The 71670-nt window shown below is 35.0% G+C and overlaps 7 protein-coding genes across 21 annotated transcripts in view; 1 reads left to right on the top strand and 6 right to left on the bottom strand.

Moving 5' to 3' along the window:
• The window catches only part of LOC132310062 (uncharacterized), an 849-nt gene extending 735 nt beyond the window's left edge, over window positions 1-114 (bottom strand). Inside the window, exon 1 of the mRNA XM_059808301.1 lies at window positions 61-114. Within this exon, the coding sequence (XP_059664284.1) occupies window positions 61-114 (54 nt within the window). The remainder of the gene's footprint in view (window positions 1-60) is intronic.
• Window positions 1-3738, bottom strand: part of LOC132309000 (uncharacterized) — an 11995-nt gene extending 8257 nt beyond the window's left edge. For 3 of the 4 annotated variants that reach the window (XR_009482530.1, XR_009482528.1, XR_009482529.1), the window contains exons 1-2: window positions 3473-3738; window positions 1850-3096 (exon numbers count right to left, since the gene is read on the bottom strand). Coding sequence is in view for 1 of the 4 variants with exons in the window: in XM_059807344.1 (XP_059663327.1) it covers window positions 2048-3094 (1047 nt within the window). In the remaining 3 variants the exon portion in view is untranslated. Of the gene's footprint in view, window positions 1-1658; window positions 3097-3472 lie in introns of those variants that run through there. The other variant, XM_059807344.1, reaches the window with a different exon arrangement.
• Window positions 3739-8010: 4272 nt separating this feature from the next.
• Window positions 8011-13708, top strand: LOC132308998 (probable galacturonosyltransferase 15). Its single transcript, XM_059807340.1, has 7 exons — window positions 8011-8324; window positions 8525-8869; window positions 9006-9049; window positions 10611-10829; window positions 11518-12096; window positions 12202-12504; window positions 12999-13708. Exons 2-7 carry the CDS (start codon window positions 8656-8658, stop codon window positions 13281-13283), a joined length of 1644 nt encoding a protein of 547 aa, XP_059663323.1. The 5' UTR covers window positions 8011-8324; window positions 8525-8655; the 3' UTR covers window positions 13284-13708.
• Window positions 13709-15285: 1577 nt separating this feature from the next.
• On the bottom strand, window positions 15286-31930 carry LOC132308999 (agamous-like MADS-box protein MADS1). Of its 3 annotated transcripts, none has more exons than XM_059807341.1 (7): window positions 31721-31930; window positions 17529-17610; window positions 16446-16507; window positions 16239-16338; window positions 16003-16044; window positions 15560-15622; window positions 15286-15453 (listed from the first exon to the last, which is right to left on the bottom strand). In XM_059807341.1, the coding sequence occupies exons 1-7, from the start codon at window positions 31900-31902 to the stop codon at window positions 15286-15288; spliced, it is 699 nt and encodes a 232-aa protein (XP_059663324.1). In that variant the 5' UTR covers window positions 31903-31930. The 3 variants fall into 3 exon arrangements, with proteins under 3 accessions (XP_059663324.1, XP_059663325.1, XP_059663326.1); XM_059807342.1 differs by having other exon boundaries at window positions 15560-15601; XM_059807343.1 differs by having other exon boundaries at window positions 15560-15601; window positions 17529-17589.
• A 2759-nt stretch (window positions 31931-34689) lies between these two features.
• LOC132308997 (F-box/kelch-repeat protein At3g23880-like) lies at window positions 34690-41527 on the bottom strand. 3 transcript variants are annotated; one of them, XR_009482527.1, is made up of 3 exons: window positions 40331-41527; window positions 40116-40239; window positions 34690-39863 (listed from the first exon to the last, which is right to left on the bottom strand). XR_009482527.1 is itself a non-coding variant. In XM_059807337.1 (2 exons), exons 1-2 carry the CDS (start codon window positions 41363-41365, stop codon window positions 39803-39805), a joined length of 1311 nt encoding a protein of 436 aa, XP_059663320.1. In that variant the 5' UTR covers window positions 41366-41527; the 3' UTR covers window positions 34691-39802. The 3 variants fall into 3 exon arrangements, 2 of the variants coding, with proteins under 2 accessions (XP_059663320.1, XP_059663322.1); XM_059807337.1 differs by having other exon boundaries at window positions 34691-39863; window positions 40116-41527; XM_059807339.1 differs by lacking the exon at window positions 34690-39863 and having other exon boundaries at window positions 39936-40239.
• A 2323-nt stretch (window positions 41528-43850) lies between these two features.
• LOC132308996 (zinc finger BED domain-containing protein RICESLEEPER 1-like) lies at window positions 43851-54028 on the bottom strand. The gene is made up of 3 exons (XM_059807336.1): window positions 53858-54028; window positions 44255-46250; window positions 43851-44167 (listed from the first exon to the last, which is right to left on the bottom strand). The coding sequence occupies exons 2-3, from the start codon at window positions 46221-46223 to the stop codon at window positions 44112-44114; spliced, it is 2025 nt and encodes a 674-aa protein (XP_059663319.1). The 5' UTR covers window positions 46224-46250; window positions 53858-54028; the 3' UTR covers window positions 43851-44111.
• Window positions 54029-56182: 2154 nt separating this feature from the next.
• On the bottom strand, window positions 56183-65839 carry LOC132308994 (uncharacterized). 8 transcript variants are annotated; one of them, XR_009482525.1, is made up of 7 exons: window positions 65628-65839; window positions 65251-65481; window positions 64488-65163; window positions 57386-60428; window positions 57137-57300; window positions 56945-57016; window positions 56183-56490 (listed from the first exon to the last, which is right to left on the bottom strand). XR_009482525.1 is itself a non-coding variant. In XM_059807333.1 (5 exons), the coding sequence occupies exons 2-4, from the start codon at window positions 65280-65282 to the stop codon at window positions 57387-57389; spliced, it is 3750 nt and encodes a 1249-aa protein (XP_059663316.1). In that variant the 5' UTR covers window positions 65283-65481; window positions 65628-65839; the 3' UTR covers window positions 56759-57300; window position 57386. The 8 variants fall into 8 exon arrangements, 3 of the variants coding, with proteins under 3 accessions (XP_059663316.1, XP_059663318.1, XP_059663317.1); XR_009482523.1 differs by having other exon boundaries at window positions 56945-57300; XR_009482522.1 differs by lacking the exon at window positions 56945-57016.
• Window positions 65840-71670: the final 5831 nt, after the last annotated feature.

Here is a 71670-nt window from a genome sequence, read left to right as displayed (position 1 = left end):
GTCAATCCGAGAAAGTGTAGGGGGAGAACGGCCACTGGACCAAGTAAACGGCCCTCCAACCAAAGGCAAATCAATCAGTTCAAACTCATCAATAAACTCCGAGAAAGCCTCCATATTAGATGTCCACCTACCTCCCGTTGACCTCTCAAACGAAGAGCAAACAACATTGAAATTCCCACCAATACACCAAGGCAAACACCACTATTTCAACCCCTTTCTCTCTCTCTCTCTCTTCACGCAACAATACCCAAAAATATTATTAATTTTTTTTTTCTTTCTAAATTACCATTTTCACGCATCAATTCACCCATAAGAGTACTGTTACACTTCATAAAATCAATTTTTCTCATTATTTTAGTGATCACTGTTCCAAAAAAAAAAAATCAATAATGAATAAGGACAAATCAGTGTTGAAATTAGACACATTGGTAGCTTTTATCATTTTTCCTCATATAAACATATTTAAAATTTTATAATCTTCCATTATCATTTTCACACACACATAAAGGTATATAAATTAACAGAGTTGCGAAGACTGAGGAGGAGTGAAGTGTTTTTTCCAGAATAGATTGCAAAGTGAACTTCTTTCCTCAGCTTCAATGGCAACCATCACTTTCTTTCTCTAATGTGAAAAAACGGAACAAACGTTTGTAATGTGAGTAATAGTTATTTTAGAAAGATGTTTGAGGGTGATATTTGGCCAAACCTGAGGGGGTGTTAGTGAAATTATCCCATAATAGATTTATACTCCCTCTGTCCCAAAATAGTTAGGTACAACAAAATAATTATGCATTAACAAAATTGTGAATCACAATTCCCAAAGCACCCAACTATTTTGGGACGGAGGGAGTAAATAAATACTAAAACATGACCAATAGTCATATCATATTCTCTAGAACATTTCAACTCCATGCCAATATATGAATTAATAGAAAACTATACACCATTGTGTTCATTTATTATTACGTCTTCTCATCCTTATGGCATTGATTATTTTTCAACTTTTATGCTCTTCCATTTTCTCCTACAAATACTTTTTTTTCTATTCTCACAGACGATATCATTATTCATGCCTACCCACAACAACACTACTGAAAAGTGCAAAATCTGAGCTTCACTTCTTCCGACATAAGGAAAGATTTTCCATGTAAATACACACACACACACACACACACAGAGAGAGAAAATAATTATTTTCTTCCAACCTTTCTGGTATAGACTTTGCCTGAGTTCATCTTAGCAAGTTTAACTCCATCCAAATTACATAAAAAAGAAACACATTAAAGAAGTTTGATTTCTCCACCTAAAAGAGCCAAAGTTACTTTATCCAATTGCTTAGCTTCGACAAGCCCTATCAAATATGTGTAACTACTAACTAGATAATGAACAATCCCTTTCTACCCCTTGACATAGAATCTCTAGATGCTTAATCTATTGTAACTCAGCTTACGGAACTGATAACTTCGGGCTTATTAATTCTGATATTCAAGTCTACTGATCAATCAATTCCAGATGTATACATAATTACAAATAAACATCATCGCCATGGTTAGCAGGTAACTCATGAAATCAATATCAAGGTGCTTATTGGGGAAATAAATAGATAAATCATCAAAGTATCTGTAAAACAAAAATAACCAAGCAAAGATCTCCAGAGAGAAACAAAAAGTACTTAGACATTCCTTTAAATGGTGAATTAGACAAAAATTAGGATTTTATACAAAAAAACTATTTAGTTCCAAGGAGAGCTATGTTTTCACCGGACACCCGAGATTAGTGCATGACATGCTCTCTTCAAATTATATATGCACTTTTAGTTTGATCTAATCCATGTGAGTTTTCACCATACCTTTTTTCTTCTTGCGTAACTGACCAGATCCAAGATAGACTAGAGGTAAAACTTTTGACAAGTTTCCCATGACTGTTCCCACTTTGAGTTGGTTTTGATGACAGTCAGTAATATATGCTCATCTGAAAATTACATTGGTTGTCCATGATGTTCTTCCAAGGTCAGGAAAAGGGAGAATGTAGCAGAATAGAGTCTTGATCAGCTCATATGAGATTCAAACCAGTCAAAGATTTTCTCAGACTGCAAACTAGTCATTTCATGATATGCAAATGCAAGATTCAGTTCTTCCTGAATGTGATGAGCTAAATGCCCATCTGGCAAATGCATCCCTCTTTCTCTGAGACCTGCTTTCCAACGGATTGCACGCCCATCATTTCTCATATAACCATTTTTATCAATGAATCCCTTGTCATGGAATAGATCAAACAATTTCTCTGAAATAGACTGACCAAGACCTGGAATCCTGTCAGCTAAGAAAGTTGGTGACAAAGGGAACTCCATGCACTTGATATCTGCAACATCAATGCCTTTTTCCTTCAGAACTTCCAGATTTTCATCTATCCTCTGCTTCCTAGCTTCGTCTTTGGGCATGTGAACAAATAGGGTCGGTGGGTATTTCTTTGTAATATCCATTTGATCAAACATGCCTTCTGCAATCATAATTGTAATGCTACTAAATCTCAGATTGGTGGCAAGCAATGAAACAAAGTACCCACCGGAGGAGGCCCCCAAAGCCACAAGAGGAATCTTCTCAAACTTGTATTTCTCAACCCACCATTTGATAATACCTTTAACAATCAATTTTTCCTTCCCAAATGACCAGCATCTCCCTGCACTTGATACAGTAAGAACAGCAAAGTTCCGAGCGAGAGCATGAAGGACAATTAGCCTTTCTTCTGGCAAACCAACGCAATTCGGGCAGTTAGCAGATCTGTCCCAAAAGTTAGCAGCTCGACCGTCACACCCATGTGCTAAAAAGAGGACTGCCTTTGGTGAATTGGGTATTTGCCATATAACATCAGTTCCATTCCTAAACTCCACAGTCTGGTTAAATTGAACCAATGATTCAAAGCTATTCCATTTCTGCATTTTAATCCCAAACGAAGAACTGGATTTCTCTCCATTATCATGAAACCACCATAAAAAAACTACAAGGATTATAATAAGAAATGTAACCAATACCGGCACCTGAGGGTTCAGGCTAACATTCCATGGCTTTGAGGTTTTGTTCCCGCGCCTAAACATCACTGAAAACACACAATATAACCGATGTTACTTTTTTTTCAATTGACTACGCTTCCATTTCGACGAAGTAGAAAAACGATATGAAATGCAGTTTTTAATTTTAAATCTATGTTGGATACTCCAATTTTATAGTAGCAGGTTTCATGGGTATGAAAGCATTTGATTCAAATGAACCTATCTGCTTTATTATCACCGTAACTCGATAATCAAGGAAAGGAAATCAAAATCATACATTTGATCATCACATTATCAAGTGCAGGTAATCAAAGAAGAACGTGTTAAATACAAAACTAAATTACCAAACTAAATAGTGCTTGGTAAGACGACCGAATTCAAAATTTTGAGTGTTTGAATTGAGAAATATGATTAAGAAAGTACCTGAAGCTATTAATTCAAGAGATGCTTTGAGAAAGCTCAGATCTAGATCTAAGAGGAAATTTGTTTAAATTCGTTTTTCAAGCTCCGCTTGACCGACCGAAATGTAAAAGAAATGGGGAAATAAAAACTAGGGTTAATTTGCATAAAACTTCCCCGAATTATAAAAGGTTGAAGTGTTAAAAATATATATGGGTCAAAAATGTTTGGACAAAAAGGGTGAGTAGCAAAAATTTATTAATTTATTTTTTTTTTCCAGCAAAGATTTTTCACAATATTGAATTTCAATCTTCTACCATCCATTTTAAAGAAAATGATAAAAGCCGAATCCATTGTTATTAACTTATTATACAGACTGGAGTGTCATTTGTAAACACTTTATATATATATATATATTTAGGGCAGAAATGTTAGGGATTAGGGGTTAGAGAGGGGGATGGTGCAAGGCCTCATAACTTATTGAATTTAGTTCACATACTGTTTTAATGGGCGAATTACCCAATTCTTGGAGCATAATACAGTCCTAGGCGGCGAAGAGTCGACATCGAAGTGCCAAACCTTCCGTCAATATGAGCTCTTAGGAAAGATGAGCAGCCAGTTATTCTTAGAGTAACTTTTATTGGACTTCTAAATAAGGAGAGCAATCTAATCATCCAGTCATTATGGCACTTGCATATATTATGCATATGGTATGTTATAATAGTTATATACACATCTTATAGTTTATTATGGGCGGATCCAGAATTGTATAATGGGGTAGGGCTAATCTATTTTGGGGTGGACTAATATTACTAAAACCTTTTTTTTTTTTTTTTGGTTGGGCTAAAATTACCTCTAGTAATTATTTAATTATTTATTTTTTTAATAGGCTCAAGCCTATCCTGGATCGGCCCTTGATTAGGTGTGTTTTTGTGTATATATGGAACACAAACATATTTTGGGATTTTCAATATTACTTTTGATAGATTATGGATATTTTTAACTATTAATTATATAGATTAGAGGGAAGGGGAGGGGAGTCACCCTATATGTAACATTGTATAAAATCAGTTATATATACATAATGAATAATAGAGGTATTTCGTGTAAACTACCTTTTTTTTTTTTTTTGGGGAACGGGAGAGGTGTTTGCACTTTATGTACCATATTTATTTTTTAAATAAGAACAATTTTATCATTTTATTGCCTGGTCTAGACATTTATCATTTTATCATTATGAAGCAGATAACCACTCACATAAATATACCAACACTTGCCTAAATCTACAACCCATCATTGTAAATATGATTCCGGCCCCAAATTGCATGTTACTTGCCTAAGCTATGGATCACAAATGTGGGGCACTTGGGCAAAATGGCTTCTTTTTTGTGTATGTGGGTCAATTGAAACCCCCTCCCATATGCACCGTATTTATTATGTCCTCAGAATTCTTTTCAGTATAAAGCATAACCATGTGACCTCCTTTTTTGTTTGAGCCACGTCTTGAGAAATGAGAATGTCTTTGGAACTACCATATCATTTTAATATCTCCTCATAAGGCTCATATATAAAGCACATGAAACACACGCAATACATGATATAGTGATGATATATATCATGTTAACAAAATGATATTGTATCATAATTGTTTAAGTTTTATGCAATTCCATAATATAACTTTAACGTGGCAAACACGGTCACATACATTAATTCATGGTTTCTATATAATAGAATGTGACAAATAGTTCAATGAATTAGTGTATGTCATCGTGATGCCTGATTTATTCCACTAAGACACTTCCACCTATTTGATTATTTTTACGAACTTCTACCTATGATTACTAAATTGTAGTCGATCACAAATGTGAGTTTCATTGTGTAAAATGATTGAGAAAGTTTAATTCAAAATAATAACTACAAGTTTTAAATATGTATAAGTAGATCCTTTATTCGTTTTTTTGATTGTTTTAATTTTATCAAATTAAAATTAAACCAATCCCACAAAGCAAGTAAATTAAAATGCAAATTTCACTTGAACTTGGAAAGGCAAAAAAAGTCCAGGTATTGAGGAGGACGCCACTCTTACGGTCTATTTTTGATATTATATTAGTGTTTTAAATTTTTAAACATAACATAGAATTTTTCCTCATTATGTGTGGTCCCACTGAAAACCCAACCTCCTTCTATAGTGTGTAAACTCAATCAGGAGAAAAATTATGGAGACTTGATCGTCTTGAACGAATCAATTCACTATCTTAAAGCAAAGCACAACACACTTTGTCTCACTCTCACACCCACTTCATCCTGTCAAGAATCAGTTACAAAATGACTCAGACTTGCATTTGCAACACCTCATTCAAGTGTTATAGATTTCTGGCTTACTCCTCAATCCTTGTAAAAGAGTTGCTCGAAGAACACGAATGCTTCGCAAACAGTCTGTACCCTTCGTAGTGCGATTTAATCATCATTCTTTATGATCACAAACATAAAAAGAGAAAAACAAATCATGCTTTCTGAACAACTAAGATAATCCGAAAAAACTCTTATATCGTTGATCAGATTAAGAACACATCCTAAAATCACTCGTGTAATAGTACATGCTATCAAAGAAAGAAAAATACACATAAAAATCAATGATAATTTGATGTGAAAAATACTCCCAAAAAACTATCTTATTGGTAAAAATAATAATCTCGACCGGTTGGACTTTGCAACAAATGCAATTGAGAAAGTTGGCCCGTACTGAATAGGACTGATCTTTGCAAACTTTCAAATATAACATTAAAACCTTAATTTATAATTTCAACCAAACTTAAACGTGTGTGGAAGGCGTCCTCACTCATCATACTTGTTCTATATGATGATCTCATTGAATTGACGAATACTTTCACTTGTTGTACTATATTCCACGTCAAGACTCAAAATAAATTAAAAATTTTAGAATTCGATCGGACTTGTTTTGACACTAAAATTAGCCAATACAAAATTAAAACATTTGACAACATCATTTCTAATTAGCTTTTATTTGGTTGGAGAAAGTCAGTACATGAGTACATTTCTTCTTCTTCTTCCTTTTATTTTTTATTATTATTTTTTTTTGGGGGGATCTAACTTGGTTAATCATGATGGTTTTATTTTATTTTTATTTATTTTTTTTGTGATAGTATGAGTGCCATTATAATGAATTATCGATTAAAGCAATGTTATAACCCGATTTCTTGTTTAGATTTTCTTCAGGTTATGTTTGAGGAATCAGGAGTTTGAATTTAAGATTGAAAAAAACTCAATTAAAGTTTTAAATTAAATTTTTTGTAATCTCAAATTCAAAATATGAATTTAGTGTTCCCAAATACAATGTACATTATTGATGTTATTACCATTTGAAAAAATAATATTAATGAGAATGGGTTGGATGCAATGACAGAAATATCTTCTTGAGAAATTTGATACTATGAAACCGCTGGATTAGCTGAGAAGGGAAATTTTGTGAAGGTGTTGTTTGAAATTCCAAGTGTGCCACTTAAACCCTTGACATCTTGCCAGATATGGATGCTTGATTTTAGCACTAAATTTGCTAAAAATTTAAGTAGATTATCGTGACGACTTTATAAATCAACCCATTACATCATAATTAATCTTTCACATGGTTTGGGATTATATACTAATTTGTTTATACATTTAATAAGACCTAAATTTTTTATTGATATTAATACAATGGTGGTGTCAAACGCAACATAACTGTATGTAAATCTAGTAAAAAAAAGTCACTTGTAATTTGAAAACTTTGTATTTCATATTTTATTAACTCCTTCTCTTTAAAGCTTATAAAGGTGTAGATCTATTATTTAATTGATAGAGAAAAGTTAGTATCTAATTATGAGGATTGATTTGAAAAAAGAAGAAAAAGAAGAAGAAGGAGATGGATTCTCCACTGTTATTGTAGAGGATATTGCTTGTATGATTCATCATTTACACTATTGAAAATTTCTTTGGGGTCCTAAAATTTGCAACAGAGTTGCCCACTTCCTTGGCAAATGGGCTCTCAGGTCTAAGTGTAGTGATCTTCAGTGGAATATTTGACTTTTTGATTTGACTCAAGCTATAAAGGTTGATCTTTAATTTTTTGTTTGTGTTTTTTTATAGCCTAAAAAATAAAATAAGAGTGAAACTAATACGGAGTACAATATTTGGTCTGGTGTGCTTTAAAAAAAGATTTACCAACAAAATGATGGTACTAGAACTAGTACTAGTAAGAATGTGATGGATGTGGGAATAAAGTTAGAGTTAATCTGAGCAAAAATATTGGAAGTAAGCATGCTTATAATTTAATAATTGTGGATGTGATTTAGCGTTTTGGTGACATGGGTCTCCATGGTCATTTCACCTTGATTACGTGGGCAAGCACCATTCCATAGTTTGTGTGTGGCCACGTTAAATGTCTAATTCCATAGTCCACGCTCCACACTAACCACGGACAGTGAGACTTTCAGTGTCGCTATGTGTCGGTGATACTGGAAGAACGGGGTTTATATTGTAATTTGCACAATGAGAATGAAATGAAGTAGTGATTTGCATATTGTGTATATTGTAAAACTTCATTTCTGTCTCTAATAGTTGGATCGGGTGACTTTATATATTCATTCGCTTTTAACGCGGCTCTGGTTTTGGAGGCTACTTTCTTTCTCTCTCAAACTAATTAATTATTGGTCTTCAAAACTGAGAATGAATTACTAGTGGTGGGAGTATTTATTAGTATTATTGTGTTCAACTTCACGGTAGCTAAGCTAACACAAGAAGTTGCTTGGATCTCATTCTGTATGCGTCGCCAAGTCACAGTACCACCAATCCACCCAATTCAGCTCCTGACGCTTTCGAGGTAAAATAATAATACTGATTTTATACTTTATTTCCACTCCATTATATATAAAAAGTAATTTCAATGCAGTTTCTGTGGAGGGAGATCCAAAAACCACATCTGATTCCACGTATTTCAATCCTACCTAAATCACCACCTATATATCAATTAAGCTCATCCTTAGTACTTAACTCTCTCTCTCTCTCTCTATGTACGGACAGGGTTAGCAGGTGAGGACGTGTGTATGATCAGATCTCACAACTGATCAGATGAGACTTTCCTTCAAGAGGAAGAAGAGGAAATCAGAGTTAGACAAGTCTTTACAAATTCACCAATTCGATTAGACACAGAAATGAAGTATTACATCTCAACCACCGGAATTAAGAAAGTCACAATATCCAACGCCATCGGCGGTGGAGTTGGCGGAGTCATGAAGGGAAAGGGATCGCCGCCCACTCGCCGTCTGTCTCACCGATTGGTGTTGCCGGCATCGTTGATGCTTGGGATCCTTTTGCCCTTTCTCTTTCTTAGAATTGCTTTCATAGTCCTTGAATCCGCCACCGTCGGTAATTTTCCTACCTTTTTTTTACTATAATTTCAATACATTTCTACATCGCATCGTTTGTCTTTTTGGGTATATATATGTAATTTTGAGTTTTCCTCTGCTAAATTTGTAATTCAACATTCATTTCTATGCACCAGATTGTATGGGATGGAGGTTATTCGGCGGTAGTGAAACATCTCTGGTAACTTTTTCCATTCCAAAATTACTCTTATTAAACTCTATTATATACGGTATAAATTTTCAATGGAGTATAAAACTATAACATTTTTATTTCTTTAATTAATTTTTTCTTTTCTTAGAAGTTTATCCAACTAACTCTGGCACGTGAAATCAGATGATCCCATCTGGGCATAGGCTTGCAACTTGACAACGTAGGGGCATTTTGGTAATTTAGAGGGGAACTTGTTTAAGAATTTGCCTAGCCTTTTTACTTTTTCCCATAATTTTTTTTTATTTTTTCCTGGCAATGGTTTGGTAGATAGTACTCAACCTTTTTTCAAGGGGCAACACCAGCCCACCTTTTTCTATAATTTGTTTTGAGTATTGAAATTTTTGCAACAAATAGTGGTTGTGTTCTTATCTTTGTTCTTTAATGAGGTGTGGCTGCAAATTGTGTTAATGGATAGCTTAATATAAGTATATTTTGATATACGTGTATAATTTGTTACAAGATTTTTAAAAGTAAAAATATAAAATCTTGTTTGGTTGATAAATGTTGCAATATTAGAAAACAAAGTGGCTAGTTAGATTTTAACTAAATAAAAAATAAAAAAAGTGGCTAGTTAGAATTGGCCATTTAATGTTATTTATTTTGTACTATTCACCACTAAGTGTTTTCCTACCGGGTGAAAGTATTAAAAAACACTAATTAAATTAGTATTTTAGACTTGTGTCTCTTTTTTACAACAAATTAAAGTACTATTCAAATTGCAACCAAAATAAAAAATAAAAAAATAAAAAAAATTTTAAAAAAATAATTGCCAAACAAACCCTAAGAGTTGTGAACTATATCACGTCACATAAATCCATATTAGTTTTGGTGTTCCTATTCTCATGGCATTTTTATCTTCACCCCGTTTTACTTCAACATCCAATTAATGTGTTTATTGCTATTTGTGTGGCCAACTTCAACCATCTTATTATTATAAAATGTAACATGTTGGCTATTTTCTTTCAATTGGATTTCATCTCTATCCCATCCCCAGTCCCTGTATGCGTGATGCCATCTTTGTGCAACAGAAATTTTGAGTTGGGGACACAATTGGAAATAGCAAATAATAGAGCCAATGAAAGGAGATGTTATTATAATTATTATTCTGCTCCACTTGATGTTTATTTATTGCAGAAATAGTAATAAATAAATAAAAATTGAGGACAGCTGTTATAATGTCTGTTGCCAGTGTATTACTCTCTCCAAAAAGGTGGTAGGAGTAGTATATTTTACTAGGTCCACAGGGCGTGGAAACAGCCAAAACTGCTCTGTAGATGGCGCTTATATTAAGTGGACGTGTTGACGTTACAAATTGGCCTTACACGTCAACACGGATGGCTTGGGTTGAGAAAGTGAGACACTGAAACCTGTAGGGTGGTGTTGTGTTGAGGATCATTGGATGTGTTACAGTACTAATAATAATAATAATAATAATAAGTAATTTAGTGGAGTACTCCGCATTATGAATGATTGACTGACAGTCATTAGTTTTTGTGTGTTTTGTCTGTTGGTGTGGTTACGTACCATAAAGAAACTGAGAGAGGAGCTGACGAAGGCTTTGGTGGAAGCGAACACGGATTTGGATATGGATATGGATGTGGATGGAGCAGGAATAGGAATAGGATTTGAGGAGAGATCTCCACCACTCCCACTACCACTACCACTACCAGCATCTTTCAAGGACCTCGTGACGGATGTGACGTCTAAAAAACAGGACATCAAGGCCTTCGCTTTCAACACCAAGGCTATGGTACGTACTACACTACACTTTACCACTACACCACTATTAGTATTGCTCATTCTCAACTTGTCTCTCTCTAACCTTTTTTATGTTTGGCATTATTTCTTTTCAATTGTTTTCGTCCTCTTTAGGGGTCTTTCATTTGTCACTGCCTATTTTAGGGTTGTTTGCCAACCGTTACCTTTTTTACTTTATTTTATACGACCCACAAGCAATATTTTCCTTGTGCTCCTGTCATTTATTCCGACAAAATTAAAATAAAATAAATGAAGAAAAAAGTTTGGATAATTGTAAATAATATAATATATACTTGAGTAATTATTGATGATGTGGAAAATAACACATATCCAATGCCTACATTAAGCAACTTAGATTAAAAAAATTTTAGGAGCAAAATGATAAATATACATTGGTTATATGCCTTTTCTGAAACTTTGATTAATTCAATGGCATAGGTACTGGTCATGTTTTAGGCTGACATAAGTTGGAACCCAACTGAACTCCGACAGGTTCCTGGGATTACCCACCAAATTTTTAGTGCTTGTTTTCTCGAATAAATGATGACAAGTCTTGTCGATCTAGTAATTGCAGGCTGCAACGCCATTTAGTTGAGAGTAATATATATAGTTATACTGCCATCACTATATTAACTGTTGATCCTCATAGAATGAAGTTCAAATATCTTTGTTTCATGCAGATATTGAATATGGAGCGCAAGATCCATTCAGCCAGGCAGCGCGAGTCGTTTTTTTGGCATTTAGCTTCAAATGGTGTCCCCAAGAGCTTATATTGCCTTTGCCTCAAGTTGGCTGAGGAGTATGCCATAAATGCCATGGCGCGATCACGCTTACCTCCACCTGAATTTGTTTCTCGCCTTACTGACCCTTCCCTTCACCATGTTGTTCTCTTAACTGACAATGTCCTTGCTGCCTCTGTTGTCATCTCCTCTACCATAAAAAGCTCAGCCAATCCAGAGAAACTAGTGTTTCACATAATCACTGATAAGAAAACTTACACTCCAATGCATGCATGGTTTGCAGTAAATTCCATAAATTCAGCTGTTGTGGAAGTCCGAGGATTGCATCAGTATGATTGGTCTCACGAAGTGAATGCTGGGGTTAGGGAGATGCTAGAAATTCATCGCCTTATTTGGAGCCATAACTATCATGATTTAAAAGAAGACATTGAAAATGAGGGAGGACATGGAAAAAATTTGGAGTTTCTAAGCCCGAGCAGTATCTCACTTATGAATCATCTCCGGATTTATATTCCTGAGGTAATCACTCAACTTTTCATAGCTTCTATACGAATCATATGGGTGATCTCAAAAGTGAATATTTTGTGAAACTTGATTTGATATCTGATTTTATGGGCCACACAGTTGTTTCCAGATCTGAACAAGATTGTGTTCTTGGACGATGATATTGTAGTACAACATGACTTGTCATCTCTATGGGAATTGGATCTCAATGGAAAAGTTGTTGGTGCAGTTGTTGACTCATGGTGCGGACACAACTGCTGCCCAGGAAGAAAATACAAGGACTACTTCAATTTTACGAATCCAATCATATCATCTAACTTGGACCATGATAGTTGTGGATGGTTGTATGGGATGAATGTCTTTGATCTGCAAGCTTGGAGGGAAACCAACATTACTGCAACTTATCATCAGTGGCTTAAACTTGTGAGTACATTTCTGTCAAATGGATTGTAGTGTTGATGATTGGTTGGTGCCTAAAATGCATGTTTGGTACATTTCTTGGATTGTTAATTTGAAGGAGAGCATAATAAAGTGTTATTTAGTGTTGTGTTGCCAGCACTTGAAGTCAGTTTTGAATTTCATTTAGATATTAGGTGAAAGTCTTAAGTGAAATAGATAAACCATCTCTACTCTTATCTTATAAACCATGGAAAGTGGTTAGAAATACTACATTTCTATCACAATGAAACCTCCAGTGCAATTGACAACTTGCAAAATTGAGCATATATTCGGTAAGAAACAGAAGACCTTTTTCTTTTTCCTTCTTCTCTCTTTTCTTACTTTTGCAAGAATAAAAAATGAGAGAATCATCTCTGATTTCGTGTTTGGAGTTTATGGCATTTTGTTTAAATAGAGAGCAGTAATGTTTCTCAAGAGTTGTTCATCTTTGTTTGTTAATTCTGTCATGTTATTCACAGAGCCTCGATTCCGGATTGACATTATGGCGTCCTGGAGCACTGCCACCGGCATTGATTGCATTTGAGGGTTACGTGCATCCTATTGACCCTTCATGGCATTTTTCTGGATTAGGTTACCGATTTGCACAAGTTGATCCACAGATATTGGAAGTTGCTGCCGTTGTACATTTCAGTGGACCCGCAAAGCCATGGCTAGAGATTGGGTTTCCCAAGGTACGAAGGTTATGGAATAGACACGTCAATTTCTCAAATGATTTTATTAGGAAATGTAGAATTAGGGGGTGATGAGGACAAAGTTCTCTCACTCTTGATATTATTATTATTATTATTATAGTATTTGGTGCGGAACCGAGGTAGGTCACGGAGGGAAGAAGGTTTTGGCTTCAGCCTCCAGGACAAAGTAGTCAGTCGTCTCACTCTTCATATTACTTAATATTTAATTATAGTTTTGGTGTCAAAGCAGAGGTACACACAGTGTGGGACGGAGGGAAGAAGGTTTTGGCTTCAGCCTCCGCTTGCACTTGACTTCTGTACAGTATGAGATTCTTATTTCTTGTCCATAAATAGAAAATTGTAAAGGTACTTAATTTGCTAATACATATAGAATTTAGATATTTATTTGATCTGCAGCAGGAGATTTAAAAAGGATCATGGTTGTAGCTATATACATTATTGTAAAGTAATTTCAATATATGTTTCATTTTTCTCTTTGGTTTGGTGATCTATATATATATATTAATTGTTGCTGCGTTTCATAATTTACAAGAAGAGCAGTATGATGCTAGCTAGCACATCATTCACCCAAACAAGGGTGCTTAACGTTTTATGCGCATGTTTACCAGTACTCCAGTCTACCTAATGAATGGTCTGGGACAAGAAGAACGTCCACGGTATGTATGATTGTTATTATCTTAATTTGTTGATCGATTTGCAATTTCAATGAGTATATGACAGAATCCCACAAATTAAGGTGTGAGCAGTTTGAGGAATCATTTTTGCATGGAAAATAACGTTAATATGATCGTGTGGGTTTTTTTTGTGTTGTTGATGGATCAAGAGTGCTAAAGATACTACTACGGTAGTAATTACAATAGAAATTAGTACAATTCAAGTCTATTATTATATATAGCACTACTACTCCAACTGCACTACAAGACTAGTCTTGTAACAACAGTCTCACACATATAGAAAATATATGCTGAAGGCTGTAATTGTAGTGATGATCGAGCTTGGAATAATTAAATAGTAGTAGTTCATTCTAACAATATTTCACCAATTCTAAACAGTTTTTAATTTCCAGCCTAAAAAGAGGAATTAGAATGCAGAACGCCCAGCATAGAGAATACCAGACATCCATCAAGTCTTCCACCTGGATATCAACTGCGGGCACCCAAAAAAATCAAAATTAATATCTCTTTATGATTTCTAAGTAATCAAACAAATTTTATATACTGTAAATTAATATATGTGGCCAGGCCAACAGTGTAATTAATTAATATATAAATACTCTCCAATTGTACGTTTTCATAATATCACTCCCGCCCAACTGGCAGTCTTTCTCATTGCAAGGCCACCTTCAACCTGCATCTTTCCTATCTATCTCACTGCAGGCTGGTTATCCCTTGCAGCATGTAATTGTGTTTATTTTAATTAATTTGTAAGGAAATTAAGGAATAACGGAGTGAGTACGTACTATTCACAAACCTACTCATCTTCATCTCGATCATGAACCCTCCTTAATCAATTCAATATCATCAAATTAAGCAGCTCTCTTCATAGCTTCCTCGATCACGGCATCTCTCTAGTGCATTATTCATCCAGCCTCCATCCATATGTGCATTTAATAGTTATTCTCGATCTACTGCAGCTTTTGATTGGTTTTGTAACTGTATTAATCCTATATTGTAACTGTTTTATCACTTTTTGTTGCTTTGTGTTCCTAGCTCCGACTCAGTTTTGGCATTCCCTAACTAGGGTTGTCTTTCTTTGTACATTCTATCTTATATATCTATACAATCTTACTTACCTTAGTTACCAGAAAAAACACACACCACACACGTGTATATAACTATATATATATAAATAATAAAATCAAAATGCTTCCTTTGTCTGAGCAGATACTACTTCATGAACGGATCAATTGAAGTTCTTGTATTATAATAACTTGGGAGGTGTGGGTTATACTCATTAGAATAATCATTTAGGTTCATGTGTGATATGCATGCAAATTCATTAATTGATACTTGTAGCCAGTATTAGTGTACTTTCTGTTGAGGAAGAGAGAATCTTACACAAGTTGGAGAGCTGTTTGGTCCTCACGGGAGTACTGGTGGCTGGGCTCGATGAGGTTTACAGGGAGGAAGTTCCGAGCGTCGTAAGGCTGTGAAGTCATGTTCTCGTACTCTGATCCTGGCATCAAGTTCATTTGCTCTTGTGCTCTTTCATTTGCAGCTATCTGCACCATCAACCATTTGTTACTTGTCGTTAGAATATGATTCCACATAAACACACACATATACACACACACACATATCTATATGTACATATTGAGAGAGAGAGACCTTGGCTCGCAGGTATATGTTAGCTTTTTGCAGCTCAATCTCCTGCACAATGTAAATATTTAGCTTTTAACCATCCTAACTACTACACATCAAAATTGTTAATACTATATTTGGTGGCACAACAAATTAATCCACACCTTAGAATTGAAATTAAAGGAAAACTACTTTGAAGTTTGAATGGTCTTCGATTCCGGTTCCATCCATCTATTGTGTAGATTCCATACTAGCAAACACAACATAATTATATATAATGCAACTAAGCCAGGTTAATTTCTTTTATAGTCTCTCCCTGGCCATGGCCTGAAAAGTTTTCCTCTTTTTACCAGCAAAAACAGTGGGGGTTTTGCTACGGTTTTAGAAATTAACTTTGGGGTTTTCACTTACTGCTGAGTGCTGAAACTGAAAATTGAACATAAAAACATAAAACAAGATTTGATAGTTACCCTCTTTTGCATAAGCTCAATTTCAGCGAACAACATTTCATTCTGATAAGATATCAAGCAAGTTAGTCCGGGTAAGTAAAACCATAAATATATATATATATATATGTATGTATAAAAAGTGAATTTTTATTTCATCGAAATTGAAAGATAGAGAAGCCCATGATAGAATTAGGATAGGCATATTCAGGGAAAAAAAAAAATTAGGATAGGCATTGCTCAGTCCTTATGATCCATACCTTTTTGGATCTAATTTTGTTAATGGCTCTCTCCAATCTGCCCTCCAGATTCTTGAGCTCCTTAAAGGTTAACGAGCTGAGAGCCTCGCCCAGAATGTGCCTGCAAATAACGTCATATATTGGTTATGTTTATACATGTGTGTGCCTCCTCACAGTATCAACAATTAGGAGTATAATCTGCATAACATAGCCATCCCATTAGCATACCTGTTTGAATTCTGTATATCCCGGATTTGTCGCCGCAGTTTGGTAGCTTCTTGCTGGTAAAACTGGGCTCAGTGTGAATCACAGTGTCAGACAATCTTATGAAATAAAAACTACGTGAGTATGATGGTTTTATTACAATAATTGATGTTATCAATCATGGTGATCTCTCTCCTCCACACGCACACAAATACAGCAAAGATTTTCACAACTGAAACAGAAGACGAAAAACATAACACAAGTGGTTTTGGGTTCTTAATTTACACTCAATAAGAGTGAAGATAAATTAGATCCACTTAGAATCATCAAGCTGTCATAAATTATTTATTGCAGGGCAAAGTGAGAAAAACACCCCTATTACTGCCTGCAATATGAAGCGAAAAAAAGAAAAAAAAATTAATTGAGGGATACTTTATTCTTTTTAGCATTCACATCCTGCTCCAAAATTGAATGTTAAGAATTTTTTAGATTATACACTTTATATGCATATCATAGAGGTGTTTTTTGCTCACCACCCTATAATGTATAACATACTTAATCCATGAAAATTTAACCCTGTATCCCTCAGTCAATATATATATATATATATATTTCGAACGATAAAGCAAATATATTAATTAATATTTTTAACTGTGGGAAAAGATATCTAAATTATGGAAAACATAAAAATTCACTTCAATTCTTATTTTAATTAACACGATAAACTAGACCAGGGACAAAAAAAATTATTATGCAATTTGCGCACAAAATAATAGAACTGTTACCAAAGGACCGAATGCCCCTGCAGAATAAACCCCTACTCGTTTAGAGGGGAGGTCTGATGTTTCAATCCTCAATGCTATTGCAATTGCATTTTCTGGAGATTACAAAGCAAATTCAACTAAACCCCATAGTTCGTATCATCAATTGAAGTTCTCAACTGGGAACTTAATTCTATTGAAGTTGCGACCATATATATATATTCTTATATTAAAGTAGTACTATAGCAACAAAATCGTCAAATTTATCCTTGTTAACAACTACTGTTATTAATGTATAGAAAAGGGCAATATTTTAATTAAAAACAAATTCCAAAACTAAGTTTACCTCAGTGTTAGCTTCAGAAACAGATCCTGAATTTGAGGAATCAACATATGCTTTCTTGTACCTTTCAATTGTTGATTTGACGCTGCAAGAGAGGGGAGTGCAACCACATTAATAATCAAACACTGCAATTTCTTTAATGAAGCATCAAGATTTGTAATACATAAATTGTTTCAATTTTTTAAGATTACGAAATTGAAATTTTAGTGGTTAATGTTAATGACAAGGGAACAAAACCAAAACAAAAATGAAAATATGTCAACAATTGTTTGAAAACCCACCTGCACTATTATTATTATTATTATTATTAGCATTTTACTGTTTTGGGGTAAAACCGTTATTCGAAAATTTTGTCAAATTTTTTTTTTTTTCACAATCAGATGTGAAAATTTTGGTGCAGGGATTTAAGTGCCAAAAATACAGCTAGAGGAGTTATATGCAATTAACCCTATGTTTTATTATACGAAGACTGCTGGTGAAGAGGAAGTAAGAGAGATGGTAAGGTCTACCCTTCATTTGGTAGGGAAAGAGAAAATGGAAGGATGTCCCTATATCTACTTTACTTTTGATGTGAGGAAAGTAAAAGTATTTCGGTTAGCAAATTCTCTCACAATTCACTAATTCAATTTTGTTAATCTCAAATTTAATTTTCAAATTCTCGAATTCACAACAAGTTCTCACTCATTAAATTATGAACAATTACATATGACATTTATTATTGATTGAAATTACTAAAATGTACCCTATACCGAATAAAAATGATTAAAAATATGCATAACTAAAAATAACCCCCAAGAATAACAAATCTTCTTCTTCTTCTTCTTCTTCTTTTTTTCATTTTTTGTTAAAGGTAAGCTTGTGTATAGATAGAGGATAATGTATATTGAGCCCCAAGCAAGGGAAAGACACAAAACAATAAAAAAAAACTACAAAAGGAAGCCAATAAGAACAAAATAAGAGAAACAACCAAACAGGGCAAACAATGCATGCGCAGAGGCTAATAACCAGTACCAGCAGGCATGACTCCAAGCCATTGACGCCAGCACTAAATAACAGGTAAACAGAAGGATTTCCTGTCCAAATCCATCATTGTGAATGTCTCCACTGTGGTAAGGTGTAGTAACCTCATGACAGTAATCAGTTATGCCCACATGGGCTGTTGTAGGCCTGTACAAAGAGGCTGAATAGGTCTTGTTCCCTTGAAATGAGCCTCAAATTCGAAGCTCTCCTTAGCTTGATAGTAGCAAGTCTTGCTCTAATACTTGGCTTAATGTAATACCCCTAATTTTAAAAGGATAATTTCGTTATTTATTTATTTGTTTTATTTGCATTTTTTATTGTTTTATTGATTATTTGGCTAATTGTTTATGTGTTTAATTGATTTAAGTGTTACTTGATTTATTGGCTATTTGTCTATGTGTTATTTGTTTAATTAAATTGTGTGCGTAAATGATATGAATTAGTTGTAATTTATTTGGTAGATTAAATATTTATTTTATTTTATTTTTGGTTTAAAATGATGGAAATAGATAGTAGTAATGGACCAACTAATAGGATCGCATGGACTATCTGATAATGCCTCTTGCCATATCCCTTAGTTTCAGAAGCTTCTTCTAAAAACCTGAGCTAAGTGCAGTTGGTCTAACTGTCCAAATACTCCAAGCCCTAACAAGATAAGCATAAGCCCAAGCCACCCAGAGACTATCTTTCTTTAAACACAGCTTCCACAAGTGCTTTAAGTTGGCAACAATGTTGGAGAGCTCAAGGTCAAGAAAACCTAAACCTTAATGCATCCTTGGTCTACAAACTGCCTGCCAAGCCACTTTAGCACCTCTCTTCTAAAGGTCAACACCAGTCCAGAAGAACCTCTTCAAAATTTGATTAATCTGTTCAAAAATCTTCCTCGAGAGGACAAAAGCTTGGGACCAGTATGACTGAATGGAGCACAGCACTGCCTTAATGAGCACAGCCCTACCAGCATAAGATAAAAACCCAGAGGTCCAACATCCCACTCTTCTAGTGATTTTCTCCACCAAAGTTTGACAGTCCCTTGCTGTGATTGCTATGGATGATAGGGGCAACCCTAGGTATGTGATAGGAAAACTTCCACCCTCAAATTGCAGAAGGTTTAAGATGGCAGCCTTTGTTTGTCCATCCATTCTGGAGAAGACAGCCTTATACTTTGCCAAATTCATTTGAAGACTAGAGCAAGTGAAGAAAAGATTAAGTGCATCAAGTATGATTTGCACTGAAGGTAAGTTAGCATGAGTAAAAATCATTATATCATCTACAAATGTGAGGTGTGTAATGGACAGTCTTTTGCATCTCCAATGAAATTTGAAACCAAGATTAAGTCTAATATGAGCATTGATGGTTGAAGTGAGTATTTCCATTACAATAACAAACAATAATGGTGAAATAGGGTCCCCCTATTTTATACCCCTTCTACCTTGGAAAAAAACCAAACAACTCACTATTAAGAGATAATGAAAATGAGGGTGTAGTAATACATTGGGACACCCAATGCACAAATGTATTGGGGAAACCAAATAAGTGAAAAGAATCCAATATAAACTGCCAATGAACTGAGTCAAAGGCCTTCACAAAATCGATTTTAAGGGCACAGTTTGGTGGGTAGTTAGTCCTGTGATAACCATTCAGGAGCTCATGAGCCATTGTGACATTTTCAGTAATGTGTTGACCTTTAACAAAGGCAATTTGGCTTGGACTTAATAAGAAGGGAAGTACAGGGGCATGTTTCAATGCTAAAAGCTTATAAATGGTTTTATAGATCAAGTTGCAGCATGAAATTGGTCTGAAGTCATTGACATTTGAAGGGTTAGGAATTTTTGGAACAAGTGCAATATAAGAACAATTTATTTCTGTCAGCATTCTCCCAGAGAGGAAGAAATCCCTTATAGCAACAATGACATCTTAACCAATGATAGGCCAAACATTACTGAAGAAAAAAAAAATTAAACCCATCAGGGCCATGGCTCTTGAAAGGATATATGAAATAAGAGAATGCATGAGTGTAGGAAGGAAGTGGGGAGGAACAGACTTAGAAAGAAAGGGTGATATAGAAGCCATACCCGAGTACTATGTAGAGCACTGTCTAATAATTGATTTGAAGTAAGAAAGAATTTCTTTTTTCATATCCTCCCCCTGAAATAAATTGCCATTTCGATATGTTATTGACTGCACCTTTCTCCTGTTTGCTTTAGAGCTGAAGTTTCTCATAAAGAATGATGTGTTTTGATCCCTTTCCTTCAGCCAATGCACCTGTGCCTTTTGTTTGAAAAGCATCTCCTTAGCAAGAGAAAGCTCCTGAAACTTATTTGCTAACTCATTTTCATTCAATCTGAGTAGGTCATTAGCTGGATTAAGGTCAAAACTTCTTTGGCAAAGAGACAATTCATCCCTACATGCATTTACTCTGGCAGAGATATCACTAAATGTGGTCTTATTCAATTGTCTGATGGGAGCTTTTAAGGCCTTTAACTTCTTCGTAAGAATGTACATTTTTGAACCATGCACATCCAGCTGCCAAGCTTGTGCAACAATGCTGAGAAAAGAAGGATTAAGAGCCCAAAAGTTAAAAATTCTGAATGGTGTACGTTTTTCTTTTTGGAGTGAGGGCACCAAACCTGACCACCATTGGTGAATATATGGTCTGAAATTCCATGGGGTAAGAACTCACATTCTGCTTGTAGAAGTAGTGTTATCCAGGGGTGAATTATAAGAACCTTATCTAACTTCCTTGAGATGTTAACACAACCAAAACTCCTATTGGTCCATGTATGGAAGACCCTTGAATACCTCATATCCTCCTAACCATTCCTAACCAAACAATCCTTGAACTCATTCATCCCCACAGTCTATCTAAGTACCCCACCAAATGAGTCATCAATATGAAATAGGAAATTAAAATCACCCAAAACAATCCAAGGCTCATTAGAAGAACAATGTAGATTTAAAGCTCTCCAAAGCTCTCATATCCACTGCAGTGTTAGCTGCATAGACAAAGGAGGCTAAAACTTTGACTTTAAAATCTATAATTTCAATAGAACAGTTAATAACTTGACTGTGCTCCACAACTGATAGCAGGGAAATCTTTTGTGGATCCCAAATTATCTAAACCCTTCCAAGCACAGATGAAAGGTAATTACATCTGATGCACCATTGAGGAGCAATGAATTGATGTATTTTGTGTATGTTAGTAATGTTGACTTTTGTCTCCAAAATAACTAATAGGCTTAACCCAGAATCTCTAATAAGACTCCTAATCTCTATTTACTTGAGGGTAGAGTTTAGCGCTTTTATATTCCAAGCAGCCCAATTCATTGGGAGAAAGAGGTTAAGTTGCATAGACTTCTAAACCCTTTTAGCGTGACACTGGTTGCTAGTGGTTTTGTTTTCCTTGCTCTCCTAGCTATTTTTGAATGCTTGGTGTGCACAGGCTTTCTTGGTTCCAAAATCATGTCAATAGAGGGGGAAAAGGTAGGGTCTGCATTATAAGAGGTATCCTCCTTAGAGGCAGAATCATGATCTAATGAGAACTCTTGGTTATTCCCATCATCTCCCTCATTTTTTGGCAGTGCATCAAATGAATTGTTTAAAGGAAGTGGAGCATTGATAGGAAGTTGTGACTAGTGAGGTTTAAGCTTGCGAGGGGAAAAATCAATCACAAAATTAATTATCTTGCATTTGCCAATGAATAGGGAGGCAGGTGCACAGTCAGACTGTGGTGCTGCAAGACATGGTATAGTACTACTACATATTATATTAGAGTGACGGTGAGAAGAACCTACATAAGTCTGAAGAGGAGGCACCAAGATGGATTCATGAAGAATCTCTGTAGTTTGATGTACATATGGTCTAATGCTTGTGAGAGGAGGATTCTCAAAAGTGCTATGTGGATTCACTAGATTTAACTGGCTATTGACATTCTGAAGCATTATTGGAGAAAGGATTGGGGATAGGGTGACAAGAAGTTCTTCCTTTTTTTCTAGTAACTAATTACCATGGGTGAGGATTCGAGGGAGCACAATTAACCTCAATGTTTAGTAAAGGGGCAGTGCTTGGACATAACTCATTCCTGTGCCCAAATACTGAACAAGTTGTACATATATCTAGAATCTTTGGATATTGCACTCTGATTGTTGCCATCTCATCATCCTTCAATCTCACTTGGAATGACTGAGGAAGAGGGGATAGAGGGTTAATCTCCACACAAATTTTGGCATAATTAATCTTGCTTCTGCCCTGAGTAAATACATCAACAAACATTGGTCTCCTAACTGCACTTCCCAAATAACTTAGTCCCTAAGAGGACAAAAGCTCAAAAGGCACATTAAATAGCTCAATCCATATTTCAATGGACTTCATTTTAGACGATCAAGAAAAAGAGCAAGTATCTTGATTCCAAAGCGCAAGTAAGATTGATTTACCAGCCAATAACCACTGCTCACCAGCCACAAGATCTCTACAAGTATTTAGAGAGCCAAATTTGAAGAAGAAAACACCATCAGAGCTAGCTACGACATGTTGGAGCCCTCTTTCACCCAACAGTTTATGAGCCTACTCAGAGATCACCCAAAATGACATTCTATTCTTGAAAGTACCAATAACACAGCATTGCCAATACCTCAGGCCAATGCTCCTCACCTCAGTAGGTGGATCAACAATGATGGCATCATCTTTTGCAGTATGCTCGAAGTATTTTAATTCCCAATCTGTTGGTTGAGATTACGCAACAGAAGCCCAACTCTTAGTATACTGTTTGATGTTCTGTTTGGATGGAGATCCAAAGTCCGGTGAGGAAGGCTATTGGCTAATTGGAGTAGGGATAGACTGGTTGGTTTGGGACGAGATTATGTGAGTAATTGCTTAAAAGGAATTATTCCCCTGAACCATGTGCAATTGTTTTGCAGAGGGGGAAGTGGGCTGCACCAGAGGATTAGGAAAAGCAACTGTCACATCACAATTCAAATTTGAATCAGCTACACATGGTTGAAGAAGACCGTTACTGCTATCCACATAGGGAGGTAGTGCGTGACATGCATCATAAACCCCGGTGAGGGTAGAGCCAAGAGACTTGGGTTGAAAGGTACGGAAACAACTTTATCAAGTTTTGATAATGCAATCACTAGCTTTTTCTCCTTAGCTATAAGAAGATCTTTGAGCCTAGCCACCTCAATGATGAGATCAATCTTGGATGCGTCCATAATCTGAACATCCATGCCTTCCGGCAAGTAATCAACCTCTGTAATGTTTCTGGTTCTGTCCTTCTAGCCTTCTCATGGTGGGATGCTGGCAAAATTCTTTTTCCTTTTGAGGAACTGCTGTCCCACTAAGACTTGGAAACTTTGTTACGAGGAATGGGTGATAAGTGCTTTCGAATCGCAAGATGAGGAGGATGAAGGGGTGGTTTTTTGGTTGAGAATGGTGTTTTGGGGGGGGGGGGGGGGGGGAGTCGGTGAGGTATTAGCATGTTGTTCACTTTATATTGATTACTTTTGTTTTGTCATTTAAGTCTAAAAATATTAAATTGTGTGTGTATAGTGTATAAATACATACATACATACATATATATATATATATAGACACGTGTATATTTGTAAACAAATTATATAAATATTATTTAGTTTAATTTTATTTACTTAAGATGTTTATTATTTTATAATACTTTAAAATAATCATTTTAAGTCGCATTTCTTTTAAAATATAAAATATATATCTTATAATTTTTCTATTTTAATTATTAATAACATTATGTATCTTAATATATAAGGTTGTTTATAGCTCAAACATGTTTTGTAGTACTTATGAAATTAACATTTTCATTATTCTATAATTATATAATGATCTTTAGCAGACATACAAATATTGAAAATATTTTAGGGTTAATTTCACTAACACCCCCTCAGGTTTGGCCAAATATCACCTTGAAACATCTTTCGAAAATTATTATCACTCATGCTACAAACGCCGTCACCTTCAGACCTATGACACCATATAAAATGACTTAAATGCTCTTTGACTTTGTCAAAAATATATATATATTTAATCTAAAGAAATATACTAAAATACTAAACTATCCCCAAATATATTGCACATTTACAATTATATATATATATATATATATGAGGTAATATCATTACTCCCCAGCAACCACCTCTTACACCACCACCACCACCGCAACTGATAGCCGCTGCAGCACCACCACGGCGGCGGCAATACCATCCACATCCCATAACCGCCTCCACCACCAATAAATAAAGAATACAAGGAAAAAGGAAAGTGACCGATCTCTTCTTGCCTATTAAGATTTCATCATTTTTGGGTTTGATTTTTTTTTTTTTTTTTTCAGAAATTCATCAATTATTCGAGGGAGAGTGTTTTTCTCTCTCTACACGTGTGGGTCTAACTGGCAATCACAATTGGGTTTAACTGGCTTTCTTTAAGATAGGTTTTGTGTATTCGACTAAGAATCGCTAGAGAAGAAAAGAAAATTTTGATCTGAGTCTCTAGAATTGAAATCGAAACACTTTTGGTTCAAAACCCTATGTACATCTCTTGAAATCAAAGAGCAAGATGATGCGAATGAAGATTAGAACGACAGGGCTTTCACTGGTGAATGATAGTTTACGCAACGGTATCGGCGGTGAAAGTGAATGGGAGCTGAGACCAGGAGAAATGCTGGTTCAAAAGGGAACCCGGATTAAGATCAAAACTGCATTCCACCACTTACCATTCGAGTTCATCTACTACGAAAACAATATCAGCTTTATCTCAAGCCACATTTGGTAACTCAAAATCAAATCTTTTTTTCCTTTTATTGCCAATAATTGAATTTTATTTTATATTTTATTTTTAGAAATTGAGTATGATAATAAGGTGTTTGATGGGTTTGTGATTGATTGCAGGGTATTTGAAGAAAATGTTATCTGGGCCAACGGGTTTGCACCACCAAGATTAAAAATTGTTGTTCAAAGACAAGGAGAGAGACTCCAATGCTTTTCTTGATTTTGTGGTGGTGGTAGGTGGCCGACGCCGGAAGAGAGAATGTATGAGTGACGTTGTCGGTACTGGAAGAGAGAATGTGTGAGTGACAGTGATGGTGATGGGGTAATTTCGTCCTTATACAATTATAAGGTTTTAAATTAAAAGGCATTAAAAAATGAGGGTAAAAATGTCATTTTAGACCCATTTTTACGGTGTCAGTGACGGAAAAGTGATTTGGGGTGTGAGTGATAGTATTTTGCGAAAGATATTTCAAGGTGATATTTGGTCAAATCTGAGGGGGTGTTAGTGAAATTAATCCAATATTTTACATGCATGTAATAGTATACATGTGTACAAACGCTCTGGAGGCACTCCCGCTCTGAGAAAATTTTAAATTTTGTCGTTTTCGTGCTCTCGCTCTTACACCCTCTTCTACTCCCACTCTATGTGACTTAACTTCTAACCCTCTCTTTAATCTACATATACACACACTACCCCTTCAAATTTATTTATTTATTTATTTATCGAATAAGTAAGTTCACTTGGGTATCGTTTGGATAAATAAAAAAGAAAAGATAATATTAGTTATGAGATAAAAGAAAAAAGAAGAAAGGATAATCTATATTCATGTTTGAGTGAATTAGAAAGGAAATGGTAGAATTTCTGTTTGGAGAAGGTAAAGGAGAGAAAAGAAAATAAACCATTTATACCAATTTACTATCCTACCTTTTTCATATATTTATAAATAGAAAATATACTATCAACCCTACCTTTATATATTCATGTCCTGTATTCATTATTGTTTCTCTAATCCCAAGGAGTTTGGTTGCTCATAGAAGCATGGAAAAAATAAAATTTGAATCTGGTGTTTCTTTTAGTTTTGGATTCTAAATAATATTAGGAACACAACTATATAAACACACACATATATTTATATACATATAACCCAATAATGGCAATGGCATTTTGAATCTATAAAATCCTGCAATGGCACTCTGAATCATTAAACCATATATATATATATGTATGTATGTATGTATGTATGTATGTGCGTGAGGATTTCACACACAAAATTGACAAATAAAACAGATAAAAGCATACACACAAGTAAAATGAGATTTATATGGTTTGACAAATTGTCTACTGTCTTTACTTCAAATATTGATTACACACTTTTTTCTCTTCTCACAAACTCAACTTACTTTTTCTCTCTACAATTGTCTATTTTCTCTCTTTACCTCCCTACCCAAACCAATCTCTATTTATAAAGTTTTCAAAACCTAATTATTTGTTGGACAATAATTATACAACTTGCCTACAAGAAGTTACCAAATCAATCTCAACTCTAAAATAGAAACATAATGAGACACAATTTCTTTCACAAATTTTAGTTTTCCAAAAAAAAAAAAAAAAAAACGAAACTAATTTATACAATTTTGAGCCACAAACCCAACAATATATTGGAGAGAGAAAGAATACTTGCATTGTGAAAGTACCAAGTAATAGATAGGTTTCGACAAACACATCACAAGTTGGAGAAAATAAGAGAAGTAAGGGGCTCTGAAAAAGAACATTATATGCCCTAATAATTAAGTTGGATCCAAATGTTTTTTAAATTTTGTTATTTAAAATGTTAAGGTTATATTTGATATTATGAAAGTTTTACTATCTTCTTATTATTTCTTTTCAAATCTTTTACTTTTGGGAGGATATTAAATGAGTAATTTGGATGGATAAGAAGGTGAGATGGGACCGCTTTGATAATAAAAGTTCGAATGTGTTATCTACCAAGGTAAACATTGGATGAATACCCCAATAAAGTTCGAAAATGAAAAAGAATGGCAGCTTCAATAGGAACATCACCCTGTATAAAGTATCCATTTGAGTACGAGAGAGACATGATTTTCTTCTTATTGATTATTGCCCAATGATTTTGAAAAAGAAGGATGAGTTATTATCTCTATGCAGCCATCTTAGAGCATCTCTAATAGTCTGTTAAAACACTCTTTTGTGTAAAATATATACTGTCATGTATGATGTGTAATTTTTTTTTTTTTTTTTTTATCTCCAGCAATCTGTTAAGATACACTGTTATGTCACCAATGTGTAAAATTATTGTGTATTTTACATAATCTTTTTATACAGTTACATCAATATATTTCATTTTTCTTCCTTCTTTCTCATTCCATTAACTAATCAACCCTATATTAAGTAGGTTTGTAAAAATTATGTGAGGTCTAGGCATGATACTGGTTGGTTATTATTGGGGGATATATTTTTACACAAAAGATATAAAATAACCACTGGAGCTAAAAATAAATAATTCAAGATTTTTGTGTAAATCTATTATGACACATCAGATTTACACAAAAAAAATATATATACACAACAGTTGGAGATGCTCTTAACCTTAACTTTTGCCTCGTATAAGTACATAAATAAAGTATTCTTAATTGTACTTAATTAATTTTTGTATTTGTACCCACATGTTGGATTCATCTCTCTTCTAATCCTTCTTATATTTTGTTTTTTTCCAACTTTTCTTATCTTTCTTACCATAGGATCACTATTGGCCTATTTTGCTAATGTTTTTCCTTCGTGATTTTTGTTTTTGTTAATGTATTGTAGCAAAACAAAAGAACGAAGCATATTTGGTAACGTTTGTTGTCATTTGATAGTATACCGAAACGCTTCCAAAATTGAGGCCAAAATCAGAAGTATAAAAATGATATTTTTGTTTGCTTTCACAATGTAGCAAAACACTATTCAAAAAAAAAAAAAAAATTTCTAAAATGACTTGTTTAACTAGCTAATCAATTTTTTCAAACTTACAACAGTTTTTACTGAACATGCTTTCATGTTTTTGCTTCCAAAAATTTTGCAACAAATTTATGTTACCAAATAAACTTCAAAATAGTGTTGAACATACTCTAAAGCAGAAACATTGATTCTGCTTTGAATCAAAGCAAAAGCACAAAACAAAAATGATTGCCAAATTGACCTATGTTTTTATTGGGAAGTAGATCATTTGTATGATTATCATCATAATTAAAAAAACATAAATATAAATAAATTTTTTGCTTAATAGATTATTTATATACGGCCATTGACTCATACCTAGTCCATGTAATGTGCATACTATAATTTATAATATGAAAAAAACTTACCTCCACACTAGGTGAAAAAGAAATTTAGTTAACATCAATGATGTGGTACAATAATATGATGGTACATATCCTTTTATAATTTAAAATATGTAGAATAGAAAATAAAAAATCTTAATTTTCTCTGTTTTATATTTTAAATTTAAATATAGACAATGTGTCATCTTATTTGTTGAAGATTAGAGACAAAGAAATATACAACTGAATTATGTATAATTTTGTATATTCAAGTGAGTATGAATCATGTACAAGGAAAGATATAAATAAGTTAGAGATCACCAATTAACCGCTATATAATAATTATGGCAACAATCACAACAATAATCTATATAATGGTTATAATATAATTTAATTATATTAACAATCTACACAACTATTATAATATAATCTAATTATGTTAATAATATTATTGTGAAACATTAATAATGTGAAGACGGAAAAAAAAGATAGTGATGATGTGGATGTTTAGAAATTATTAGATCTCCCTCGACCTAACATATCATTAGTTTTCTTCCTAATATTTTTATTACTCTTATTTTCTTAGTTGGAGAGTTTTAGGAACATTACTGTCTGTTATACACTTCAATATTATATAGGTGACAACGTAGTACAGGTGCACACTTGATTATGCAGAAGCTGTAACCTTAATTTCGTCGAGCCACTGATTGGTTGTCTCCTGCCATGCTGTCACAAAATCCCACAACATGATTGGCTCGAAATTCTCTGTTGGGTTATGGTCATGCCACGTGTTGCTCCACCCTTTTATACCGAGTGTAATGTTCTTTCAGACACTCTTATTACCCGGGTACCTCGATACATTCAAAATCCCGAAATTGCTTTTATATATGCACTATGCAGTAGTTCTTGCAGTGATATATATATATTTATATATTAATATATAGTATGGGTTGAAAGTCTTCCTCTGCGTCTCTGTGAAGTGTATCAGAGTAGTGATGAGTATTACTGAGCACCCATTGTTGCAATGGCACGCTCTTCCCCATACATGAAAGAGCTTGAAAAGATTGAGATATCTCCATTGACTCTGTCACTTCTTTCTTTTTCCTTTCCCTTCTCTCTTTTCTCTGTCACTTCTTCACTTAATTAATTTACTCTCTCTCTCTCTAACATGAATACATTATGGATGTGTTTTGTCTACTCCATAAGCTATCCCTCATCTCCGAGTCTTAATTATGCCTATTTTTTACATAACATATTAATCCCTTTCACTTATCCCCTAATTCTCTCTCTCCCTCCCCATATATCTCAAGCTCTAGCTCCAAAACTAAAAGCTAATTTCCTTTAACCAACATAAACAAACTTCCATAAATTTTTAATTATTATACAACAGATTTTACACAAAAATAACCTTCAATTCATCACCTTCCCTTTTTATTGATATAATTTATATATATTATGCCCTCTTTTTGGATCTCTCTAAAGAAATTGGGATAGAGATAGAAACACAAATCTGTACAATTAATTAATGAGGTTTACACAAATTTTAACCTCTTTTCAGCTCTCACATTACATAGGTATACATGAATTTGTGCGTCTTTTGACACACGCACACTCTCTCTCTCTCTCTCTAGGTTCAGAAGGTCAAAGTTGAAAAAAGAGAGGCTAATTCAAATAGATCCAAGTAGAAGAAACCCACCCCTACAACATTATATATATACACATACACATAAAAGGGTAAAATTTTCACCATTTGAGAGGAGAATTTGTGCAAGACAAATGATGGAAGTGAAGCTAAGCCTCTGTAAAGGAATCATATATGCCACACCCTCTTGTCAGTAAGTGAAAGCACTGAAAAATCATGTCTGACGTGACCCAAAGATTCGTCGATAAGACAAATATGATATATATATAGATATATATATGTATACACATCAAACCCTAACATTAATATATAGTACCATCCATATACCCTCCTCCCTATGTTCTTTCTACAGAATGGCAAAATGGTCCAACAGAGGACAAAATTCAAGATACCCATTAGCCAAAAGAACCCTAATTTAGCTTTGAGTACTGCCCGGAAATGGAACTAGATATATTATGAGTTTTTAGGTATTCCCATTTTCGTTTTGAAACCCTAGCTAGCTAGTTAATATGCAACTGGATCTCTCTTTTTTCTTGTATACTTAATTTGTTGATCACCTACTGACATGTTATTAAGGTAGCATCAATAGATGAAGGGAATGGGCCAATGAGTGTGTGACAGCTTAATAACAGACTTCTGTTGTAGATAGACAGACAGATAGATAGATAGATAGATGACCTGTATGTCCAGAGAGAGAGTGTTTGTGTTTTAGAGTGAGATAAAAAAATAAAATAAAAAAATAAAAAAAGAAAAGAAGAAGAAGAAGAAGAAGAAGAAGAAGAAGAAGAAGAAGAAGAAGGCAAAGATGGATATAGCAACAATGGAGATAGATATATGGAAACCGAATTCCATGATTTACATACATACATACATACATACATATATATATATATATATATATATATGATTCCTAACCCAACTGACCGGAGTATATAACTAGAGTAGTTCTTATAGGGGTAAATACTACCGTACACTACTTCCATTTCTAACAATTACAACACATGGATCTAAGTTCAGTCTATGAAAGACCAAACTAGGAATTAGAATCATAAAAATAAATAAATAAATAAAAGGAGAAAATGTGACAAAGCTCATAAAGGAAACAAAACAAAAAAGAAGCAAGAAAGACAAGTCAATCTTTGTTAGGAATTAAAAACTACATAATCTAACTTATATAAGTACTGTACACAAGAATCATTATGTTCGTTCGATCTTGTGCCAAAATCCATCCAAAATCTAAGACAGAAGCTGCTGGAGCTTGGAATCTAGATATATATATATATATATATATATATATATAGATAAAATTAGCCATCAGAATTTTTTCAATTATATAAGATGTTGATCATGATGATGATGTGATGATGTATGGAGAAGTTGATGGGAATGGAAAGTGGTAGTAGAAATTAGGAAAAGAAAAAAACCTGTTGTTGGCATACTCATAGAGGCGGCCGCGGGTTGAGAAGACGATGAGGGCAACTTCGGCATCACATAGCACAGACAATTCGTAGGCCTTCTTGAGCAAGCCATTCCGGCGCTTACAGAAGGTGACTTGTCGATTGGTGGTGTTTTCAATTTTCTTAATCTCTATCTTCCCTCTTCCCATTTTCCTAATTTGTTGATGAGAGTTGGAGCTTTCTGACTTCTCGATCTGATCTTCATCACACGGAAACGCCATAGCTATAGCTATAGCTAGCTAGCTGAAATTATAAGGAAAACAAATTTCATAATTAATTAATTGGCCTTAGCAAAGGTGACTAGCTAGATTTGAACATTAATTAATTAATTAGGTGATTTTAGAAAAAAAAATATTTAATTATAAACCTACATCCAAAAGAAGGAAAACAAGAATTATAGCTATGGGTTGCGTATATTTCAATTTTTACTCGCTAACAAGAATGATCGATGCAGGTAAGGGTTAATTAATTGAAAATGAGGAGATCGAATTAATTAGAAGGTAAAGGATGGAGCTAGCTAGGATATTAAGTAGAAGATCTCAATTATGGACATTCATAATAATTGGATCTTCTTCACAGGAGATAGAGTTGCAGAAAATGGGAAGTGGGTTGTTTCAGCAAATGTGTATTTATAGATAGAAAAATAGACCATCCAACACACTCTATTGTTTTGTAGTTTGTATAAATACACAATATATACTACTACTACTATACATATGATCTCTCTTTGTAGTTGTAGGGATTAAGAGAGGGTACGTATTGATGTTGAGATTGAGACTATCTATCAAGTCCAACAACCGTCCATTTTCTCTCAGGTATGGGAAAAAGGGAGGGAGATAATGACTATATAGCTAGCTGCTTGGTGAATTAAGCTTCTCTGCACTTATCCTTCCATTCCAAATTAGAGTACGCACGGCAGGAATTAAAACAAAAATGAGATAACCTTTCATGTTATATGCTAGCTTTTTCAATTTTTGAATTTTCTTTTATTATTTTATAGACAAAAAATACATACACACCACTCACACACCCACTTTATTTTTTTTTAGAGACTCAACTCTTATCATCCATTTTAAAAAAATATAAGAAATACCACTTAAATCACAAGGTGTCTGATAATTTTCCTTTATTCAACATCTCTCTTTCCTAGCTTACCTTACTTACTGTGGTTGAAAACTTTTCACAACCCCGACCTCTTTCTCTCTTACATTATTAGAATTTATTCATTACATCCATTGAGGGCTTGTGACGTAAATGAAGACTCGCATGTGATGTCCTGTTAAACTTAATTTTGTGTAACTTCTTTGGTTCATTTATGGCAACATTAGAAGGAGTCCGTGCGTATATCTCCATCTATCATACTTTCAGCTCAAATAAATATATATATATATGTGTGTGTGTGTTTACATCATATATTTCAATATTTGAGGGCCTTATAAATTATTAGATGTTCTTGATTCATTGACATTTGGTGAACCAGTTAAATTTAGATTCTTGGATTCAAAAAATAATTCCACAAAAGTGTATTTAATATATTACAAAAAAATCTGGACAATCATCTGAATTGAAAATGGACCATGCCAGGACCATCTAATAATTTATCGTAAAATTAAAAAGAACTTGATTATAACACGGCATGCATAGGTATAGGTAGAAATTACACAAGGACCGGTCCATAATGTCTTCGAAGTAGATAAATTAGGCTTCTCTTAATTTGGTGCTTGGGACAATCAATTTTGCATTATTATATATCTCTTGTCTAACAAAAAAGGATTAAGTGCAAAAAATAAATAAATAAATAACTTGTATTATTCATATAGTGCCAAAAAAATCTCTGTGTAGTTTAAAATTCCTACAAAATCTTCAACAAACTTGTCCGTTAACGGCCGCTTTCTTGGAATGAATTTATAGAGCTTTGGGAATGAGTGAGACTTGGCTAACTATATAAACAAATAGAACAAGAAGTCTTGGATGATCAATACGTTATGAGAAAGGAGAATATGAATGATGAAATGTGGTTCAAATGCCTTCTCTTTGTTACCCTATTGATCACGGAAATGACTGGTCTTGAAGAATGACTTTGGTCAACCAACATATACAGAAAAGAGGCACCTTATATTATTTTATAGAAAGTTATCTCACTCCCCTCTTTCATTCTCATTTAGATTTGATGATGCATGCTTGTCAAAATCTCAAAGGTATATGCATTTGTTGGCTGGACAATTTAATTTTAAATTCTTTTCTAATAATGGGAGATGAATATCTCTCTCTCGTCTCTAGGCATTTGCACTCGTATCCACGTGGCATTTGGCAGTGACCAAACTTGGGCTGAATAGATTGCTATTTTAAGTAATGGGGAATTACCATCCACTTCTAGAATTCTGAGAAGACAAACACCTTAGACTTATTCTAAAACTAATAATACATAAAAGCATAAATACCCAATCAATTATTGCGTAAAATTAAAATAAAATCAAATTAGTTAGTTACGTTGTTGAAGAAAATAAGGGACTGAGTTGTCTTGAAGACAACTTAAATAAATGCATGATGGCGTTAATCCAGGAATTCAAAATGCCACTATTGGATAATACAAAATTTAAATTGTGGCATAAATGAACATAGTAAGCATATTCATATATAAATATATACTACAAGGCAGAATTAGTGGCTTGATGTTGTTGCACACAAAGACAATGAAACTAGCATATATTTATTTTTGGTCTTGGAGTTGATCCTTACCTCATACAGGACCATTTGACACTTGTTGAACCAGTTGTTCAAATTCTTTTATAATATAATAATATATTTTTGATAGAATATTTTTTTCGATTCGAGAGTCTTAATAATTGAATTGACCCACCAAGTATTAATGATGCTGGACGATCTAATAATTCATCCAATTTTACATCTAATATATACTCCTATTAGATTAGAACTCCATTAATATAGGCTTAGATATCAAGAGTCTTGTGGTCCCGTAGTATCTCCTCTACTTCTCAAAGTAAATGGTGAAAGTTCGAGTCTTCAAATGAAATGTGTGAGTTTCTCGCCAACAACCAAAAAAAAATTTATCCAGGCTTAGAAATTGCTTGTTGTCAATCCTCTCCATCTTCAGACCCTAATTAATAATAATACTCCTAAAAAAAACAAGAGGAACTTCCTTTAAACAATTCTCAAGGACCATGTCCATTTGAACTACTGACCATAGAAGACCATCATGAAATGGTATTCAACTACTCAACCACCAGGCCAGACCCCTAAAATAAACATTCAATTCCTCGAAACATATATTACCCCCGCTCCATGCTTAAAATAATATTCATAGATGTGCTTTGCCTCTACAACCCATTATTTTGTTTTGTTCTACATATCTCCTGCTGTGTAGAAACAATTTTGTTACATGTTATATCCATTGTAGCACCCACAATACTCCCTCAATCAATATAGGTGCAACCCACAAACCAGAGCAAATATTAATGAAGACAAATGGCAGCTAAAATGAAAATGTCCTTTGGTTTTCCTCTCCACATTCATATACACATTCATATACAGAGAGAGAGAGAGAGAGAGAGACACCACCAGTGCAGGTAGTACATGCTATAGTCCAAGGTCACTAATATTCTTTGAAAGCTCTGGACCACAACTGCAACATATATGATGTTTACCTTGGAACATCAAAATGATGGTGAAAGGTGCAGTAGGCCTTCAATGCCCATACCTAATACCATAAATGAGATATTTCCTGTCACAATCTTACTATATACATTTCTCTCCTTTAAGAGAAATATGAACTGGATTTAAATAATAATATAAAAAAAACAAGTGAAAACAAATACAAGACGACATGGAAAGAAAATAATTGATGATGAAAGGGGTGTGATTATATATGAAAACAAGCCAAAATACATATTATCCTCACAAACATATAATAAACCTGTAAATATTTGTGCATGTGAAAATTAAATTAACTGGACTTTCCCTGAAAATCAACAGCTCCTTCGACTTCTCTCGTGAGTGTACAAAACTAAGGTGTACTCACGTACATGGTTGGAAATACACCATTTCCAATCTCCATCTTTTATGGATCTTAAAAAGACACTTCTAATCGGTGCAGAGGCAGACACCAACAAGCCACATGACTCAATACTTGCTCTCACGATTTAAATCCAACAATTATTTGCCAAATTCAAGACACTAATTGCATCAAGTATAAATAGCATAATTGAATAATTCAATAGTGGTCCCATCTAAATATAGTGTTCAAGGGGAAATAAAAAATAAAAAAATGAAAAGGTACCTATTTTATAGCATTATTTTTTATAATGGCGGTGTCCTAATATTCATTTGGCATAACTTTTAACATTTTGCACCATATAAAGAGCCATATTATCTAGCGATTCTAAAACAAGAAAAAGAAAGAAATATATTTAGTATTCTGAAATATTGTAAGTAGAACAATTTTGTTATTTTAAGTTTTTGCAAAACCAGGGAAGGGGGAGATCTTGGCAAGATCATGCACATTGAATGGGAACCTTTCCAAATGCATAAAATTCCAAACCAACCTTCATAAAGAGGGTGTTCCTAAAACATGAGTATATGCAAGGTGCCCTAGTTTTGTTTTCATGTGAGGATCACCAATTCAGCCAAACTCTTGATCATGAACAGAGTTGCAATTTCCAATATAATGAAAATCCTCCATTAGACCAAAGAAACAGGCATTGCAAAGCAATGACAAACACATGCATGGTTCACAAAATTTTTATTATATATGTTTAGAAATTGCATCCAAAAAAGGATTATAGCTGTGCTAGGGTTTAGTTGAGAAGGCAAAGTGGTGCCAAAACCACATCTTGGGATTCTGACTCCCTCTTCAGAGGTGCAGGGATACAGTCCTAATTTTCTTTTCCAGGTATGGGCATGGGCATGGGCATGGGCATGGGCATGGGTATTGCGTGTGTGCGCATGTGTGTAACCAAAATACTCCAACTGCACAGTGAAAACCTGAAGAGAATTTTTTGAAATATATAGATCTATCTACCTCAAGATAAACCAAATTTCCGCAAGAGACATACCAACTAGTTTACAAAAACCAAATTTTCAGACAAAAGAAAACTTCCCTTCTCATAACTGGAGACAGTTAACCACCACCAATTTCAGAAGCAGGTTTTCTGTTTCCAGAAAAATATGAAGTCTTCATGAGCATGCTTTCAACATGATAAGTTTCTCTATCAATAGAGATGGGGATTCCCTAAACATCAAACAATTGTAAGTATTCAATCACAACAACTATTCCACAAGCATTTCTGGGAAACATCAAATTTCTCAGGAGAAATAATTTCATGCAGCACAGGAAAATCCAGCAGCATCTCGACAGATATCAATGGTAATTAGATTCTATTTTCTGCTTAGTTGATATTACCACTTTGCTCCAAAACAATAGAGCAGCCAAATAGAACTATAACCTTGCTTACAAAAATACGTTTTAAGCAGAGTTGAGATCGTTAGTAAAACAACACATATATTTATGAGAAAAAAAAAAAAAAAAAAAAAAAAAAACACTATATATATATAATTTCTCTGAATTCTTCCCTTGATCCATGTCATCCAACCAAGCCACATTTCATAAGTCTCAACAGTCATCAATTTTTACATTGTAAGCCTTTGCCACATGTAGATAAAAAACAAACTATAGAATTTCATGAATCAACAATATATAAGATTGATGTACCTCAGAATAACATCAAGAAACACATCACATCAAAGATAGTATTAACTCAAATTACAGGATATAAAAAGCATGAGCTATCAATGAAGATATGTAGCTATCAGAAGACTTAGAGCACAAAGGTATAAGCAATTCTAGAAGTGGGTTTCACATGGACATGGAAAGTAATTGATTTTTATTTGTGTCATCAAAACGAATTTGTATCAGGCCAACAGAGGATATTCACAAGAAAAGAGGACAGATTATTAAATGTCAGTACTTGGATAAATTGGCAAACCAACCAAGCATGACTCCCTGCCCCAAGAATAAAATATTTTCATTACTTTAAAATAATTATCTCACTCTATTTCTCCAAATAAAACAGAGCCAACTTAGTACTCCAAGAAGAAGACAACCAACTTAAGACTGTGACCTTACATGGGCTATCCATAACTGCCAGGTTCTTTTCTGGTTGACTCGAATTATCAGATTTGTTATGCAACTTCCTATGAGCTAGATCCTTTTAAAGTTTTGCCTTCCAAGAAGGCATAAGAGTAAAATAAAAATTAGAACTACAATTAGAGCAGGCGAAAAGAAATGGTTGATACTTAGACATGCTTGAATTAAAGTGGCATGAAGGCCATACCAATAATAAGGCGTGAATAGCACAACTCTTGAAATACATTCAAGTTAATTAATTTACTATAATGTCAGATGTCTAGAGGATAGTCTTTTCATCAATTAGATGTGCTAATCCTATTATGCAGTGGCACATGGAACTGGTGCTTTAGCCTGTAAGAACGGGTACAAATGAAACAAGCAATTTACAAACAGCTCAAATCCAAGTTCGTTAGAGTTCTGCCAGTGTGTATTAGCGAAGTGCGAGCATAATTTAATTAACAATTCCGAGCTCATTAAGTAAGCGAACCAAACTTGAACAAACCTTGTTTGACCATTAGGCTTACAAGCATGCTGATTAGCAGATACAGCTGAGGAAAGTTTGAACTCAGGATTGGCTAGCAAGCAAAACAAGCCGACTATAACCATGGCGAGCATCATCCGAGCCAAAGGGAAAACTAGCAATGATTTCGTACAAAGTATCACCAACTAGTGATTTCTCAATGCTTGGCTCGAAACCCAGTAACTCAACCTAAAGAAGCTGCTCTTGACAACTTAATTCATATAGTTAAGGTTGTTCATACCATAAAACAAAATCTAGAAATATATAATGACAACAAAAGAAAGATAGCAATAATGGATAATTTACAATATTTTAAGCATAACATCTATTAGGCATATCAAGTCCAAATGCTCCAAGAGTTCAAAAGGATCACGAGTGACAAAAAAGTTTCCCAAAGAAAGGATATTCACGAGAAAAGAGGACCTGGGACTGACAGATAATTAAATTTCAATACTTGGATAATTTGGAAAACCAGCCAATCATGACTCAATGCCCAAGAATAAAATATGTACATTAATTTAAAATAATTATCTCTCTATTTCTCCAAATAGAACTGAACCGACTTAGTACTCCAAAGGGAAGAGAACCAACTTCTGACTTTGTGACCTTACGTGGGCTATGTATAACTGCCAGATTCTTTTCTAGTTGACTAGAATTATCAGATTTGTTATGCAACTTCCTATATGAGCTAGATCTAAAGTTTTGCCTTCCAATAGGGCATAAGATTAAAGCGAAAACTAGAGCTACAATTAGAGAAGGTGAAAAGAAATGGTTGGAGCTTAAACATGGTAATAAGTGGCATGAAGGCCATAATTGTGTCAAAGGAGCAGCAGAATAATAGGGGTGAATAGTGCTAATTGTAGCTCGAGTTTGAACTCAAGACTGGCTAGCAAGGAAAACAAGCTGACCATAACCATGGCGAGCACCATCCAAGCCAAAGGGAAACGAATTATGATTTCATACAAAATATCACCAACTAGTGACTTCTCAATGCTTCTCGAAATCCAGCAACACAACCTAAAGAAGCTGCTCTTGACAGCTTAATTCATATACTATAAGGTGGCTCATACCGTAAAACAAAATCAAGAAAGATGTAATGGCATCAAAAGATAAGCAATAATGGATAAGTCACAATATTTTCCAAATAACAGGCATATCAAGCCCAAATGCTCCAAGAGTTCAAAAGCATTATGAGTGACTTAAATCTTTCCCAAAGAAAGCTCAAATCAAACCTAAATGCTCCAAGAGTTACAAGCATCTTGAGTGAGTTAGATCTTTCACAAAGAAAGTTTTTAACTACATTGATATATAGTTTATATATTGTAAGCAAAGTAAAATTAACTGAAAGCAAAGGAAGAGTTCACTATGCAACTTCTACTCTTTTTTATAGTTCTCCTCCATCTTCACTTGTTTCCTCATTTTCATTTTTCACCCCAGTCACAAACCTGAAAGACAACATTTCTTGCACAAATGACACAATGCGATATCAAGATGTACAATAATTATTACTCCAACAATTATTGGCCATAAAACTTTTGAGTTTAAGCGTCCTGCTAAGGTAATGATAACAAATATATTAAAATGTGGTTTGACATTCATAAGAAGCAATAATAGAAATTAGCAAAGCAATAATAGAAATGAGCAAATACTAGCAAATATGAAATGTATGTAAGTATAAGTGACACTGTGCTTCTTGCCTGTTTTCCTCAGCTCCACTCCCTCCTTTAACATCCTCAGCCCCAGGTGATGATTCCTGAGGAGAAGTGCCAGTAGTTTCAGAAAATCTGTTTCCAAGTAAAACTAGGCTCTCCGTGTAAGCATCTGCATAAAATGAGGTGTGCAAATACGCTGAATTTGTAGAGCCATGAATTAAAAGATCCGTTAATCGTTCGGGTTGGGGATGATGAGCTACCAGGTAACCAGCAGAATTTTGGAGTAGAAGTTGACCTTTCCTTGTGAAGCCAGCTACACTACTGAATGATCCAGTGATATCAATATTGAATTGTTTGGTCCAAGACTCGGCTACGCCATACTCTTTCATCACCCATATGCAGCAAGTATGGTCTCGATAAGTACCAGTAAGGTGCATGAGAGCGAGTGATTCTTGAAACTTAGCAACACGAAAACCAATACCTGCCATGAGGTAGGGATTGGCATCTTCAGTGATGTTATGAGGCAGCTTAATTTGACCAAATTGGTCATGAGCCATGTGGAAGGACAAGATCAAGAAGCCGAAGGCATAACTACGCGATGATTTAGAGGAAGCAATCCAATGGGCAGCCCCTTTGAGAAAAGCCTGGGGAGCCCGCTCATTGATGATGATATCTGGAAGAGGAAAAGGGACATGACTGATGTTGCGCCAAGTGCCGGTGCTGAGACTGAAAATGTCAATCTCAGTCTTCGGTGGGTTGTAGAAATCATACACGAGATGCACAATCCGGATGACCTTGTAATCATGGGTGAGGGGATCAAAACCGAAGCCAATGGTATGCTGGAATGGACCATGCGATTGAAAGGTGACACGAACTCGTGGAAGGGGCATCATCTTTCGAATGGCAGGATTCCAGAGAAAGAGTTCATTGACATACGTAAACTGATCGTCGGAGAGGCATATGAGGCCATTGCATACACCGATTATCCTAAAATAATGGCTACAATGGCTCTTCAATGGGAAGTGAGGCTTTGCATACTCGGGGAAAATTTGGTCATCGTCGTAACGTACTGAATAATGCTCTCGAGAATTAGAATCAGAGTAGCTTCGAACTATTCGAAGGTGCGGAGATCGATTGAGGTTAAGGTTGAGGTGTTTGGTGATGAAACTAGGGTTTATGAGGAGAGAGTACCATGATTTGCACACAGAGGTGCATCGGACGAGAGTGTTGAGGGGTAATCTAGCAAGGATATCCATGACCACATCTCTAGGTAGGACTGGGAAGAAGTCTGACATCTTCTTCTTCTTCTTCTAATCAGTAATGCCGATGGGTCGCTGCGGCTTCTTCAAGTTCAAACCCACACCACACCACACCACTCTACTCCACCGACAAAACCCTAGTACTAAAGCAAATGTATTACACGGTTTACACCACACACTAAACCCTAGATTTGCAAATTGCAGGGTTTAGCTGAGTGATTACTAATAGCGACCGACCTCTGCTCTGTTTTTTTTTTTTTTTTTTTTTTTTTTAAATCCATGGAATGAATATATGAATATTGTTAATTTCTTACCCCTTTAGCCCCAATAAATATAAGGTGAATATTTATATGCAGTATAATGTGGTATGTAGCCGTGAAGATTTTCCGATAATAGTTAGAATTTCATACCAAAATAAATATTTTTCTATTCGAAAATCGAAGTAGAAAACATAAAATTATTTTGGGAAATACAATACAAGCGAGCCTAACTTTTTAAGAGGATAAGGCTCTTTTTTTTTTTTTTTTTTTTTGACAATACTTATATTCTCGAAAGAATGTACACCGCCCTCGCCCTTCATTGCCAAACCCTAGTTACCAAATTATCTAGGTGAAACGATGATGAGAACAGTGTACATTCTAACTGAGGACCATAATAGGATGAGAGACTCAGATTTCAGTTTTTCAGTCAATAGAAAAGATCTACGTCTGTTATAGAATGGCTATTCCGAGGCATTCCCTCGGCTGTCTGTTGAAAGGAACTCGCTCGCATCTGATTCTTGTTATCCAAATGTTGAAGTATTATTGTAAAAAAAAAAAAATTACGTCAGAGGGAATAAAATTTGTGAAATATGAAGTACTAGAAATATTGAAAGAGAATAAATATATTATTGTATTAAATAGGTAATGATCAAGTCATCTATACATGATAATTAGGTAGGTGAAGGTATACATGGTAACTGGATAAGTGTAAATAGTTTGTAGGTAAAAGATATTATATTACTTTTATAATCTAACATAAAGGATGACTCATCCATCCTCCAAACGGAGCATAGTGCTATGCTCGGTAGGAAAGAAAAAAAATTAGATGGAAGGAAGAGAAGAATGGATGAATGAGACATTATTACGAAAGTAATTGTATATTTTCTTCTTTTTTTCAGTTGAATAAAAGAGAAGATAATAGAATTTTATTTTATTTTTTCTTTCTATAACTCTTCCATCCCTCCTCTTTTGCTTGCAACTGTAACGTGATACAAGAGAAGATAAGTATTACGGAGTAGTTGAGAACCCCTTTTGTCCGTGAATTTGACCACCCAACAAATGTGATGTAACCAAAGTATTACGGAGTTGTTGAGAACCCCTTTTGTCCGTGAATTTGACCACCCAACAAATGTGATGTAACCAAATTTGAATTTGAAGCAAAAATACTGGCTGCTATCTCTATTATGTCAATTTGATACACCAGAAAGCTTACATATCATTCTGTTCTCACATTCACATTTTTGAAATAAAATAATGCCAAACTACCACTCCAATGAGACACAGATTGTCTCAAGTGCCAAGCGTCCATGACACAAGTTCATAAGTGGTGCAAACTCCCTCTTTAACTTTTCAACTATGACCAAATTCATCCCATTTTGATTCTGTCAAATCCTAAACCCATTAAATCATTCGTTTTATCCAAAAAAAAAAAAAACAATTTCCTTTCTTTTCTTGTTATTTCCATCTAACTAAACTAGTTAACATGATTTCACTACTTCAAAGGAATAAATAATTCAAGAAATATCATACAATTCATGACACTTCCCGACGAAGAATTTCAAGTTCTACATTCATCAACTAGACAAACATATAGGAGAGGCTAATTCTAACCCTCCCCAACATTTATCTTCTTCCAGAAGAGAACTACCAGTCTTTATTTCAGAATTACACTCATTAGGGACACATTAATATAAGGCAAACAAAATAACAGTGTTACCGAAAACAACAGTTTTAATAACAGTTTGACAGACATGCATTTGGATGGATGATGTAGACATCCAAAAAAAATACCATCTCACACTATAAAGAACCCAGACCCAGCTAAGACGAGTAGTTTCAATGACCAATAAATCCATGCGTACCTGCAAATTTCTTTCCAACCTGGTATCCAGATTCAACACACTTTTCAATCAGTTACCACACTACAGATGCCCATTCACTCACCGGAACAAAAGCATAGTAGTTTTTCCAACCAACTCCAACTTATTACTGCCACAGCTTATGATACTAAGTTATCAAACCTGGCCCCCTCAACTTTCACATCATATTTTCTTCTTTTTTTTCTTTTGTATAATTTCCACAAATTGTCAAATTCTCGCTCGAAAGTAGCTGGGAAAAAAGGTTCACAAAAAAAGTTCAAACAAGAGCTGATGTTGGGTTTGTTAACAACCGTTTTAAGTATCCAGTAGCATTGGAATGATAAGTTCCTGCTGGCATTAATATGGATCCGTCTTCATACACAAACCCCAACATCAATCAAATACAGAAAATACCGATTCTAGATTCAAGCTAGATCCTAAAAAGGAAGCAATTCACTTTAGTGCTTACACTTCCATCTAAGGAAAAAGTGGTTTTGCGACAATATTTCAAATTCCTAAACCAGCTCCATATGAAAAGGTGATGTTTACATGACCCAAAAATATCTACATTGAATTTGAAATAAGATATGAGTTTTCAGATAGATATCTAAATACTCGATGAGAAGATCGCAAAGGTAACCAAAGAAGCATACCAAAAACTTGTTAATTTGCATCATAGCAAAGCGCCAAGGTAGAATGGCTTGAGGAATATCTGGAATCTGACACGGTAATGTAAACCAAAATTGTTAGTCACTTACTAAAATTAGAGAAACTCTAAAGATATGAAACAATAAATATCAACTAACCTTCTGATTCATTTTGCATCCAATCTTGAGCGCACATCAAAGCTTGCACAGTTTCCGATCTTAGTGAACTCCAACAATGATCTAGCACTTTATCTCCAGTATCAAAAGCTGACTCCATTGAAACATTTGACATGGATATTGCCAAAATATTGCGTGCCATCATAGATAGGATGGGATACCTTGGTGTGTGAACCTTCCACCAATTTAAGATATTAAAATCAACATTACGAGGAAAAAGAGGTTCCTCCAGGTACTTGTCTAAGTCTGATTTTATGTTTTGACTCTGTGAAGTTTCATGAAGGAATCTGTCAAAACCCATGAGCCTATCCTTAGAATCATTACCAGCACCATTACCAACATGACAAGCCAGACCATCACCACCAGAAGCTAATGGGGAGCAGATAGCATGCCCATTATAAAGGGCCTTCGTACAATTAGAAACAATATCAATGCAATTTGGAGCGCTACTGCCATAAATCTGTGGATAGTAATACTCCACGACCTTCATCTTGAATCGGGGATCCAAGATGGCTGCAACTGCCAAAGCCAGGCTGCATTTCTTCCAATAATCATCAAATTTGCTTTTCATCTTCAATGCTAAAGAACTAATATAAACATCTGAATTCTGGCACCATTCAATCAACTCCAAATGAATATGGCAAATCTCAGGAAAATATATATTTGCAGTAGGATACCTGCTCCCTGTGAAAACATTAAAAACTTCAATAAAGAGCTTCAAGTAGCTAGTAATGACACTTGCTCTTTCCCACTCTATATTAGATGGACATGTTGTGTAGATGGAATCATGTACTTGGAGGAGAGAGAACACATCTTTATACTCTAGAGCAACTTCAAGCATGGAATATGTTGAATTCCATTGCAATGAATTATCAAGAAATAAAACGCACTTCTGGCAATCAACTCCAGCTATCTGACACATCTCGTTGAACTTTTCTTGAGTTGCTTGTGAGCTTTTCGCGTACTGAATGCTTTCCCGAATCTTATGTGTTACCTCAGATAGTGCATCCAGAGCATCTTGAACCATCAACTTGATACAATTTGCAGCACAACGTACATCAAACAATTGACCCTTACACAAAAGAAACCTGTTCTGCGAAAGCCGGTCTGTAATTCTACGTACAATGTTGTCATTGGTGGAACAACTATCAAATGTCATCGAAAACAGTTTTCGATCAATATCCCAATCCATTAGACAGGTCATGATAACTTCAGACAGCATGTCTTCCGTATGAGAAGGATCAACCATTATAAAATTCAAAATCTTCTTCTTTAACTGCCAAGCATCATCAATGTAGTTGGCTGTCAAACACAAGTACTGAGTGTCTTCCCTAGTAGACCACATATCAGCACTAAGGCTGATTTTACTGGGCAATTTATCCAACACCTCATACACCTTCTGTTTCTCTTTCAGATAAATTTCAATACAGTCAGCCTCAACTCTATTGCATGTCACAAGCTCAAACGAAGGCTGGAGATTTCTAACAAATATTTTGAATCCAGTGTGATCAACCATAGATAAAGGATAACCATGTAAGATGATCATGCGAGCAAGATCAAACCGACTTCGCTTATGATCAAAATTATTATTTCCAATGTTGATGGATCCATCTTTTGTCTGCTCCTGTTCAAATTTGGTATTCACAGGGTAAAACTGTTCACTCTTTCTCAGCTCTTGATCAAGACTAAAATTTGAAAGAGCAGCGGTTGCTTCCTTTTTCTTTCCCTTAGTAAGCAATTGAGCTACGTCATGGTTTGATCTTCTCCGACATCTGATTAAGTGATTTCGTAAATGTGATGTTCCACTAGTACTTGAACCACTAAGTTTCTTTTTACAATGCCTACAAACAGCCACACAAGTGTCACCATTTTTAATTCTATCAAAATCGTTCCATACAACAGATTTTAACCTACTAGAATTGATAATGACTGCCTCGTCTGGTATCTCCATGGCATGAACCTGATATTTTACCAAAATCTACACGACATAAAAATGAAATGCAAGTATATTAGTTTAGTAAACAAACTTTCATTGTTACTAAAACACCAAACTAAGTTTCTTTATGGACACAAACGACAAAATATATAGAAAACTGCTACAACCATCAAATAAAACACACTACCATCCAAAGCCACAATGAAACACATAAATTTAAGCCATGGGAACAGTTTCAAATATTTTTCTAGTATATGGGATTATGGATAAAAGTTAAAAGTGTTAGAAATTAATATCATTCATTTCCACAAACACGCCCGCTGCTTCCAAAAAAGGTTTAAAACTTTTTCATTCCCCAAACAGCGAGAGAGAGAGAGAGAGAGAGGAGATGTTGTCATGAAGAGGTGGATACAAAATACAAAAGCAATCTGCTACCAATACTCCAATATAAAAATGATAGGAACCGTCATCCATGATTCTATTAAATGACATGAGAAGTGCATTGGCAAAAAAATAAAATATAAAGCAAAAATAATGCCATGCATGGATTCAGAGAACCTTAGTGCGTTAATTTTGAAGGGGATTCCTCAAGAGGACCCCAGCGACTAATTTCAACAACTAACATTTTTTTTAAATTCATTAGGATGCTTACAGACCTGTTTAATTAATTAGAACAAGAAGTATACAAGGCAATCTCAATTTTGATTACCTCCTAAGGATTACTGATGTAATGGAAATTAACTAACTCTGGTTTCTCTTAGGGAATTGATATTCCAAGAAGGATAGAACTCATCCATGTGCTTTGCCATGATATCCCCTTGGCAATTGGATGAAAAACTCCAAACAAGGTTGATATATATTTTTTAACAAAAAAAAGTCCCTACCACCGCTTTTGTATCATAACCAACTACAAGTTTTGGTTCTCCCAGACAAACCGGGGAAAACAATGTTTTTCTTTCATCCAAGTACTTTCCACATGATCCCACCACAAAATTGCATGGCGCTTGAATTTTATTGAAATGCTTTCACTTTCTAGCAATTCAGCCTCCTTGAACTCAAAACAATACATTATGTTTGTAATGAATGAGCAAGATATTCCTAGATGATTACTAAAATCCTGGACATCAATATTTCATCCAAAACTGTGACAGTTCTCAAGAGCTTGCATGAGTTAATCTGATGGACTAAGTTCTGAGGTTATTTGGGGTGCAAAGGACTGTTGATAGTGCCTTGGAAAGTGGGGAGAGGGAATAGTTTGATTTGATCTATCTTGTTGCAAGGGTGTTTTAGGAACTTTAGTTAAGTTGAGGACTGGATGGGATTACAGGTTTTAGTGTAGTGTGTTTTATTCTTGTTTATTGGCATGAGTTGTAATTAGGGTCCAAACAACTAAAAAATAGTCGGAGAAGTAACTCTTGGGCCAAAAACTTGCATAAGTATGAGGTGAATTGAGAAGTTCTAAAGTGTTTTAATATAGTTTAAAATATTTTGGAGAATAAAATTTCAAATTTGAGTAATTTTTTCCATTCTTCTCTTCCTTTTTAGTGATTGTTTCCGAGCCCAACAGCTCATGGAACTCAAGTCCACAATGCTGGAACTTCCAAATTTCTGGTCTCAAATCAAATATTTGCAAGGGTCAGCATTGATCAAAACAACACATTCAATTGCAGCCATAAGATCATCCACTAGGCTAAATCACAATCTTAAAACTGTTCTGCTGTATCATCATCCAAACCATTCGTGAAAAGTGATCTCATCTACTAATCTTGGATTGAGCCATCCAAATCTAAAGACAAGTTAAACAAGAACAGATATTTTACTCCAATCCAGAAATCAAAGGATTTACATACACTTGTCCAGCAAAATATCTAATAAAAATGCCACTGAGACCTCTACCTCATGCTCGACATTAGTAAAATGAACTTATAGAGTATGATACTACAACAAAAGCTAGGACAAAAAGCCTTAGTCTACATAAAAGCTACTCCCTCTGACCCAAAATTCTTGGGGTGTTTGGGGAATCCAACTTTTTATGGTAGTGAATTTTTAATACTTTTTTATTGTATTGATAAGAGTGAATTTCCAAATTTATCCTTGTTAAAAGACAAAGGAGTACTCTGCAGTTAGTGAACTTGTTTAATCAAATCAATGTCAAAAGGATAGTTTGGGAATGTTCTAAAAATTGTACATCCATTTTTGGAATGGGACATGTATGTTGGGGCATCCCAAAATAGAAAGATGGTCAAGAATTTTGGGATGGAGGGAGTATTTTTGTTCTTATTCTACACAAAAGCTAACATTCTAACATATTTACCTCAAATCATGAAACTTGCATAGTGTTCACTCAATCACCTGAATATTGCCAAAATAATTCAAAAATCCCTAAATCTAGAGCAACCACAAATTAGACTTGAGCCATGATCAAATGAATCAAAACAGCTCATAGTGCAAACTTCATGGATCCATCACCAGGGTGAGGAAACAAACTTGTACTGAAAGCTATAATTGAACCGATTAAACAGCTCACAGTGAACACCGTACCCATCCTTCACCAAGGTGAGATCCAGCTAGCCCCCGATTAGAATCCAAATGCTTTAAATAAGACAAGCAAATACATTTGCAAATAAAATTTTAACACATCCACAATGGTGCAGACATTCATCTAGTCATGTCAAAGGATTTTATATCATTTTCTGGATAATATGCCCAGTGAAAATATCCACCAACCTCAACAAATTCTAAATATATATATATATATCACTTGGATAATATGCTCAGGGAAAATATCCAGCAACCTCAACTAAAAGATCTCTCAATTACGCATGCGCGCGCGCGACAGAAGACCCCGGGGGGGGTGGGGTTGGGGGTGGGGCTTGGGTTAGGGTTAGGGTGGAAAGAAAAAACTCTAGAAAAAGGTACAAGGAATCTAACAAACAGTGAGTTATGAAATAAAAATAATAACAAAGGCCACATGCAGGGAATTTATAGTAAGAAAAAAACACTAAAAAGAGGTACAAGGAATTTAACAAACAGTGAGATACGAAACAAAAATAATAACAAAGGCCAAAAGCAGGGAATTTATAGTTTTGTATAAGTTGGTAAGCAATATTAAAGACACAGACTAGTCACAGTTGGAGGTGACCACTGTACTAGAATACTTAATCTAGGCCTCAACAAATGGTAATTAAAAGGCTGCATGACAAATCAAATGAAGCTTGTGGTTTCACATTGAATTACGAAGTTTAAATGTTCAATGCAAAGGGTAAAGTTAGGATGCAGCTAAATTTTTTGACATGTTACAATAAGAATAAAAAAGCATATCTTTTTGCTAAAACTGTATTCTTTAAAGGCAAGGTGACTGCCAAGACTATTGGAATGTTTCCAAAGCTACTTAAAGCATCATATTGGCATTAACTCAGAAAAGTGTAGTAACAAATATACCTGTAGCAATGAGCCAATGACTCTACTGAGTGTACATAAATTTTTTTTTTTTTTTATCAAAAGCAAAAGATAAAAGTTTTGGAGCATCAGATATAAGGAAAATTATTTATCTTAAAAGGCCTTACATTGTGTGGTCCCATCATGCGTGTTTTGGGAGGAGACAAACCTAACATTTGGCATTATTTTGCAAAAAGTTGTTGCTTCAGACACGAACTCACATCCTCGAGCTTTTGCAATTGCACCAAAAAGGACGCTAAAGAAAATTATTTACATATCATTCCTAAAAGTTCCATCAGCTAAAAAGAATTTTTCCCTCTTGTTAACTACTTTTTCAAAAGGTTTTTAAAACCAATTTGGAAACTTCAAAAATAGCTACCCAATGTCCCCAGCCATCTCTCTCTCTCTCTATATATATATATATATCACATACTAGTCAATGTACCACACCGTAACTACCCCTTTTTGGTCAAAGTAACTTCCTTCTCAGTTTTGAGGATATCTATCTACCAAACAGGCTGCCTGACGGCACTTTAGTCATACCATATTATGCATAACCCATTTACTTCAAAGTCACTTTATGACGTTTTACTACTCCTCATCCTCATCATCATCCTTGCTTTTATCTAATATAAATGTGGTTGGCACATGAATTCTCATTTTCCTTTTTTTTTTCAATTACAAGCCATGTCTCCTATTATTATTATGATTATTATTATTTTAACAATCATTTCTAATCACTTCGTCCCATATGAGTCTTGGTCGGCCTCTATTTCTTACCTTCTATGCAAACAATTTTTCCTTTTCTCAGAGGTGCATCTATGAATCTACGTTGTATATAACCATACAACCTATGTCTTTTTTCTCTTAATTTATCATTAATAGACCTTCTCCTAGTTGCTCATACATTGATTTTTAATCCTATCTCTTGTAATTAGTCTAATAATCCATCTTAGCATTATCATTTCAAATACATGAATGTGTTGTTCTTGTTTCTTTTTTAACGCCCAACATAACACCTCATATAATACTGTTGATCTAATAATCATCCTATAAAAATTCTCTTTTGATTTATTTGATATTCGTTTGTCACGTAAGATACAATTGGCTAGTCTTCATTTCGTTCAACCTGCTCCAATCCTACTTATTACATCACCATCTATGTCCCCATACTTCGGATTAGTGACCCTAAGTTTCAAAAATAATTATTTTGAGCAATCTTTTGAATTCAATTTATATACTATCGTTGATCTAATAACCGTCCCATAAAAATTTCTTTTGATTTATTTGATATTCGTTTATCACATAAGATACAACTGGCTTGTCTCCATTTTGTCCAACCTGCTCCAATCCTACTTATTACATCACCATCTATCTCCCCATCCTTTTGTATTAGTGACCCTAAGTTTCTAAAATAACTATATTTAGCAATCTTTTGATATTAATTTATATTAGTTATATTGTCATCTTTTTTAGTTTATTGGTTTTAGGCCTTTCGCCTCTAAAGTACTTCTCCATATTATAATTTTATTGCTAAGACTTCCTTAAAAGTATCCAATAGGACTATGTCATTAGCAGACAACATGAACCATGGAATGTCTTCTAAGGTATTCTTTGTTATTTCATCTAAAATTATTGTAAGTAGGTATGGGCTTAACGCTAACCTTGGTTTAACCCAACTTTTACAGAGAAATCACTAGTCTCTCCGCATATCTTACGAACCCTAGTCTTTGTCTCCTTAAAAGTATCTTTAATGTTTTTTCAGAACCTGTCTCCTTTTTAAAGCCCACCAAATGAAATCCCTTAAAAATCTATCATATGCCTCCGCTAATTCTATGAAAACCATGTGTCAACTAGGACAAAAAAACCATGTGTCTGGTCTTTTGTTTACTTTATGTCGTCTTACCGTGCATAATAATACATGCCTCACACAAAGGCGTTAAATATTTCTTTTCTAAGACATTGTCTTCCATTCAAACTAGCAAAACTTAATATCAATAAAAGACGAAACAAAGTAGATATACTAGACCACATATATACGAATTAAAGCATGATTTGGAACCATATTGATGAATTACTCAAAGCCACTCAAAGGCAAGTAATTATTTCTAGGAGACTATAGTGGTCATGTAAGAAGAACTTTAGCCAGTATGAGATGGTACATGCTGGACAAGGATCTAGAAATAACATTGGTTGTAGGGAGGCATGGTTATTAAAGGCTCAAGGTGCGCTAAGGCGCCAAAGGTATTCTGGAGCCTAAGCGCAACGCACAATACAAGGCTCAAGCCTAATTGAAGTAAGGCAGTTGTGTAATAATAATGCTTGTTAATTATAAGTATGCAACACAAACTTGCCAATAGCAAAATAAGTTTTTCAGCATATTAATTCAATGGATTAGCTAAATCAGCATGAATATATTTTTTCTATTTGCACTTATCAAAAAAGAATATATCTGTTCTATTTGCATATGAATAAATGTACAATTTGAACAATTCAAGATATGCAATACAAATAATATAAAATTCTCTAAAAATTGTATTTTTGAGATTTGCTCAAAAATCCTTTCATATGCGTACACAGAGACGAACCCAGAAAATTATGAGAGAAGGGCAATAGTGAAATTTTATAGGTATATAATTCAAAAAGGAAATATTAATGGGGGTATAATAGTAAAAATAGAAAAATTGCCCCCACTGAGTTGCATATAGGTCCATGCATGTGCATACACATTAACAAAATTAAATGTGTATTACAAAATGTGATGACTAAGAGATGACATGTTCATGAAATGAGCATAGCCAAAATGCAAATGTTGAGATAGATGTATGGTTAGACAAGAAATGACAAACTGAAAAATGATTACAGTGGTGACTGATTGGAGCAACACCTATAAAAGATAAAATAAGAGAATCGACTAAGGCGGTGTGCATGTTTGACAAAATGATCAAAATCAATAGCTGCACAGGTAAAGTGGGGTGATTTACATTGAGGGTAATGCATTGAGAGTTATGCTAAATGAAGGACCAAAAATTTAAGAAAAGATACAATAAAATACTATTTAAACGGAAATCAATCTTTAAGTAAAGCAGAATGGGAAAACAACATTCATGTAACCGACTCTAAATAGTAAATAGTTGAGAAGAGACTTGTATGACTCGAGTCTGTGGCAGATTTGGTAGATGTTAATTTGAACTGGAAACGGCAAAAAGGCCATATATTTAAGACATGGAGAGATCTTAATGCATGCATTTGTTACAGAATACAACAAAAGGCAATAGTGCAAAAATTAATCACCACAGCATGCCACAGAATAATATTGTTTTAGAAGTTGTCCACGTGATTGTAGTTCGTTAGAACCTCCAAAAGAAAAGGTTCAATTGTATAATTGCAGCACACCACAGCAGTAATATTGTGCATGGCTGACGACGGAGTAAGTCAAATGTAGTAACAATAAGAATTACGCTGATATTAAGCCGTAGTTAACAATATGACCACACAACAAAGCTATTATTTAGCTTTGCAGAACTAAAGCAGTAGTAATTAAATAAGACAATCCAAAAGTTCAAGCCAGCATCACAGATTAATTTTTTTTTTTTTTTTTATTTTTAAATATATATATATATATATATATATATATATATATATTAGAGAGTAACATCACATGTAAATCACTCTAAGACAACAAAAAGAAGCATGCTTTGCTAGCCAAACGGATTCCAAATTTCCAAGTGACAGTACAACCCTCATACGCACCAATTTCCACACACAGACCACAAGGCTTTAATATATATATATATATATATATATATATATAGCCCAACCCTCCTTAAAACTCAGATCCATCGGACCCAGTAGCTCCACTGGGTTTGGTGAAGAGGTATTGCCGTATGGGTCAAATCATCAGGGCAAGTCTATATACCAGTGACCAGACCAGAGCAACCCGATCATGCATGTGGGTACAAATTTCAACCGGGTCAGCAGTACCCGTTTAAAACCCTATGGACATTGGATCGGGACCTGAACAGCGATCTTAAAACCGCCACGAAACACAAATAAAATAGAACGTAATAACAATAGCATTCGGATTTCGGATTCAAAAGAACCAATTCAAAGATTCGAACTATAAAAATAAAATAAAAAAACTGTAAAATCATCATCATCCAATGCGTATCTAACAACGAGAAAGAGAGAGAGAGGGTTTTAGAGCGTACAAATTATGAAGAATCTCAAGTTGCTGACAAGTGAGATAAGGCGATTGAATGGCTTGAGTTCTAAGGTTAGGGTTCTGTCTCTGAGAATCTTACACTTATACACACACACACACACACAAATCTCACCTCAGTGGTAGATATGGAAAATTGGAATTAGAAGCTAATTTGGTGAGGGCGCGAACCCGACGAAATATATACCCTAACATATGTATATGCCAATATGAACGGGCCAATTTGAGTCAACTATTGGGTTGGGCTTTCGCAGAATTTGGACCAAGTTCTCTTTCAAACAATTTACTGTTTTTTACTCTTACTAGGTTCCCAACTTTGTTTTCAAATTTTTAGAAGGCCCAAAATCAAGGGGAAAGGCCGTTTGAATACCACCATAATACTAGTAACTGTTTAACAACATCTAGGAAGTTTTACGGAATTATAAGCTCTCTAAATATTTAAAAATAATAATTGTCTAACTAGTATGATTATTTGATGAATATATTTTTACTTAATTTATATATATTTGCTCATAATAGAAATTGATGGGGAGCAAGAGATCAATTCTTTGTGCCTGTAGTCGGATAGTTTTTTTTAAGGGGAGTATAAGTAAGTCAAACTTGAACTCTCATATCAGATGGGCTACCCAGCTCACCCCACTCTAGTAATAATTAACTTTAAAAACAATAACTGTTGCAGTGATTATATAAATTTCTTTTATGGTTTGTATAAATGAGGAAGTTGTTAGAGTAGAGTTATATATGGAGGATGAGGCATGGTCCTCAAACGTTGAATGAATAAGGTCACGTTCTCTTAGTTGAGCTGCATATAGCTCATGTCAAACCTCCATCGTCTCTATATCATCTCTTTTATGTGCATTCAATGGCCTAATCCATCCATCCATCCATCCCTCCCTCCCTCCCTCTCCTCTCATGTCGCTTGGGCACCATTAATCAGTCCACATAATATATGTCATGGAATAAAATTAACTCCATCACCTCTACTCTCTGTCTTCTCTCTCATCTTTGCATATTTATACTTCCAAGTACGATATATCATAATCTATGTATGGGATATCTGCTCGAAATGTATGTATACTGGGATACATATATGTTTATTAATAGATAGAGTCATTCGTCGAGAGAACCAATCACCGACCTCATCCTCCCAACTTTGATCTTCACTAAACCATCTCTTCATGTATTTGTGAAAATCAAGAACATGCTTGGTTTGTAACTCTGAAAACAATTATCAGAAATTCAAAAAACAAAGAATAGCTTAAGAAACTATAAAAGATTATTCTCTGAAAACAGACATTTTTATAACGGAGTTTTCATAAAACTGAACCAAACAGAATTTTTTATACAATTTTCTATTTTCAATTTTTCAAGAATAAAAAATTGTTTCCATAGTTACAAACCAAACAAGCCCCAATTTATATATATATATTTTATTGGAATTGATTGCACAAAACCTTTTTCAATATATTAATAAATTTTGAAGTTTTTGTTCATCAATGGTGATGCATGTACATAGTAGTATATAAATCCAAGGTACGGGGGCATTTTTGGAAGAAAAAAAGAGAGAGAGAGTATTTTAGAATTTTAGGTGCCAAATGATGCACATAGCTAGGGCTGCAAATGAACCGAGTTGTTCATGAACAGTTCGGGCTCGGCTCGGGCTTGTTCGTTAAACAAATGAGCCGAACTCGAGTTGGATTTCTAAGCTCGTTTAATAAACAAGCCAATCTAGAGCAATGTTGGGCTTAGCTCGTGTACGCTCGTGAACATGAGCTCGTACAAACTCATTTATGTTCATAAACATGAGCTCGTATAAGCTCGTTTATATTTGTTAACTGTAGGCTCGTTATAAAATTCATTTACATTTATTTTTTAATGAAATTCTTTAATTTTTAAAAGTATGAAATAAATATACAATAATTTACCAAACGAATTTGCGAGCTCGAAAATGAGCCTGAACAAAATTTGAATATAAATTCAATTTATTTTCTTACATGAGCCGAGTCCGAACTTTTTAATACCATGCTGAGCCCAAGCCCAATTTTTTGAGCTCGCCAAGAGCCCGAGCCCGAGTAGCATAAGGCAAGGCTCGGCTCGGCTCATTTGCAGCCATACATGACTCAACAACGGGCAATTTTCTAGGGCTTGCCCTTATTTGCAACATTTGAAAAAACTTTAGGGACTTGTATGCACAACATGGTACATGAGTGTTAACAATATGAAGGAGTTTTTTATTTTTTTTATTTTTTATTTTTTTTGAACTTTGCCCATATAAAAAGTGAGAAATCTAACCCCAGTAATATATCTCTATACATTAACAAAAACAACCAAAACATCTTTACTGCCCTTAAACTCCTAAGAAACCAAGTGCAACTAAATTATCAATCATCTACTTAGCTAGCAACATACACACTATAAGAAGCCACTCCCATCCAACAGTGGGATTGATGAATCCAGTGAGCTAGACTTTTTAATGGTTTTTGTCAGAGATATGGTGTTACTGCCAGAAGCTGCTTCAGTGTGACCATGAACTCATTTGCTCATTTTCTCTAACACAGATCATCAAAAGTGTACTTGTCATGAGCTTCAGTTGTGAACTTGAGCTACTTCCCAGTGGTTCCACTAAAAAACATAATAATTCCAATCACAACTGTTACATAATGTATTACTAGAAAACACAAATTGATACTACACAGAAATAAGATATTATTGACATAAAAATTAAAAAAAAAATTAAAAAAAAAAAAATCATCATTTATTTTTCTTTCTTTTTATATATGCTTTTATGTAGTCTTCTAATAGATGAAGAATCATCTAAAGATCATAGAACTATAATACTACGTATAATATAATGAATGAAAAGAAATGCGGTTGTCATGTAAACAAAAAATCAGTAAAAAATTACTTCTTCCTCTTTCAATGGAAAGTGCCAAATGATTTCCCAATTAGAGCTCACATTATTAACCTCACATTGGCCGAAAAGGCAGGCTTACTTCCATGCAAATAATTAGAACAATATAATTGTCTCACCAACAATTTCAAGCAAAAAATAAATAAGAGACGGTTTTAATAATACCCAAGAGAAGTGTGAGAAGGCTAGCACAAAAACCACTGCTAGTATGTCATCTACATAGAATTGGGAAAATACCTGATAAGAAACAGAGAGCATAATTTAACAACACAACATGGGGCAGTTCGAATGCCCTGCTGTGGTCACATAATTCCAGCCATTGTAGAATGGACAACATGATGGAAAATGAAATCTTACATTTCAAACAAACTTGATAGCCCAAGAGTAATCTGAGATATGATGAGCCTCGTATCCTGGAGGCTGGAATAAGGAAGCATTCCTGTTGCATTACAAAATGTCACTTGAACGGACGGAGGTCCTTCAAATAAGTTTAGTAGGGAATTCCGCAGAAAGAAGCATTCCTGTTGCGTTACAAAATGTCATATTTATGAACCAACAGAAGATCTGTATGAAAAACTAAATATGTCAAAAGGTTATCAAGCTTACCCTAAAACTTGTAGATCTTGGCTGATTTCTTCTGAGCCTCGAAAGTCTGAACAGAACTACATGCTACAGCAAAAGGGATAGTTGAATGGGTTGGCCTGAAGTTACACTCATCCATATTTTGACTGGGCTTAAGGATGTGCTTTGCTCCTGCACTTAGCTTGATGGGACCTGATCTTGCCATTAGGTCCATTTTAGACGAATCAATCCCAGGTGAGACTCTCAGTCCATCCTCTTCAGTATCATTTTGGAAACATCCTAAATTGCTTCCTTTCTCTATGTTTGAATCTAGTCCAAGTGCTTCTCTGCTAAAATATACATCACCTCCAAAGTTTCCACCAGCCTTCAATGCTGTTGCAGCAATAAAGTCGTCTTGAATTTCCAAGTTAGGTACCTTACTGGGCTTTTCAAAATCATCTGATTTAGTTGCAGGCCTCTTTTTGGTTTTCTTGCCATTATTAGGATCCTTAGCACATACTTTCGACTTCATTCTTTCTCCATAGCTATTATATATTGCAGAAGTTGGTATACATCCGGGGCGGACAGGAATGAAAGGAGGGTGACCCAAAGCATTCAAACCAAGTAAGTCCTGCAATGAAGAGTGAGAAGACAAAGGATTGCACGCATAAGAAACCTCTGGTCTATGGTGCACAGGAAGGACATTTCTAGGGTTAGCTCCAGATATAGTGCAGGGATGATGACAACCACCAGCATGAGAATATGTTCGGAAAGAACCAACTGAAGTTTCCTTCTGTTGTGTGGCATTTGACAACCATGGGGGCTGACTCTTAGAAGAGCTTTGAAACCGAGATAGGTTAGCATGCTCTCCACATTCAGGATGCAGGAAAGGAAATTCTAACAGTGATTTGGTAGCGTATGGTAGTTTCTGCTTGTATTCAAGTTCAGCAAAATTTGAACTCATTTTCTGACAGGTATAGTGAGCAGGAGGTGCCTGTATTGGTATTTGAGATTTGACTTTTGAAGATTCATATCCGGATATAAAGGGCTCCTGAAAGGTGGGCGACCAGTTAAAGCCTGCAGGGGAAACAGCTGGAGAAGAATGAAGTGATTTGGAATTTGGAATTCCGTTGATGGTGCCACAGCCATTTTGGTAAACTATATTAGTTTGACAGTTGAGATATGGGTGAGAAAACCTAAACTCTGGAGGTCTCATCGGCATGACACAATGTGATGCCTGATTGATTTGAATTTCTGACATACAATCTACAGACTGCTTCAATGTTCTAGATACTGGATGAACCATCAGGTCCTGCTGAAACTGTCTCTTTATTGAGGAGTTGTCGGTGGCAGTATCAGCAGGATGATGTTCTGCTATAATTTGCTTATCCATCCAAACCTTTTCATCCTCAAATCCTTCCAAGTCTTGGCTACTTTTACCAACTATAAACTCTTTACCCATCAACCGCATTGTTGGTTGAGTACCATGATGTGAGAAGTGATCATTATTCCCTTGTAAATGGATATTTCTATATCTAGAGTGATTCTGAACCTGATCATATTGTTTCTGCCCATTTCCAGAGATGTTCATCAGGTCCAGATCTGACTCCAGTGGAAAGACATAATGGTTATCTGCCCTCACACTATTAAACCAATGAACATCCGTTCTTCCAGTACCTTGTAATTCAGTGATACCTGGCCTAGATGATACAGGTAAGTTGGAATTCTCTTCCACACAGCTCTGGATGGGGAACAATTTTAATTGGTCCTTCAATGGTGCTCTCCCAACACTTAAACGCTTACCTGTGTGATTTGGCAGTACATTATTGTCCTCAGCTAAGTTCCTGGAAGAACCTGTTACTGTACTTGTCCTCATCAGTTGGCCATATCCATCTTTACCATTTGAATTCAACTGAACTAGTTCTCCTTGTGAATTAAGAGGCAAACCAAAGAAATCTTCTTTCATGCGTTGCTCTTTACACGTTACGTTTCTTTGTTTCCAATCCGTAGAGGAATATATACTGCCCATCAATTCCTTAGGAGACACAGGACAATATGGTTGGTATTCTGAAGCATGACCGTGAAAATTCTGTTGGGTGGCTTGTGAGGGAAATAGAATCCTCCCATTTGTATTTCCGTTGACACAAAAATATGATGATGAAGGCTGGGGAAATGCCTTATCCATGCAAGACACTGAAGTAAACCCAGCAGTAGGATCCCCAAAATTATCAATGACCATTCCATTTGTATTGGAAACTCTTGAAATACTGCCACATAATTGAGTGTTCACATTGGGTTTATACCCCTCTTTTCGAACAGAAAGAAATCCAGGGTTGAAAGCATATGAGGGATCATCTGATGTCGCTCTGTAGCCTTGTTCAAATGAACGCAAACTTTCAGTATGTGTTGCAACTTCATTTACAGTTACAGGTCTGTCAGAGAAACGCTCTTGACAACTAATATGTGGCCTCAGAAAATTTGGTATATCAGCATGATGATGATGTATATCAGACAATTGCTTTTCAGCAATCAGTTGAATTTCAGTCTCATTTTCTGTTCTATTAGAAGCATCTTCATCACTTCCAGTCACCTCCACAGTAGCTAAATCTTTACCACTTTCCTCAGCATGATCCTTCACATAAGAAGCAGTAAAAGCATTGGAATATGAACTGCAGATATTTTGTGATTTAGGACACCCTACGGAAGACAAAAGTTTTCTCCTTGGTCTGAGTATGTCATCCTTCTCTGAAAATGTGACATGCCGGTCTGATGGTCGATCACCACGCTGATTTGCCTGATTATCACCCAGCGAGTTGCATGTTGTAGAGTTCTGTCCTGAAATTACATTGCTGTGTTTCTTGAGAATGCCACAAACAGGAAACACTGGTTTCTGGTGCTTTACAAGCAACTTGGAAGATTGAAAATTTTTGTTCCTTTTTTTCATAGCTGAACATTTCAGTCTTGGTTTCTTCCTATGGATAGGAACAGCATCCAAGACGTCACTTGTGGACCCCTTACTATACGACAAACCTTTTGTTTTCCTGGTGAAATTGACTGGAGACTGCAGTTTGTGTTTATGAGGTTTCTCCTGAGAAAAAAAAACCAGCACATAACACTGTGTCATTTCAGCTTAAACTCAGATGCATTCCAAAAATACCTGATTCATTTATCAAGTGCACAAAAGCATGTTCACGGAATTTTAGGTTTCACAGCAAAACTTTAGGTTTTAACATGGAGTAATCAGACAAGAACTCGACGTGAACTTCTACATTGAAAATGGAAGAAACATCTGGAATCCTAAAAATCTAGCACTTCATAATTTTGTCTCCAATGAATCTGAATCAGGACATTTGACCTTTATGAGTATTTTGCATTAAACACTTTCCCCACTCCCGTTTATGAAAGTCCCACCTAAGTCCTTTGCCTCTCATTCCACTTCAATGTGTAGCTAATAAGCCTATGTCGAGGTCTGAATTCTGCGATATTCTCAAAGGTAGCACCTATGAGTCAAATAATGACACATTTTAAAAGCATAAAGCTTTATTGAGATGTTTCTACTTTCTTTTTCTGAAAGGTGTAGCATATACAAATCAAGAAATAAAAGATAAATAGGATCCCAGTTTATATTGTTAATTATTGCCAATCAAAATCCAAAAATATTCCAGATCAACATTAGCTGTTAGTTTCCAGGGACATATCTTGTTGCCCATGTAAAGATCCCTTTGAAACTGATGGCAATTATGGTTAATCAATAAGTACAAAGGAAGGACAGAGTGGTAGTTATCCTTATAAAACCAAAAGAGAATGAAGAAGTATTCTTTAACCCAAAAGAAAGGACATAGAGGTATTAATCCTTAGTAAACCAAAAGAGAATGTAGATTTCTAATCCAAAACACTTGCCATTCTAGAACACCGCAATATATCCCAGCCTCAGACATTCAACCACACTTGTAAAGGGGCCTCAGACAATATACAAAAAACTCTGACTGGTAGATAAAAGATATGGACGCACAAATGAACCACTGAACTGTGAAACTGATCCAATCCATGTGGCTTGTTCGGTTCGGTTCCAATAATTTAGAAGACGTTAGGACCGGTTCAATTCACGAAAAGGGGGAAAAACCCAATTCAAACAGCCAAAATATACATGTATAGGTCATCACTGTACAAAAGGGATGGGCCACAAGAAGACCAATACAAGGATTAGACAAACTAACTCAAACAAGCCTAGACATAATAAACTAAGCCCAAACATGCCTAGACATAATAAACTAAGCCCAGCAAACAACTGATGGCGGTTAATTCAAAATCCTATACCAGTGAGCAACATGCCTCATCACATGGAGAGGGGAAGCAACTAGATGTCCAGCAGACATGGAGGAGGACGAATAATGGACAACTGTAGGTCCCAAGCACAACGGGCACGATGAGCATCCAAGCCATTCTTGAAGGAAACAGACATGAGTTTCTCTCTTCATCAAAATTGTGTGCGGAGAGTTGCAGGTTCCTTTGAACTTATTATGTGGCCTTTTAGCACAAATTTTATTGGTTTCTTTAAACCCTCTGATTCAAGTTTGAACTAGTGTGGCCCTTTAACACTTCAAACAATAACCAAATAAATCAAAAGTAAAATCCAACATTTCAATACAAAATCTTTTACCCTCAAATTGGTAGCTAAATGGAGAAAACAGAAAATAAAAAACGAAATTTTCTCATCTGCTATTTCCCATTGCTTAAAAGCCCAAATTGCCAAACTGAATTGATCCAAACTGTTCTTGTATGGTTCAAAATGGTTCGGTTAGGTGGTTTGTTCAGCTCGGTTCAATTCAGTCCCAAATTTCATGGAACCATTAGGACCAGATTAGGACTTTTGCCGTAAACCAATCCAATCCGAACTGTATGCACCCATAATACAAGAGGAAACCGATTTGAAAAATATAAAAAGTTAAAAGCTTAAGGTTTTAAATAAAAATTCAATTAGGCTTCTTATGGGAAAATTTATTTATCATTGGTATGAATGCCCCTAAACCTGCACCACCAACTCAATTATACTTGAACAAAGGCATAGTAAGTGAATAGATTGAGAAAGAACTACATATCTATAAATCAGGCAGCTATAGACAGTTTATGGCTTAAACAAATTAATACATGCTCAAGTATAGTACGAGTCTTTACATTGTATTTTTGGAATAATAAACTAACTATACTTTATAAACTTTCTATGTAGCAGGTTCATCGGTTAAGGATTTGCTTTCTCTTTTGTGATGCAGGCCAAAGTGTTGATCGTTTATGGACCTTTTATTATGTTTTTGTTCTTTTATGTATACATTTTGTGACTCTTGTATTATGGACATCTATGATTAATTGGATGAAATATATTTATAAAATTGCACAGTAGATTATGGTATATTGTTGATGATATGTTGGATGCTATATATTTGTTTTAGCAGGCCATTTAAAAAAAAAAAAAAAAAAAAAAAAATTTATTAAAGGTTTTTTTTATTTTTTTTTACTTTATACAAACTATATTCTTAAAAACAAAAATAGGTAACGAAAATATCAAAAAAAAATAATAGCTAGATTTTATTTTCATTTAAATTCTGAAACAAATATTATTAGTGACAAAAACTGACAATTTGCATGGAAAATAATTTGCCACAATAAATTATTATAGTAGCTAGAGCTTCAGGCAATGAAAATAGATCATCACAGCAGGCTTCACATCTTTTTAAATAAATTAGTGAGAACTTGTATTTATTAGTGATGGGATTTTGTTGTTATGGCAAAAATGAGTACCAAATCATTGCAACCCAATATGACATAGTAGTCCTACAATATGATACCACCACTGCTTTCTCACTTGACTATAATTTCAGTTTACGGGGAAAACTATCATCAGAATTACAACTCTGTGAACAGTGCTAGCTATAATGGTTTACTCAGCAGCCAAATAGAATACTGGAGGTCATTCCTTCTTAATTACCCACAGCAATAAACACCTTTCCTTAACTAGCAACTTATTTTGCAAATGTATAGGCGGTGCACAATCCAACACTAGCACATGCAAGGCACCGGAACACAATAGAAGCTGGACTTCTATTGATCACATCATCACTGACATAATTCGTAGAAAATAATAGAAAATTGTTTTCCACCAAGTAGCTAATTTAATTAAGGTGAAAAAAATATCCAAGATATCGGCCTATCCATCCTTGTTAAAAAGAACCAAAAAATGACCCCCTCAATTTCTAGTAATAAATATTTGTGGCAGCAATCCACAATATTTTTCACTAAAGCCCCCATGTGAAGAAGCATAAGAAGAAAGAGAGTGATACATGTAAACAGTGACTTATTGGGGCCTACTCTAAAGAATATTCCATCAAATCATATGTCATCAACAGTCAAACTACACGACCCAAAACTGGGCCGAGCACACCCAGAGTCGAAAGACAATGTTTGTTCCAGTTACCATAGCATAAATTTGGCAAAAAAAAAAAAAATAGTATTGCATACACTGCTAAACGAAGGACAAGCTCTCTCCACCTCACATATAGGAGACATCTTTGTCCAATCCGTACTGTACAGCTGGAGCACCATACTCCGTTCCATAACAAGTTAAAAACTTCCCCAACTTGAAAAGCCCATTATATATATTTTCCTAATTTTTTCCGTTTGCGAAGGAAGATATAATTCAGCAATGAGGTCTGGGATCATCGTGTCGTCTTCTCGGTTAGCCAGTAGTCACCACAACCATTACCTCATTGCCGCGTACTTCACACCCAGCAAGTACTATAACAAGCCCAATATATATATATATATTTTTGTCTTCCAAAGGTGTACAGACAGTTTTAATCAGCTTTTTCAGAAGTAATTTTAAACGGGATACGATTAAAGAGAGAGAAAAACACTGGAGACTAATCATACTGAGCCCAACAATACAGTCGTCGTCAATCAACAAACAACTCGATCAGAATAAAAAAAAAAAACAATATTTCATGCTACAAATCTCACATACCATTCCAACTTGGTAATTAATTAATTAATTAGAAGATCAAGTCAGTAATAATGACCACGTACCACCTCCCTCCGCAATTAATTAAGAAATAGGTAACATATAACGAATTAATTAAAGAAATTAATCGCGTACCTTGTTCGCAATATTAGATCGAGCCAATGGATTGTTCTTCTTGCCTTTCCTCTTGAACTTGAGATTCTTGTCCTTGCTGATAATTGTTTCAGTTGTCTCTTTCAATTTGGTTTTCTTCTTCTTCTTCATATTCTTCTTTCTTTTACCATTTTTATTCAAACAAACATCGCTCAAAGTCGAAACCTTGGAACAAAGAAACCCCTCCTCTAGAGAATTATCTTGATCATGAGGAGTATTCACCTCCTCCTCCCCCACATCAACATTATCATCATCATCATCATCATCTACCCTCTCCACCTGGGGCGCCACTGCGAAAATCTCCACTATTGATCTCTTCTTCGGTGTCCACGATTTGGCCTTGATTTTCATCCTCGGCCGCTCCTCTACCGAACAAATTAGTAAATCCCTATTCTCAGATGATCTCAAAACCACCTCTGATTTCTCGGCCTCCACGCCTGACATTAATTTAGATGACTCTTCATGAGTTTTTGACTTCTCTTGGTCCATGCAGCATTTGGATCGCACGAGCGCCACCTCATCCGCCCACCACCTGAACTTCTTGACCGTAATCGGAGGGAGGAAACCCTCTACAACTTCTTTGTTCAGCTTATCTGAATCCCCCTCGAACGGCCAGCATTTTGCCAAATCAACCGTCCTCATCTTCGACGCATACTCTCTGCAACAGTACCGAATCACCTACTTTACACATAGTTTCAAAGGCTAAATGATAGAAAGAAACCAGAAATTAGTATCGGCAACTTACCGGATCGAGAAGCTCTCGGACGCCACCGCCATGGTTTCGGGGAGAGAAAAAGAAGATGCAACTATGGATACAGAAAGAGAGTGGAAGAGGAAGTAACTACGCAGAAAGTGTGGATCACGTCACGGTACTTTCTACGGTCGAAATTCTTCGATTTTTAGAGAGAGAAAGTGGCGTAGAGAGAGAAAGCGAAGAGATCAAGGAAAAATAGTACTCCATGTTTCACTAATCAGCCTGAGAAATACATAAATCCAAATAGAGAGATTAAACATTATACTTCATCCTTGAAGCACACTAAATCAGCCATTCTAATCAAGTGGGGCACTGAAATCTGATTAATTTTAGAGAGAGAAAGAGGGGGAAAGGAAGTGAGAACTCACACAAACACGCAAATAGACGTACGGACGGTTTCGTCAACTAGAGAGATGAGAAAAACCAACTCACTTGTGAACGATCGGAGCAGACTACACCACGAACTAGCTGGGGCGAGAAATTTTCTACCATGGAATTAATAGGATTTCTAGAGAGAGAAAGTAAGTAGAGAGGGAAAGGGAGTGGTAGCTTTTTCGTTTTCCCGCTCGATGGGGGTGGTGGTCTGGTGGTCTCAGTCCATTTTCAGCTCTTTCTTTTCCCCTTATTTAAGACTGACAGCGACCTTTGAGAGCGGAACCGAACGTAAAAAGTGAGAATAAGAAAACGATGGATTAAAATATCTACTATAATGTTGTTGTACTGTTTACTCTCTGGTGTAGTGTAGGCAGGTATTGAGAACAAAGATTCGCTCTAGTGGTAAGAGATATGTTCACGCGCCTTTTTTCATCTCGTGAATCACATACATTCCAATTACTTCTTCCATATCCATTTCTGGTGTATACTATATTAACTGCCTACATTAACTTCGAGGAAAGCATTTTGAAGGCTCTGTTTGATATTTGAAGACAAAAGGTAACATTAGTTACCAAAAAAATAGAAGAGAAGGATTAATAAATTAGAGATCTTCTATTAGCTTCTATATTTTTTTTAATCTTTGTATTTGAATTTACATCTATTAGGACCATCTTAACATGCATTTATTAGCAAAAATTTTATACTTTTCTACTTATAATAAATATTTGGACTCCAAACTCTGAAAGCCAAATGGGTCCAAATCATATCTCTAATTCGGCTTCAAAACTTAAAAGTAGGATCACAACTCTATATTAATTGAAATATTAATTGAATATTTAATTGCAATATTAATTGAATGGGTAGTTGTGCTTTACAAGCTAGCCCACCATTTCGATAGAAATGGTTGGCCCAATGGTCCCACTTGAATGCCATCCCTTTATCGTGTTTGGTTGATTAATGAAGGAAAAAAAAGGGAAGGATAATAATCATGTTTGGAAAGAGGAAGGAAAAAAAAGGAAAGAAAATTATTTTAATAAAATTATTATTATACCCTTTAATATTTTAAAAGATATATATATATATATATATATATATATATATATATATATATATATTGTTCCCTGCAACTACATTTTTTTAAGGCCCAAGGCTGATGGGCCACCAGAAAAGAAAGAAGATATTTTTAAGGCAAATCATTTCTGCCTCACCCCAATCGCCTCCATCTCTATTCTCGTTGCCGACTTTGAACTTGCCCTCTCTCTTTCTCTGCAACTACAAACTACACGAATCAGAAGTTCAAAACCCATATATTTCAGTTTATATATCTATCTACACGAATCAAAGTTCAAAACTTATATCGGCATAATCATTTCAGATTGTTCAAAAAATCAAAACCATATCTTTCAGTTTCCATCGCCCGCTGTTTGTCGCCGTTCCCAAGCTTCAGCCGCTGGCCCTCTATCTGTCAACTCTCAAGCTATATCAAGGTCTGTAATTCTTGTTTAGCAAACTAAATTCACCTGTTATCAAGGGCATATTTGGCATCAGAAATCACACACCAAGCCTCTCCTTCCCTTTCCTTCCATTTCCTCCCATTTTTGGGAGGATTACAAAACTTACTGCTAAGCCTATTTATATCCCTCCAAAACCCTCCATTCCCTTTCCTTTCCTTCCAACTTTCAGCCACAAACACCTTTTTTTATCTCCCTCCATAACCTTTCTTTTCTTTTCCTCCCATTTCCACTCTACCAAACTGAGCCTAAAAATTTTATTAACAACAACCTCATCATTCAATCATTTCTTTTCGTATGATTTAATTGGGTTAATAAATTAAAATATAATATATATATATATATATATATATATATATATGAAAATCCCTTTGCTCAATATCTCTTTACACCGAAAAATATCACCAGAAAACAAGTCATCTCTTAGTTTAATTCTGTGTGTTTCATTTGAGATCAAACTTATAAACACAGGCTCAAGCATAGACTTGTGTGTATTTTATTTTATTTTTTAAGTATTAATTTTTTAAAATTTTGAATTATAAACTTATCAAATTTCACTATTTCTCCCATTGAAATTATTTTTTTAAAAAAATTGTCATGAATGAGTGTAACGCACTACATTGTAAATTTGTAATGTAATATATACATAATTGATAAAATGTCTTAATGATTGTTAGTGTAACAAACATAATGTAACATATACATAATTGATAAAGATGCCATAGTCATTGTTGGTGTAAGACACATCACACATTGTAATGTAACAATTCTCAATATACATAATTGATAAAGTTAATATTGTTGCATAAATAATGTAATATAATTGTTGCTTAAACAATATGAGATGGTATAAAGGATGCCAAATTGTTACATAAATATGCGAAGGAGATGCTTTATATTGTAGTATATAAAGTTATTACATAAACAATGTAATTTAATTATGGTTTTTTTTTTCTGTTCCTGGTAATAACAAAAAAACAAGGAGAAAAGAAAAAACAACCAACACCCAACACCTAAGGATGGCAATTTGATCCGCCCCGGCCCCGCCGTTATTCGCATTGCCCCGCCCCATTTTTGGCAGTTTTGGGGATCGTTTGGCTTATTTGGGCGGGAATGATTTGATGTAATAAAAATCCGTGTGGGTTTGGTGCGGTGCAGGGCGGGGCGACCTCCTATTTAGATAAACAAATTACTTAATTACCTTTATTTCATTAGTATATATATTAAGTACATTATATAACAATATTAAAGTAACAAATGAATTTGATTAGAGGGAAAGTTGCAATGGTGAAGAACTGAAGATGAGGAAAAAACAAAGAGCAAATCTATTTCAACAATAAATAAATTATGGTCTTAAACGGAGTGGGGCAGGGCGGGTACCCTTGGGGTAAAAATGTTAAACGGTTGCGGGGATGGGGTGGAAAGTCCTCCCGTTTTTGCGGTTTTGGGCAGGGACGGGGGCAAGATTTTTAAACAGTTGTGGGGGAGGGGGAGAGTACACTCGCCCAAACCCGCCCCCGTTGCCATATATCCCTATCAACACCCCAAACAAACAACTAAGAAGTTATAACCAAAGCATCTCGCACAGCAAGGTCCACAATCCAAGGGGGAATACGATCCAACAGCCGATCGGTTCCCACACAGTAACGAGATACTTCCGCAAGGGCATGAGCCACCCGATTACCCGATCGACGAACATGAGATAAGGAACTTAATTTGAGAAAATGCCTGAAGCTCCGCTTTAATATCAAAACAAATAGACGTAATGTCAGAAGGACATGGTGCACCATCAATTACTGCATCAATAACTATCTTTGCATCAAATTCAAAACACAGAGATCGATTAATATACAAAAGAACAGGCCATAAAATAGCTCGCCGAAAAGCAATAGCCTCAGCCACCATTGTCGACGATGAGAAGAAAGGTTGAAACACCACTGCATAGAGAATAATTCCATGAGAATCACGAAACACTGCACCACCTCCTCCAAGGGTAGAATCCTTAAGAAAGTTAGCATCAAAATTACATTTAATCAACCCCTGCAAATGAGGCAACCAGCAATTGGAAGAAGACGAAGAAAAACCTCTTTCTAGTTTTTTGCATTAAAATTGAGCCTCCTGAAATTCCCAAAAGCTTGTTATAGCCTTAGCAATCACCTTCCCCAGGCTCCATATGCATCACACCCTCAAGCACCATTTGATTCCTAGCCTTCCATATACACCAAGCGCAAAAAGATACAAAGCCCAGAACAATAGGTTTATCAAGCAAGGAGGCAACCCGGTCCACCAAATATCGCAACCTTCCAAAAAAGACTGGAACGTGGCAGACAAAAAATCAAATCTACGAGGGGACAATTTCCAAACCTGTAGAGAATGTGGACATGTGAAAAAAAGATGTACAATAGATTCCTCTTCCAACCCACATCGTGGACACAGAGGAGACGCCACACATCCTCGAAATAGGAGTAATGAGCCATTAGGCAAAACATCATGACAACAACGCCACAGAAAGTGCTGCAGCTTGGATAAAGTTTTGCAACGCCATACTGAATGCCAAGAGAAATTATTCATTTAGGCTACAGAGCTATCAAAAAGAGAAACAGCAAGATGATAAGCAGATCGCATAGAGAATTTTCCTGTAAACTCAGGCGCCCAAATTTGACCATCTGGCTTATCCCAATGACTGAAATGCATTCGAGATATTGTTTGAACTTCATGATTTGGAAAAGCTGTTGTAAGACATCCCACTTCTAGGTTTTTGTACGATGATTAATCAAGTTAGTTACATAACAAAAAGAATAATCGACTTACGGAGGTGTTAATTTGTGAGGAAACTCAAGAATCCAATGATCTTGACAAATATGTATAGATTTTCCATTTCCAATCAGTCACCTCAATCCTCTATTCAAAAGGGTCTGGGTTGACCATATACTTCACCATCCTCATGAAGGATTTAACCCTAGGGAAGCCTCCAAAAACGGGCACGAACGAAAGTAATTTGCCTTAAGCAATTGATACGCCAAACCTTCTTTTCGGACTTGGAAATTCCAAGCATGCTCTGCTAAAAGTGCCAAATTGAAAGCCTAGCTCTAGATCTCTAAAACCTAGCCCCCCATGCTTCTTACTCTCACATAAAGGAGCCCAGTTAATCCAATGAATGGATCGAAATTTTTCATTTTTTCACGACTAAAAAGTCCAAATTTCTTGCATTAATTCAAGACACAAATGTCGTGGAAGCTTGAATGAAGACATCACATACATAGGTAAAATATTCAACACGACCTTAATCAAAACTTGTTTTCCACCAATAGAGAGCATGTTTGCCTTTCATGAAGATAACCTCTCTTGCATTTAAGATGAAATAAACTGAAAAACATCAAGCTCGGAGTATGTAATTTAATTGTGGCTTAAGCAATGTAAAATTGTAAGGGATGCAAAATTGTTGTTTTTTTTTTGTTAAAAGATGCAAAATTGTTGTTGCACAAGTGATTAAGTCCATAATTATTTTTTAAATATATATATTCCCATCCTCCATTACGTCATCAGGTCTCTTCAAGTAGGATCCACCAAAGAAAATAAAATATAACTACCTTTCAACAACCATTTGCCAAAAGAAACAAAACCCAAAACAGTCTTTTTCTTCCAAAGTTCATCACGTTCTTCAAAGCTACCACTTCTTAATTAGATAGCCTGTTTTGACGTCAAGTCTGCCAGCGAATTACCTTTGCTCCAATGGAGACCAAACAAAGGATTGAATAGACGCCAAAAAAACCTTTGGTGCCAAGAAAATATGTTGAAATTTTTTTGGTTAATTGTTTTTTAAAAGATTATTATGTGAAAATAGAGTTAAACAGTTTCCAAACAACACCATTTTTCTGTTAAAAGTTATTTTATCTTTTAACTGATTTTGATGAAAAGCTTTTCAAATAATAAAGCAAAACAAGATTAAAGTGTTTTTTTTTTGCTGGTCATCAAATTCTAGATGAAACTTTTTTGTGCATATTATGATTTTGTTTTCTTCATAAATCTAAAGAGGAGAGGGGTTTGAACATGTCAATGTGAAAATTGTATATTAATGCTTTTCAGTTGAAGCATTAATATACTTAAAACTCTTTTAGTCTCGAAGTCCAATTTTAATTTTTGTTAGACAAAAATGTAAGTTCATATTTATGATATTAAGGATAAATTAAACTAACATTTTTTTATGTTTAATAAAGATACATGAATTTTTTTGTTTAAACATTTTTTTTTTATATGATATTTACAAGAAAAATATCTTAATTTATATGCTAATTAATCTTCATCGACTAGTTTTTGAAGAACTGATGAGAGAAAAAACTAAAGTGCTATAAATCAAGATAACAAAAATGTTAATAACATATTTGTTACAGTAATATTTTTAGTTGCTACTCGTCAAATGACAAAATTTATAGCTACTCTTTATATAAGTTATTATATATATATATACATAGCTTCTCTATTTTGTTCTTAATAATCATATTTTATTACAACTTGTGAAATTTTG

Source organism: Cornus florida, unplaced genomic scaffold (genome assembly GCF_030987335.1).
Source record: "Cornus florida cultivar Cherokee Brave unplaced genomic scaffold, ASM3098733v1 CherokeeBrave_3.0.0_Hap2_Chr05, whole genome shotgun sequence".
Classification (NCBI taxonomy): Eukaryota; Viridiplantae; Streptophyta; class Magnoliopsida; order Cornales; family Cornaceae; genus Cornus; species Cornus florida.
The sequence above is the reverse complement of the archived record's forward strand: the minus strand, read 5'-3'. Positions and strand labels throughout refer to the sequence as shown.

Excerpts from the sequence above, each read along its gene's own strand:
- LOC132308998 (XM_059807340.1), top strand. The coding sequence starts at position 8,656 with ATGAAGTATTACATCTCAACCACCGGAATTAAGAAAGTCACAATATCC. Across the intron at positions 9,050-10,610 it reads GCGGTAGTGAAACATCTCTG|AAACTGAGAGAGGAGCTGAC; the intron begins GTAACTTTTTCC and ends CGTACCATAAAG. Across the intron at positions 10,830-11,517 it reads CTTTCAACACCAAGGCTATG|ATATTGAATATGGAGCGCAA; the intron begins GTACGTACTACA and ends TGTTTCATGCAG.
- LOC132308999 (XM_059807341.1), bottom strand. The coding sequence starts at position 31,902 with ATGGGAAGAGGGAAGATAGAGATTAAGAAAATTGAAAACACCACCAAT. Across the intron at positions 17,611-31,720 it reads TATGAGTATGCCAACAACAG|CGTCAAATCAACAATTGAAA; the intron begins GTTTTTTTCTTT and ends CCTCTCTTGCAG. Across the intron at positions 16,339-16,445 it reads GATATACAGAATTCAAACAG|GCACATTCTGGGCGAGGCTC; the intron begins GTATGCTAATGG and ends CGTTATTTGCAG.
- LOC132308997 (XM_059807337.1), bottom strand. The coding sequence starts at position 41,365 with ATGTCAGACTTCTTCCCAGTCCTACCTAGAGATGTGGTCATGGATATC. Across the intron at positions 39,864-40,115 it reads AGTGGAGCTGAGGAAAACAG|GTTTGTGACTGGGGTGAAAA; the intron begins GCAAGAAGCACA and ends GTTGTCTTTCAG.
- LOC132308996 (XM_059807336.1), bottom strand. The coding sequence starts at position 46,223 with ATGGAGATACCAGACGAGGCAGTCATTATCAATTCTAGTAGGTTAAAA. Across the intron at positions 44,168-44,254 it reads GATGCAAAATGAATCAGAAG|ATTCCAGATATTCCTCAAGC; the intron begins GTTAGTTGATAT and ends TTACCGTGTCAG.
- LOC132308994 (XM_059807334.1), bottom strand. The coding sequence starts at position 65,282 with ATGGCGGTGGCGTCCGAGAGCTTCTCGATCCG. Across the intron at positions 65,164-65,250 it reads TCCGAGAGCTTCTCGATCCG|AGAGTATGCGTCGAAGATGA; the intron begins GTAAGTTGCCGA and ends GTACTGTTGCAG. Across the intron at positions 60,429-64,487 it reads GATCTAATATTGCGAACAAG|GAGAAACCTCATAAACACAA; the intron begins GTACGCGATTAA and ends TTTTTTTCTCAG.